A 61,902-nucleotide genomic window follows, 5' to 3' on the forward strand; every position below is an offset into this window, starting at 1 on the left:
CAGAAGGAAGCTGACGCACAAGAAAGCCCGCAAACAGTTTGCTGAAGACAAGCAGTCCAAGAACATGGATTACTGGAATGCCCTGTGGTCAGACGAGACCAAGATAAACTTGTTTGGCTCAGATGGTGTCCAGCATGTGTGGCGGCGCCCTGGTGAGAAGTACCAAGACAACTGTATCTTGCCTACAGTCAAGCATGGTGGTGGTAGCATCATGGTCTTGGGCTGCATGAGTGTTGCTGGCACTGGGGAGCTGCAGTTCATTGAGGGAAACATGAATTCCAACATGTACTGTGACATTCTGAAACAGAGCATGATCCCCTCCCTTCGAAAACTGGGCCTCATGGCAGTTTTCCAACAGGATAACGACCCCAAACACAACCTCCAAGATGACAACTGCCTTGCTGAGGAAGCTGAAGGTAAAGGTGATAGACTAAACCCAATTGAGCACCTGTGGCGCATCCTCAAGTGGAAGGTGGAGGAGTTCAAGGTGTCTAACATCCACCAGCTTCGTGATGTCATCATGGAGGAGTGGAAGAGGATTCCAGTAGCAACCTGTGCAGCTCTGGTGAATTCCATGCCCAGGAGGGTTAAGGCAGTGCTGGATAATAATGGTGGTCACACAAAATATTGACACTTTGGGCACAATTTGGACATGTTCACCGTGGGGTGTACTCACTTATGTTGCCAGCTATTTAGACATTAATGGCTGTGTGTTGAGTTATTTTCAGAAGACAGTAAATCTACACTGCTATACAAGCTGTACACTGACTACTCTAAGTTATATCCAAGTTTTATTTCTATAGTGTTGTCCCATGAAAATATATAATAAAATATTTGCAGAAATGTGAGGGGTGTACTCACTTTTGTGATACACTGTATATATATATATACAGTACAGGCCAAAAGTTTGGACACACCAGCCAAAAGTTTGGACACACCTTCTCTTCAATGTTTTTTCTTGATTATTTTTATTTTCTACATTGTAGATTAATACTGAAGACATCCAAACTATGAAGAATTATGTAGTGAACCAAAAAGTGTTAAACAAACCAGAATATGTTTTATATTTTACCAACTCTACCTCTGCACAACCCAACTGATGGTCTCAAACACATTAAAAAAGCAACAAATTCCAAAAATTCACTCTAGACAAGGCACAAACATTCATTGAAAACCATTCCAGGTGGAAACCTAATAAAGCTGGTTGAGAAAATTTCAAAGAGTGTGCAAATCTGTCATTAAAGCAAAAGATGGCTACTTTGAAGAATCTAAAATATAAAACATATTCTGGTTTGTTTAACACTTTTTTGTTTACTACATAATTCCATATGTGTTCCTTCATAGTTTGGACGTCTTTAGTATTAATCTACAATGTAGAAAATTTAAAAGAAATTAAGAAAAACCACAGGAATGAGAAGGTGTGTCCAAACTTTTGGCCTGTACTGTATATATAGATATAGATATACAGTATATATATATATATATATATATATAGAGAGAGAGAGAGAGAGAGAGACAGAGAGAGAGAGAGAGAGACGCTCGGAGTCAACTTGTTCGCGACATCACGTGTTTCATGAATTTTGGTTAGAAAAAGATAGTTCGTAACCCAAAATGTTCGTATGGTAAACCGTTCGTAACTCAAGGGTCTACTGTATAGTACACATTTAATTACAACCTTTCTTAATTTAAAATACTTCATGCCGCTTATTACAGGTCAGTGTGGTGCACCCATCCGTAATCATTTTGTTGTCTTGTCATTACCAAGTGACTGGTAATTTCTTGTACAAGACAGGGATATTAATAACACTAAGAGGCCAGAAACAGTGCAGGCAATTTATCAAAGACGAAAAAAATAGGAAAGTTTTGTGTTAACAAAGTATTTTGTTCTTTTATTTGTCTGATGGCTTTTTGTTGTAAAATGTAATGCAATTAATAATTTTAATTGACAGTGCAGATTTTTTTTGCTGATATTTATTCACTGTATGTTATTCACTTTTCTCATTGTAGAGAACATTTCATAATAGTATAACTTATGTAATGAGCTACACACAACAGAATGTATTTTAAAATGTAGCCACAGAAAAAAATGAATTTTGCACTCAACAATTTTGCTACATTTAGTCTATTACGAACTATTTAAATGCATTAACATTTCTTATTCATACTTCATACCACATTGTAATGATAATGAAACTTATTCACACAGTTATCACATTTTTGGCACATTTTTATCATTCCAAACTCAAGTGGCTCTGTGTACAAAGCTATGCAAAATCTAGGATGGAATTAGTGTTCGTTTTAAACTACACACTTAGTTGGAAACTAGACTTTATAGGCTAAAACAGGAGATGTAACAACCCTGAATGTGTTGGATGGGTAAATAGAACAACAAATATTGATCCGAACAAATTTTTGACATTTTAGCATTTTTATTTTACATTTTTTAATCTCTCAAAAAAGATTTAAACATAAATGGAAAAACTCTTGATGCATGTTTAATAATCCAGGTACACAAATCCACAAAGTTGAATCAGTTCATCTGGACACAAGTTTGTTGTAGAGATAAGTTTCGTCACTCATCCAAGTGACTTCTTCAGTCTGCATAACACTGGTTAATTACAATGGTCATGTGTGCCTTTGACATATGATTGGGGTATAGCGAAAAAGCCATTGAAATCTACCAATCTGAAAAGGGATGCAAAGCCATTGCTCCCAAGACTTTAGGACTCCAGCAAATTACAGTGAGAGCCAGTTATACACAAATGAAAAAAAAAACTTGGTGGTGAACCTTTACGGGAGCCATTCAAAATCATTCCCACCACAATTAATTGATTGATTTACAGAGGAACAGTAAGAATGTGGGTACAATTAAAGTAAAAGTGTTTAATTACCCTTTAATTCACATTAAAAGTTTTGCATGAGGGGAAATTAAGGACAAAGTAGGTGTATCATAGTGTTTCATTGGGCAGTTGTACCCTAGCGATTGAGGCACTGGACTAGTAATCGAAAGGTTGCTCGTTCAAGCCACACCTCTGCCAGGTTGCTGCTGTTGGGCCCTTGAGCAAGGCCCTTAACCCTCAATTGCTCAGACTGTACGCCAGCAGTGTCAAACTCATTTTCACCGAGGGCCACATATGCATTATGGTGGCCCTCAGAGGGCCGATTGTAACATATCCTGCTGTGATTGCAGTCTGCCTTTTAATTCTTGGACTATTTGTTGTTTTTCTTGGAGGCTAAATTCTGTGTTTGGTGTCAAAATGCCAAATTGATACTGTGTATTTATAATGTATATCTACATTTATATTGTACTCATTTACCACAGACACGGCCTCATAACACAAGAGATGTACCGTTTTTTCTTCTTGAAGCACAAACTTGTTTTCACTTTCCCATCTTTCATTACATTACCTTCCTTCTGCTTCAATTTTCTCTTCTTCTACATTTTGGGATTATTTGTAAATATTTCTCAGCATCACTTGTTGGAAAACCGCCTCAGTTAAACACTGATGTGCAAACATCTAGTGGTGGGATTCTGTCACTTTGTGGGTCACAAAATCGGCATGCAATGTGGGAGATGCAGTATGATTTTCCAGTGTATCTTAAGACAATCATACGTCTTTTAAGCTCGCGCTGAATTTGACACGTGCTGTATGCTGTCACATTACTGTAAGTTGCTTTGGATAAAGGCATCTGCAAAATGCTGAAAATGTAAATGTCACTATTTGATTGCATAACAAATAGATTACTGGACTATTGTTGTCTATCACAAAATTGAGGTACAGCAGGTACTGGGGTGCACTACTCCAGGGTTCTAAGGACCTGGGTTTGATCTTTATCTTTAGTTACTGTTTATGAGGGGTTTGATATATTCTGCCCTGTGTGGGTCAAAAGCATGACTGTATTTTAATTAGCTCATTATATAAAGGAAAATGGGAACAAGAATACAACCAGGGTGTAGATAGTTTTGGATTCAAAACAATAATTATACCTCGCTGTACTGCAGTGTCTGGTACAAAAATCATCTGCAAAATCATTTGCATAATGTCAGTTTTTTTTATTGTCGAATTTAGTCTGCTTGCCAGCCCATTCAAAACCAAAATTATTATTTAATTACAATGTCTTGACTCATTAATTAATTGACTGATTATTTTAGTACAGTATTTATTACATTTTTCATTCTGATCAGGTTTTCAGCGGGTTTGGAGCATTCCTGGAAACATTAGGTGTGAGGCAGGGACCAGTTTATCACATTACAACACACACATCCACTCATTTACTTACACCTGGAGGACCTGTTAACAACCTCATCCACACACATACAAACTCCTCACAGAAAATTATTAGGTGAAATTTAAACCCAAGTCTGCAGGACCTGTATGCTCTGCACTAACTATTGCACCACTATGCCACCCTAAATGTGATTTGTGTATTGTGTTGTCTGCTGGTCTCAGTGCTTTGCAGGTGTTGCAATTTTCAAATCTAACAAATGGATCAAACAGTTAGCATTGAGGTGCCAATTGCGCCTGCAGTGAAGAAGCTGCAGGTGTGCAGGGTTGCAACTTACGAGTCTATTACCAACTCTCATTTAATCTGATTGGTCAGGTTGCAGCAAGGTAATAAACTAAGCAATTGCTGTTGGTGTGGGTGTTGCAGGTGTGTTTAAAAGCTGTGTATTCTTTCTTAAAAGAGTTGAACTACTGCTGTTTGGTGGTGAACATGTACCATGGGTAGTAGTTCTAGCAAAGTAGGGCTATTTCCAGATCCACCAAAGAAACCTGGATATTTTAGCTTTATTAAAATCAGCTCTGGTAGAAATAAGGACTTTCATGAAGACTACAGCCTGAATAAAAAACAGCCTCAATTGTGGAGTCAACATGGTGCTGGTGGTGGTGATAAAAACAAAGACTCTGAGATGATAAATAGACATGTGAACAAAAAATCTCATGAGGAAATGTTTAGGACAAGATTTGACCCACGCATCACTGCAAGGTACTACCTATCTAATTTACCTTTACGATGAATGTATGTATATTTTTTAATTGATGTGACAGGCAACACGGTGGCTCAATGGTTAGCACTGTTGTCTCACAGCAATAAGGTCCTGGTTTGATCCCCAGGTGGGGTGGGCCGGGTCCTTTCTGTGAGGAGTTTGCATGTTCTCCCCGTGTCTCTGTGGGTTTTCTCTGGGAGCTCCGGTTTCCTCCCACAGTCCAAAGACATGCGAGTAGGGTGAATTGGAGATACGAATTGTCCATGACTGTGTTCGATATAACCTTGTGAACTGATGAATCTTGTGTAACGAGTAACTACCGTTCCTGTCATGAATGTAACCGAAGGTGTAAAACATGACGTTAAAATCCTAATAAATAAATAAATTGATGTGACATTTTGATATTAAAATCTTAAACCACATTTAATATGTTTACGTTCAAATATTTGGAATGTAACTTAATTCTGGTGCTGTTTTTTTGATGCTTAGACGTTAACATGCATTTGGATGATTCTGCGTCACAAGATGATATTACTGGTGCGAAGACATCACCCCAAGGCTTAAGCCCAAACCCATGTGTTTCTTTCATCTGGATAAGCTGCTTTCTTTTTTGTTTATCTCATGTATTAATTAACTTACTTATTCATTTTACACCAACCAAAACTGGGTCATTGTCTGTAAAGAGTTTAGCTGCTGTTGGGCAGTAGTATCTCAGTGCTAAGGTCTCTGGGATAGCAATCGTAAGATTTGTCGGGTGATGGCTGACACTGCGCTCTGACTCAGCTCTACCCTCAGTGTTATTAATTAGTAATCTACCAAAATAATTTCAGGGCTGCTTCAGTAGCAACAGTGACATTCAAACCCCCAGTGGCTCATCTGACTCACTCACGTTGCTCTTACCTCCTGTTATTAAATCGCTTTATAGTTTAATTGTCAGTGGTTAACCTAGAAAGCCCTTAACTGAAGTTAAGTTTCTTAATAAAAGTAATTTTGGAAGGCATTGCATGTCTTCGGTTAATCATAAATCTCATGACATAGCTGATTTTCTTTAATTTAGTGCCCTTTTTATTCTAGGCTGTGTATGGTTTATGCTTAAATATAGCAAAGCCCTTAAAAAATAATTCCACGTTTTAATCTCCTGCTGTTATAACTCTTTCCAAAAGCACATTATCTTGTCCTATTTGTAAGCTGCTTTCATATTTGTAAGCCTCTATCCTCCGCCTGCCTTTGGCTCAGTGTCATTTATCAGGTAAATGTGGCATCCCAGTGATGTGATTAAAACGAGTATCCTTCTTCAATAGTTCAATTCACAGCAGGAGCAAAAGTATTTAAAACTTGGACATGTTGTTGAATAGATTTGTTACGGTTCTAAAAATTGAATTAGAGCTTTGCAGAGCTTTCCATGCACATTGTGTAGAGCTGTTTGACCTAGCAATTGTGTGTTCAATGATTATAAAAGGTATAAATTATAATTAGCCAAAGAGCGGGTTATCTGTGTCCAGTGTGTGGCTATGCACAGTAATTAAATACTACATTTGCTGGCATTTTAGTATAAGTGAGAAAGCAGGAGAGCTTATTTATGCTTCACTAATGTATGCACATGAAAAGAATTCATGCTAATAGTTACACTTTTCCAGGTATGACATAAAGGCTTTGATTGGTCGTGGAAGCTTCAGCCACGTGGTCCGTGTTGAGCACAAACACACACGCCAACCCTTTGCCATCAAACTCTTGGAGGTCAGAGATCATGATCAAAAATCTTCCCATGCTGAGCTCGGTGTTCTCAGGAGGGTCCGACATAGCAATATCATTCGTCTGGTGGAAGTCTTTGAAACGTCGCATCGCATTTATCTCGTCCTCGAACTAGCCACAGGAGGCGAGCTGCTGGATCGTGTAGTTTCTCGAGGATCCTTTACAGAACGTGACGCCACCAAGGCTCTGATCATGGTGTCCAGCGGCTTACGCTACATCCATTCCCTGGGAGTCATTCACCGGGACTTGAAACCAGAGAACCTGCTGTACTACCATCCGGGCCAGGACTCTCGTCTGCTCATCACTGACTTTGGCCTGGCTTGCTGGGGCCGGGACAGCCAGATGGTAGAAGATGATGATGTAAAAGCAGGGGGCAGTTGTGGAGCTGGAAGTGACCAAAAGATTGAGGGCTGTGCTCGGTCAGATAGGGCTGATAATACATTTGGGGACAGTGATAGTGCCAAAAGTTTGGGTATTATAGATAGAAAGGGGAAGGGCACTAGAGATGATTGGAGATTAGTCGATGATGGAAAAGTCAGAGATGAGAGCAGCCAGAAAACGGTTGAAGCCATTAGAGAAGATGGCAGGGGAGATACGAATGGGCATTTGAGCTCAGGAGATGAAAGGAAAATAGATGAAAGCTTGGGAATTAACAGGACGGGAGGGGGTAGTGCTGATATGGAGGATGAAGGAACCTATTGTACTAAAATATCTGGGCTGGAAAGAAGCCAGAGTTTAGAGATGTACAAACACACCAAGCCTAATACAGGTAAAGCAAGAAAAGATGAGGATATCCAAAAGAGACGTCAGATTTTACACACCACAGTAAATGACAGTAGACACAATAGAGAAGGTAGATATGCTAGAAGACAAAACAACTTTAAAATACCTCAGTCTATGGACAATAAATCTTCAGCTCAAAGGTCACATGACTGGGCATTGAGGACATTATGTGGCACGCCAGAATACCTGGCTCCAGAGATGATATCTGGAAAGATGTATGGCTGTGGGGTGGACATGTGGGCCCTTGGCGTGATCTCTTACATCTTGTTGAGTGGTTCTATGCCCTTCGAACAGCGCAGTCGACCTCGTCTCTTCACAGCAATTCTTAGAGGCAGCTACAGCTTCCATGGCCGAGTGAGTACCACGATGTCTGATGCTCTGTGTGTTTCTTACTCTCTGTTTCTATTTAACTGCAAGGCTTCAAGGTCTTGCCATCTGTGTAGGAGAATGGCAGGCTCAGGTGTGTGTGAGGGTTTGGGCTGTATAAAGGCCATCGAGGGATCTTTGTTTTTTTCTTTTCTTTTGCTGAATTATTATTCCTAAACCAGAACAGCATGAGAGCACAGCAGGTAGTGTTTGTTCAACATAGCTTCAGAGACCCAGGGTGTGTGCATTTCGTCTGGGTTTCCTTTCTAATACCTCAAAATTCCAGCTGGGTGGATAGGCTATTCTTAATTACTGCTAAGTGTGAGTGAGTGTGATTTAGTGAGTGTGTTATGATGGCATGCAATGGCTTTGCACAGATTTTCTGGTATAGACTTTGGACCAGCTGTGACCCTGACCAGGATAATTAAGAATAAAAACTTGTTATTTTTTAGCCTTATATCTGAAATCTACAAGTTTTGCCATATCTGAAATAATCATAGGTCTTTTAATGTTTCGATTAATAACATAATGCTTGGTTTCAGACAGTGTTGCATCCAACATCCACAACTTGCTATGCAGGTTACAGAGGTACAGACTACGAATTTAAAGCACTATGACACAAAAGATGTCACATCTAACTGCAATGCATTTGTCCCTTAAACATTGTACACAAATTGTATATAACATTCCTTTTGAAAGCTTTAACACAGCAGAACATCAAACTGCACGTAGGACATGACATGACTGATAACACTGCTGCTGCATAGTGAGTTCAATTATTCAGCACCTGTAACAGCAGCTAGAAGAAAGTTCATTGTTTTGTTGGCAACATTGCTGCCAAGCAGTATTGCTTGTTTGTGCTATTTATTTCAGTCACACACTCCTGTGTGTGTGCGTGTTTACTTGAATTTTGTTGCCAGCATGAGCAGAGAGTACAGAGTATAGTGAGAAGATTTAAATTGGCTCGGTAGGTAGCACTGTCACCTCACAGCAAAAGGTCCTGGGCTCAATTCCCAGGTGGAGCGGTCGGGGTCCTTTTTGTGTGGTGTTTGCATGTTCTCCCCGTGTCTCCTCTGGGAGCTCTGTTTTCCTTCCACAGTTCAAAGACATGCAAGTGAGGTGAACTGGAGATACAAAATTGTCCATGACTGTGTTTGACATTAAAGACTTAAACTGATAAATCTTGTGTAACCAGTATCTACCTGTCCTGTCATGAATGTAGCCAAAGTGTGTAAAACATGACTTTAAAATCCTAATAAATAAATAACAAAAAGAGGGGGTTCTTCACCAAAACATATTTACACTAATATATATTGTAAATGATGTTCTGAAACTTTAAAGTCTTTACAGACCTTTTTTACTGCACAACAGAAAATACACTCCTTAAGTAATAACTGCTATCTTTTGTTTATAAAATCAAACCAAAGTAAGTGTTTTAGTGCATCACATTATAAACTAAAATGACTAATTTAACTTTTTACTAGCCTACTTTATTTGCATAAAAGATTTTGGGTATTGCACCACCTGACATGTTTTGTTGAGTATTATGCAAAAATAAAAAAATAAAAATTTTATTTTAATAGAAAATATGTTTACATTAAAGCAGAATTGTAGAATTAAATTATACAAGTTGTGTTTATGAAAATATTTTAAAGTAAATTTAATAAAAATAAAAATGCATGTCATGTCAATTCAAATAGACTGATTAAATACACTTGTAAGTGTCATGTACTGTACGTCATGGCTTCGGGATTTTAATGACTATTTTTGTGTTTTAATTTAAGCAAAACGTACACATTTGAGGTCTTTTATAAGTTTATTTGAGGGGTTTTCTAAAATAAGACGAACTATAAGGTTATTCAACTTTGTGGCAAGTCCTTATAACTCCCTGTTAGATATTATGATTGACTATACCTGGTAGCTACTTTTTATCCAAATAGATGGGACAAGGTTTACTGCACTCATTAGACGGAGCCACTAGCTTCATAACATAACTCAGTACAGACCTTCAAAATTACATCATTCATACTTACAAGTCAGGAATATTTTTGCAGCTATGGTCCCAAGATGAGTACTTTTTGCCAAGGTTTGGAGAAAAAACTCCCAAGAATTGCTTAGATTACTCTGGATTTGGATAATCAAGAAAGCTTTCCATTGTTATAAGGCTGCTAAGCAAGAAACCACCTTAAGGCTAAATTAAAGTTAATTACTGTTGGTTACTCAACAAAAACAACTTCTGGGGAAAAGCTGCAGTAAATAAGAGTTACAGAAATTGCAATGACATACCATCATGTCTGTTTTAAGTGTAGGTAAACTTTAGACTTTACTGTATATATAAAAATTTGTGGTGAGCGGCCGGCTCGTCGTCATAGAAAGACAAGGGACATTCTCCCTGCTTGCTTAATCGGCCATGGGAGCGGGGTATCCCATGATTCAGTGCGCCCACGGGCCAGAACATTAATAAAGGTTAAAAATGGGTAATTGTGGAACTGCTGTAGTTAGGGCAGTTGTAGCCTAGTGGTTAAGGTACTGGACTAGTAATCGAATAGTTGCTAATTCAAGCCCTACCACTACCAGGTTGCCACTGTTGGGCCCTTGAGCAAGGCCCTTAACCTTCAATTGCTTAGACAATACACTGTCGAAGTATTTAATGCTCAATGAGATGTGTTTGATGTAATGTAGCGCATAGCACATTTTGTGTTCGTTTTTTAGAGATTCTGTAATTTTACCATTTTTGTTAGTTGTGTTGTGTTCAGTGACCATCCTGTATCGTTAGCTTGTTCAAGCATAGTGGGAGGGATCTGCCGTATATCAGATCTGGTCTCTTTTCCATGCCCTTGTAATTCACACTAAAATAATTCCAATTAAAAGAGGTGCCTCCTACAGTGAAAGAACAGAATGTTTTCTTACGTCTTGCTGATGCCATTATACTGTATATTCAGATACATACACTGGGCAAAGTCATTTAATTAACAACAGATATATTTAATAAGATGAATAAGAGTCTAGCAAACAGTACAGAGACTGATAGTTGATGGATGAGGAGGACTGAGTCAGTCATTCCTCTCTCTGCTTGTTTTTCTGGTGTGGGACTTTTTCCACTCTTAACAAAAGTATTAGTGATGCTTTGCTTTGCTGCAGAAATGACACAGAAATCCTTGTGATTTTGTATTTTACCTTCTGAAATTGTGCAGTGTCTATGTGACCTGAAGTAGAGCTCACACTTTGAATTCCATTCATCAGAAACACTTCTGCAATTGTCAATTTCATGGATGATTAATTGTAATTACTATGCAGGAGAGAGACTTTGTGCATTGAACAGGATAGAGTAAGTGTGGGATTGGGGAAAAAAATGCAGATTACAGTTGAAAACTAGATCTTTTGGCTTGCTGCTGGTTTTTTGAATGTGTTAGAAATAAGAAAAGATGACTTAAGTATGTATACTTCAATTGTAAAACAAAAGTTGTCTACATAACTGTGCCTTGCATGATAGTTTTTTTATTTTTTACATTTTTGGCATTAGCTGATGGTTCTATCCAAAGCGACTAACAATTTTGACTGAATACAATCCAAGCAATTGCTCAAGGGCCCAACAGTGGCAACCTGGCGATGCTGGGGTTTGAACCAGCAACCTTCTAGTTACGAGCCCAGTACCTTAACACTTGATTTTTCTCAATTTCTTCAATTTAGCAGACACTTTTATCCATCGTACATTTGTAAGTGAATACAACCCAGGCAAGTAAGGGTTAAGGGTCATGCTCAAAGGCCCAACAATGGTAATCTGCCAGTGATGGGGCTTGGCCTAGCAGTCTTTTCAAATAAAATCCCAGTAGTTAATCGCTGAGCTACTACTGGCATTTTGACTTTGTAAGTTGGCCACACTGGTCCTAATATGCATAATAACAATGTTAGTCTTGTCTTGTGAAGTAATATAAATAAAAATGATGTTTTCTCCTAATTTTCATAGGTAGCTATATGGAGTTCAGATAGTGCTTCAAACAGTGTCTGTAAGAGAGTCTCGATTGCATAGGCATCCAATATACAAAACTTCTTTCAATTTCTGAAAAGATGGGCAGGAAGTAAGATGCAGTTAAAAACAGAAAGCAAAGGGGGTGCTCAGTTTACAGAAATTTAATGTATTAGCCCACCAATGCTTAGATTTTGAGCACTTGAGTTCAGAGTATGAATCAAAGCTGTGCTATCGACGTGACTGGGCATCTGATTTGGCTCGGCGTCCAACAGGCTTAACTGGCTGTGCCTGAAGAAGAAGGGTCAACAGGGTTTATCATTGCTGCTGCAAATGTGACACCTGCATGCTGATTGGGGCACCTGTAAGGAGGATGCATTCTTTTCAAAGGAATAGCGTGGCTTTCTGTACAAAATATCAAAGTGATTCACATATTAAAGACTAAACAAAGTTTATATAGGATTTAAAGTTTTTTTACTTGATTATTCACTTCATAAAGTTATTCACTTTATTATTCACAGTTATGAATAATAATCCAACATTATATAAATAAAACACAAGCTAAATCTGGCTGAGCTGCATCAAAGTTAAAATAAAAAATAGCAGGTCTCAAGCAGAACCTTGTGGGAGACCATAATGCTCACTTTTATGCTTAAAAAAATCCATCGGTGTTGATAAGATTGAATGTCAAAACTGACCATGTCTTTATTGGCCCTATAATTATGGGCCATTATGAACTACAGGGAGTAGACGAAATGACACGCATATAAAGGAACGTGACTTTAAAGTCAATAAATTAAAATTGCAAACACAGCTAGAGAGGTACATTTTTAAGAAGCTAAAAACAAGGTGGCTGCATTAGTCACATAAACTGGGAACTTTTAAGACTGTTATGAAGAACATGTGAAGTCAGGGCACCATATGTCAAACATGGACAACCAGCATGAGTAAAGAGGAGCAGAGAAGATAAAAGACATGAATGAAGCTCTAGTCTTAGCCAAATTTTTTGGTGGTGTAGCATAATCCTGGACCCATGAGCAATAGAAAAAAGTAGTACTGTATGATAAGCTCTCGGGAAGGATTTATGTTTTGAGAAAGCCAACGGTTGTCTTTAACTACAAAGAGTGTCTTTAATATCTGCTGTGAACTGTTAAGTATGGTGAGTGATCTATGTAACAGACAGACATCTCATAAAAATCACATGATTGTTTTGGCTGGCTGTCAAAAACAAATGTGTTGTTATATACTGCTAGTCTACATGGTCTAGAGTTTAAATCAATAGCAACCTTTAATTTTCTTCAGCTGTGATGTTTTCTAACACCACCCTGAGTTTCAAGTGTTCAAGGTGTGTTGCAACCCTTTTTTGTCACCCCATTTTGAACATTTTTAGAGACACCATTAGGAGTATTGTCCAGAAGTTCCAAACAGCAGCAAACCTACCTGGCTTTTGGATAAAGCCTGAAATTTTAGCCATAGGCTCTCATCAGAACAATGAGGAAAACCCATGACCTAATGATGGATGGCAACCGTACGAAGATCACTTGACAACCATGGACTTCATACTCAGTGACGCACGCCACTTTCGACCAAGATGCACAGGAAGCGTCAACTTAAACTCACCAGAAAGAATTTGCATAGGCATAAGTTATGTGACAGAGTGGAACTGTTCGACCAAAGGGATCGTTGGTTTGTCTGGGACAAGAAAGGCAAGGTTTATGACCAGAAGAACACTATGTCCATGGTCAAGCCTGGAGGTGGGTCAGTGATGATGTGAGGATGTTTGTTGCAGGAATTGGCAGTGTTTAGAATAGAATAGAATGCCTTTATTTATTTATTTATTTATTTATTTTTTCCCCAATTTTCTCCCCTAATCTAGTCGTGTCCAATTACCCTGATTGCGTCCTTTATACTGATTTGACCCTTCACTGCTGACTGAGGATGCCTCTCAACTGACATACGCCCCCTCCGACACATACAGTCAGTACAGACTGCATTTTTCACCTGCACGAGTCAAGTTCATACACCGAGGGGCACTGTGTACGGAGAGCCACACCCCATCAGCATTATTCCTCAGCCCTGTGCAGGCGCCATCAGTCAGCCAGCAGGGGCCGCAGTTGCACCAGTTATGAGGACCCATGATCCGACTTTTTACCCCTAACCCTATGAACAACAGCCAATCATTGTTCATGCAACCGCCCAGCCCAGTAGGAAGGCAGAGCTGATATTTGATACGATGTATTCGAAACCCCAACTCCAGTGTGCTAGCGTTACCGCTGCGCCACCTGAGTGGCCTAGAATGCCTTTATTTGTCATATAAACAAATACAGATGTACAGTACAATTAAATCCTAGCTAAGGTTAAGGGCCTTGCTCAAGGGCCCAACAGTGGCTGCATGACAGAGCCTGGATTTGAACTCTCAACCTTTGAATTGATAGCCCAAAGCTCTACCCACTAGCCTACCACTGTCCCCTAAAGGGTGGTGGCCCATACAGAGATTGAACCTACAACCTTGTTATTATCTGCACCAAGGTCGCTAGTTTGATCCCTGTGACTTTACCATGTGACTGCCATTACAGAAATACCAAGGCACTTTCAGGAGGAACGTTATGAGCTTAGGTGGAAAAGTAGTTGCAGCAGGAAAGTCATAAAACCTCAATTAGCTGGAAGCTTTTACACAAGAAGAATGGGTGAAGATTTCACAAGAGAGGTGTTAGAAGCTTGTTAGCACTTACTGATTACGCTTAGAAATTATCAAGTCAAAAAGATGTATGTTATCAAAATCGCTTGTATGTATAGGTAAGTGTTATTTTTTGTTACTATTCTGCATTGTAAAATTTTTATTCAATCACAGACTGTTTCACAGTGTAGTAAAAACTACTGACATTTATTGACTAATGTTCCCACATTTAGATGGTGGCAAGGCGAGAATGCCATGGTGTTTGTTTATGTTGTAGTGTGTTGATTCTCTCGTCTTATCTCTGCTCCATTTAATTTGAAACACTATGTCAGGTGACATTTAAAAGTGCATTTGCAGCTGATGCCATAATTTAATGTTGTACATAGTCATATACTATATTAGATGTGATCCTGTGGATTTACTACCAGCAAACAAATGTATAGTGAAAAATGAACTGCTGTGAATTATAAGTAATATGAAATGTTGCTTGTGAATCACAACATGCAGCAGCAGTAATTTCTCATTAATGTTAGTTCATACATTACATTTATATACATTTTATGTGTTTTTCTCCCATTTTCTTCCAAGTTAGTGTAGTCAATTCGTCTTCCGCTGCTGGGGATCCCCGATTTTTTGCAGTTGAGGAGGGTATATTTCTGCTCACGCCTCAACCGACCCGTGCGCAGCCCTTAATGGAACCCTTTTCCACCCATGCACTCTGTACAGGCGCCTCTATCCGCCAATCGGGGTCCTTACACAGCGCTTGAAGACCCCGCCCACATATTACGGTCATCCCTCCCTGCAGGCACTGCCAGTTATGCCCGGTAGATGGCTCCCAGCCGACCGGTGGAAACGCCGAGTTTCGAACCGAGGACTTCAGAATCTCGGCGCTGGTATGCTAGCGGAATATCTCGCTGCGCCACCTGGGTGCCATTTGCTGGATTTTACTGGTATACCTGGCTACTTCTAGTGGCCAAAAGCACATTTTTTCATAGACTTGCATTTTAATTATTTATTAAAAACATATTTAGCAGGCGAAGATTTTTTACAATCAAAATTTAGTTTGTTGTTACTTTTAAAGTAGATATTTTACCACTGAATGTTTGTTTTGGGAAGCCATGTACAACATTAGGGCAGCATGGTGGCTCAGTGGGTAGCACTGTCGCCTCACAGCAAGAAGATCCTGGGTTTGATCCCCAAGTGGAGCGGTCCGGGTCCTTTCTGTGTGGAGTTTGCATGTTCTCCCCGTGTCTGCATGGGTTTCCTCCAGGAGCTCCAATTTGCTCCCACAGTCTAAAGACATGCAGGTGTCAATAAACTTGTGAACCGATGAACCTTGTGTAATGAGTAACTACCGTTTCTGTCATGAATGTAACCAAGAGTGTAAAACATGACGTTAAAATCCTAATAAATAATTTATAATAATAAATAATAAATGTACATCATTAAAGGAGCATTTTAGCAATGGCCATGGATTCCATTTTATGACATTTATCACTTAATATTGTTTGATTTGTTTGATCTCAAGTTCATGACACAGATTCTGTGAGATTATGAGATAAATTTGTGGTGTTCTGTAATAATAAGTTTTAAGCACTTTTAATGTGTCAGGTCCTGATTAAACATTTATTTAAATATTATGCACTGATAAATACCCCACTGCTCCTGGGATATTGCTGCACAGAGTAATGTTTGCCATAGTGATTTAGGTCCAGCTTTGCCTTTACTTCTTATAGTCTATCTCAGGTGTCTATCAATATCTTAGGTGTTGATCACATTATATTTTTACTACCAACTAATCCTTATTGTAATAAAGTAACTTCAAGGAAACAACATTTGTTCTTTTGTTATATCTATGGTTTGCTTGCTCTCTGCTGAAGACAGTAAACCTCTTTGTAACAATGCTACTCTCATGTTACTTTACTTCTTACAAATGTATGGTTTGTTTGTTTATTAGGATTTTAACGTGATGTTTTACACTTTGGTTACATTCATGACAGAAACGGTAGTTACTCATTACACAAGGTTCATCAGTTCACAAGTTGAATGTCAAACACAGTCATGGACAATTTTGTATCTCCAATTCAACTCACTTGCATGTCTTTGGACTGTGTGAGGAAACCGGAGCACCCGAAGTAAACCCACGCAGACACAGGGAGAACATGCACAACTCCGCAGAGAAAGGACCCGGACCGCTCGACCTGGGGATCGAACCCAGGACCTTCTTGCCAAATGTATGGTTTGCAATGGTACAGAATAGCACATAATACCAGCGTATATACATATTGTGTTACTACCCTTTCTTTAATTGAGACCAGGCACAAGTATGTGGTGTTTCCGCACAGGCACAGTTGTTAAAGCCTAAGGAAAGACTATACATGGTCAGGGTTGTATGTTATACTGTGTATTCATGCCATAAAACATTTGATTTTACTCTTAAATCTTCTATCTTTGTTATAATATTTGGGATTTTCTGGACCAGCTGGTTTGTTCAATGTTCAGTAGAAATAAAATGGAATGAAAAATGGGTAAAAACAGGCTGGCATTACAATTGCTACTCTTGCCAGAAGGTTTAATTCAAGGTTAGTGACTCTTACCAAATGTCTTTGTATAAAACACCTCATTACCCTACACAAAATAGATTCTTACATGCTAATTTAATACTTACACACCTTTCTTTCTTCCTCAGTCTTATAATCTTAGTCACATTCATTAACTAATTAACTAAATTATTAAACACTTCCTTTAATGAATCAGGAATGTAATTTAAAAGTGCTTTAATGTCCCTTCTCCTTGGCTGAACTACTTTCTAACATCTCCCTCTCATTGTTTTCCACCCAGCCATGGAGCTGCATCTCTAACCTGGCCAAAGACTTCATTCAGTGCTTGTTATGTGTGAACCCTGATCAGCGCATGACTGCAGAACAAGCTCTTAAACACCCCTGGCTGCTCACCATGGCTGCCAACTCCTCCAACAGAAACCTCCATCGGCCGATTTCAAGGAACCTCCGTCAGAGAGCATCTCGTGCCTCCAACCGTAGCTCCAGCTCACACTCTGTTCCAGAGTCAATATCTGCCATGAGCCATCGGTCAGACTGACGTCCTGAATCTTGTTTACTAGCTGGTACATCTCAGCACAGTGTTGCAGTGTCTGGTTAAAGTTCCTGATCTAAGTGTGGATGGATGGATGGATGGATGGATGGATGGATGGATGGATGGATGGATGGATGGATGGATGGATAGATAGATAGATAGATAGATAGATAGATAGATAGATAGATAGATAGATAGATAGATAGATAGACAGACAGACAGACAGACAGACAGACAGACAGACAGACAGACAGACACTTTATTTCTCCCAAAGGAAATTATTGATATATGTAGTTTATACTATGCATCAGAAATTCTCGACCACCTGTGTAGTGTGAGAGGTTTAGATATGCACCTTTCTCATTCATGTAGGTCTCGAAGGCTTTTATATCTCTTAGCCTGAGCACTCCAGCTACAAACTTAATTCCAACACATATAAGAACTGTGATTTAATAACTCTCTTGAATCTTTATTTAATATACAGAAATAGAAAGAAAAGAATGTTTTTACTGATAAACGTTGGTGTATTTTGTAAATATGAACACGTTTAATGCCTGCAGCACACTTTAAAAAGTTGGTACAGAGGCATATTTAGCACTGTGTTCCATTATTTTCCCTGTTAACTAGACGTTTTAATGGTTTTGCAAGTGAAAACCACTTGCTTGATACAAGACTTCAGCTGCTCAACAATCTGTGGTCGTCAATGACTGATTCTCCTTTTCATGCTGCACCATACATTTTCAATGAGAGTCAGATTTAGACTGCAGGCAGGCCAGTCAAGCACATGCACCCTGTGTCTACGAAGCCAAACTGTTGACCACAACATCATCCTGCTAAAATAACCACAGACTTCCTCGGAAAAAAGACATCGCCTTGATGGCAGCATGTGTCTCTCAAAAATCCCCTCACACATATGCAAGTAACCCATGCTGTGAGCATTGATGCACCTCTATACCACATGACAGATGCTGGTTTTTGCATCTTTTGCTGATAACAGTCTGGATGGTCCTTTTCATCTTTGTCACAGAGAACTCGCACCCATTTCCACTGTCTTTTAGTTCATCTAAATGAGCTCTGGCCCAATTTTCTCATGAAGTTTGACACAAAGTGGTGAGCCACCACCCTTTATTGCTTGTACAGACTGATCCTGTGGTGAATTATCTGTTTATATCCAATCACCTGCTTCTTATGGAATGTTTTAAAACCCTGTAACTTAAATTTCCAATCAACTTTTCACTGTTATTTTGCCATTTCAACTTGTTGTCTGTGTTGCAGAAATTAAATTTGAAATGTGGGCGCTCATGTGGCACAGCGGTAAAACACACTAGCACACCAGAGCTGACATTTCGAACTTGTGGGTACCTACTTGAACAACGATTGGCTGTTGTTAAAGGGCAGGGTGCCGAAGGGTTCCTCAGAACTGATGCAATTACGACCTTCGCTGGCTGATTGATGGCGCCTGCACAGTCGAGGGATAATGGTGATCAGGGTGTGTCTCTCCGTACACAAAGCTGATCTGCATATGAACTCACCTCGTGCAGGTGAAAAGATGCAGTCGTAACAGAGCGGGCATGTGTCACGTCTGTCCTCAATCAGGGTGGAAATCAGCATCAATAGAGAAGAAAGCGTAATGCAATAGGGTAATTGGATACGACTAGATTGGGAGGAAAAAAATTTAAATGTGTTTACATTTGTGTTTGTATTATATTTTATGTTATTGTTTTTATATTATTACTTTTTAATTATGATTATTTTGTAAACTTTTTCATTTACACTTTACTTCAGTAATAAACACTTTTTCCTCTATATGATATATTTTTATTTCCATGTTATTTATTCTTATGCTTTATTTTCCAATGTTTGTGCCACCCTTACCAATTTTGAAAACTGCCACTCTATTAGGCTCCATACTAATACTAGGTAGGTATTCTCTTTGCTTTTAGAACAGCCTTGATTCCACAAGATGTTGAAATTATTGCTTTAAGATTTTAGTCCCTGTTGGGTGCTCGAGTGGCAGAGAGGTCTAATACGCTAGTTTACCACCTTGGAAAGCTCAAATTTTCAAGTCTAAATCTCAGCAGTGCCACCAACCTGACCGGGCGTCCAACAGACACAATTGTCCATGTCTGAGGAGATACGGTTTGTCCTCACTGCTGCTGCTAAACACGTGGTTTAAAACATTGTGGTCCATGTTAACATGATTGCATCACATTCATACTGCAAATTTCCCATTCTACCTCCCCCAAGTGTGCTCTAATAGATTCAGGTACAGTGAACAGAGAGGTGATTAAAGTACACTGAGCTCATGGAACCAGTTTGAAATTACTTGTGCTGTGTGCATGGATGCATTATTATGCTCGAAGTGGCCATTATAAGAGGGTAAATTGTGGCCATAAAGAAGAGCACATATTCAGCAACAATACTGAGATAGGCTGTGGCATGCAGGGCAATTTGTGCCAAGAAAACATTTTTTTTACCATTATACCACCAGCAGCAGTCTGAACTGTTGACGCCCGACAGGTGTCATGGATTTATGCTGTTTACATCAATAATCCTATGTTTCCAGCAGAAATCAAGACTTAGTGGACCAGGTAAGAGCTTCCCAGTCTTGGGCCTGCACCCAGTGTAGTCCTATAATTCTCAAGAGTGGATTCCAAAGTGATTTTCTGCTCTTGTAGCACATCAGCCTCAATGTTGGATATGTTGTGCAGTCTTAGATGTTCACCAAAGTTATAAAGAGTTGTGAAGTTACTGTGTTCTGGTTGCATCTGTAAAACTGCCTCTCACTGAATGTTTTTTGTTTGTTTGTTTTTCACACAATTCTAGAGATTGTTGGGCATGAAATCACAGTAAAGTCACAGATTCTGAAATAAATTAAGCAGCCACATCTGGCACCAACAACTGTTCTAAGATCAAAGTCACTCAAGTTAAATTTTTCTCCATTCTGATGTTTGATGTAAACATTAACTGAAGCTCTGAAACCATGTCTGTAGGATTTTAGGCATTGTGCTGCTGCCACATGAATGCCTTAATTGATAATTAAATAAATGAGCAGGTGTACATGTGTTCTGCACAATTCAAACTGTTTTATACACTGTACATGTCTAACACATGTACAGTGGTATAAAACAGTTTGAATTGTGCAGAACACATGTACACCTGCTCATTTATTTTATTATCAATTAAGGCATTGGTACCAGTGGTACCTTAAACTCAACGGCAATTGGTTCTGAGAGTGGCATCGATTTTTAAAGGCGTTGAGTTTCAAGGTTTTTTTTTTTCCATTAGGATGTATGGGAAACCTGTTAATGCGTTCCATGGTCCCGTGGAACTGCATATATTTTAAGCTAATGTAAAATAAGGGGGATGTTTCTGACATTTGTACACTAAAAATAACACAAATATAATATAAAAACACTAAAATACAATTAAACCTGCACTTTACTTGTCCTTCTTTATTGTTTCATTATGCTTCTTAATCGTAGAGATGCTTGATCTTGGAATACCATATTCCTTAGCAAGCTCAGTAAAGGCACATTCACATGAGAAGTGGCAAAACCACTTTTGCGCTGGCTGTGCCATTATTGCCTATGGAGTGTGGCAGTTTACAAAGCTTAATGTGACTTATTTTACTAAAACAACGACGAGGAATTTCATTAGTGGAGAGAACTTACAGTATGAGCAGTAATAATTAAGAGAGGTTTAATGTTCCTGTGTTGTTCTTTTAATACATTTAACCATGTTAAGTTTTTTTTTTTTTTTTTTATCGATAGGCGTTTCAGACTCTCTTGGAAAAGCTGATTCTCACAATTTCTCAGAACCTTGAGCTATAACACAAGTTTAAAAGTGAAACAGGAGGAAAATCCAGCTAAACACAGATACATAAGGATACTTTCAGAGTATAAATATGATAGTTATTCCACACAAATGCAGATTTGCCTCATATTCGCACTTTGATGATGTTCTACAGCACCGCTCAAGCCAAGCGCTGAACAAAGCGTCGAGTTTAAGGGAAACGGCGAGTTTAAGCGTACACATTTCTCGACAAAGGGTGTTGGGTTTCAAAGATGTCGAGTTTAGGGGATGTCGAGTTACAAGGTACCACTGTATTTTAGAGTGTTTCTTACTGTTTATGTTGATTGTAAAATAAATAAATAAATTACAGCTGCTACCAACAGAGCAGTGATGATCACATTAAAAGCAATTTTGTGCAATTTAATTAAACAGCATCTTTTCAACACAGTCTGCTTCTCTTTAATGTTATTTCGGACAGTGTGTCAACTGTATTTGGATTATCTTAACGCACAGATGGTCCATTTCTACAATGTTTGCAATCCCCTCAAATAGCTCCAATTATCTGTTCCTGCTTCTTGGCTGGTGTTTCAGACACTTGATCTACACTGACTTCACAGCAAGAACTGACTCCATGCTGTTTTAGATTTAGTTTAAGACAAAACTAATTATAGGACCTTTACTGAACTTAATGCTTAATAACACATTTTAAAGTGTAGCAAAGTATACCATGCAATTATATATGTCATACAGTTTCCAAGGTTTGAGGTGGGAGATGGAGGTAATCCTTAAGAACATATTCTATGAAGGATTACAGTCTTCACTTCAAGGCTTTACATAAGAATTCAACGATGTAAAATGGTGTACATATGGTGAATATGGGCCATTACATGTGCTTGACTTTATAATGATGTTCATCAAACCTAACAAAATTTTAGCTTCTATAAACTAAATGACCATAAGGAATTAGTTGAGTTCTGATGTTCCAACACACTCTGTTTAAACAAGGGTATACAATCAGTAAAATATAATGTATATGGATGTAAACCCTGGGCACTGAAGAAAAAAAAAGAAAGAAGCACCCAGACTTTTGAGAACAAGTGCATTAAAAAAAACCTCACTGAGGCACCCAGGTGGCGCAGCAGGATATTCCGCTAGCACACCAGCACAGAGATTCTGAACACGCCAGTTTGAATCTCGACTCTGCTGCCGGTCAGCTGGGCACCATCTAGCAGGCACAATTGGAAAGGCCTGCAGCAGATTGACCATCGTGCTTGCTGGGTGGGGAAATGACCGTACTAAGTGGGTGGGGTCTTCAAACGCTATGCAAGGACCCTGGTTAGCAGACCAAGGCACATGTGCAGAAAGTCTGAGCAGCTAACTATCGCAAAATGATGACAAGGTAGTGAGATGATGTAATATCTTTCCAAATTTGTGGCAACAGGGATTAAATGGAATGTCAGTTCCAAGGGCCAACCCTTCTTTTCCACATGAATACCTTTATACTTTACAAACCTGTTAAACCTAATTACAAAGGCCCCTGATGACCTCATATTTGTGGGTTATTTAACCATACAAAGCAGTCATTGGTATATAGAAAGTTCTGCCATGATTTTTGGCCTTAGAAGATGCTAGAAGTCTTGCTCATAAAGATGCTCATTATGTTATGTGTTTATTTGTGTCTGTGCTTGTAGCAACTCTTTTGTAGCAAGTACTGTCTATTCCAATCAGTGAGCTCTGTCCTGCCACTTCTGCTTTTCTCTGCTGATCAGACGGGTCTCTTCATTAGAGGGTGGTGGGCCCTGGCCGCACAAGATGTTGCCGTGGAGCAGTGAATGACTAGATAGATAGACAGACAGACAGACAGACAGCTAGACAGATATCAACGATACTGCTGTCTGAAACAATCCAAACATCCTCCTTTACCTGTTACGTAAAGGCCAGTACTTCTCAGCAGTCTTCATTTGGTGAGCATGGGGCCGGTCCCTCAGCGTTCGTCTAACCAAGTGAGCAGTCGGAAAAACTTGTTCGCATGTTTAACACTGATTTCAATAATAAGTTGTGGCGCACAATCATGTTGGCGCCATGCTGAAAGCAGCCAATAAAAAACTCAAATAGGCCTACGTCGAGACGTTTAGTAAACATCGTTTATGTTATTGGTGTAGCTAGCCACAGTCATCACAGTTCAGTTAGCCACTATGAATAGCAAGACAATATAATAAATTGGAGCTATCAATTGAAAATGAATTCAAGTAAAAACACGGTAAAAACACACGCAGCAACCAGAGCTGGGATCTCGAATACATCGTATCGAATCTCAGCTCTGCCTTGCCGGCTGAGGCTGAGCGGCCACATGAACAACGATTGGCCTGTTGTTCAGATGGGCGGGACTAAGCCGGATATGGATCTCTCTCTGTCAGACTGGTGCAGTTACGACCTCTGCTGGCTGATTAGAGGCGCCTACACAGAGATGAGGAAAGAGTGCTCTTAGGGTGTGTCTCTCCGTACACAACGCACAGCACTCGTCAATGTGTGGGTGACAAGATGCATATGGCTTGCTGCCAACGTGTCGGAGGGGGCATGGGTTAGCTTCGATCTCCTCGGTCAGAGCAGGGATCGGCATAGGCAGAGAGGAAGCATGATGCAATTGGGCAATTGGACACGCTAAAGGAGGAGAAAAAGGGGAGAAAATGCATGCAAAAAAAAAATTAATTCAATCATGGAGTGGTGGACAGAAATGTTATCAACAAGTTTGCCCAGATGAAAGATCATTGTGCATCTTTTCATTTCAAGCAATGAACATCAATAGTGAGAATGAAATGCCTTTATTGTCATATATGCAGTACATATACAGGTACACAGTACAACGAAGTTCTTTCGTCGCATATCCCAGCTTGTTTGGAAGCTGGGGTCAGAGCGTAGAGTCAGTCATTGTACAGCACTCCTGGAGCTGAGGGGGTTAAGGGCCTTGCTCAAGGACCCAACAGTGGCGGCATGGCAGAGCCAGGATTCGAACTCTCAACCTTTATATTAATATCCCAAAGCTCTATCCACTAAGCTACCACTGCTGTAAGTGTGTTTTGCATTATTACGAGGCGTGTTATTTTGGCTGTAGGTTAAAGCATAAAATGCACTGGGTTTCCCTGCTCTGAAATGTTGCTTCGGATGTGTTATTACAGTCGCAGATCACAATGATTGTTACTACTTGACAACTTTGGATTTGTAATGTGATGCTCTGTAGCAAGGTAATATACCTGTCGTGTGAGATCAAATGCTGTAACTGGTGATGTCTGTTCTCCACTTCTGCTAACTCATGCTTTATGTTACTGTGTGCATTTGTGTTTGGATTCATTGAGCAGGTAGGTTGGTGTGTAGTTTGACTGACGAGTTGGATACTGCCCAGAGTTTAATGTGCCCCACCAGGCTTTCTGTGCCAAAGACGCCACTGTTGTTGATACTGCTTGTCCCGGTTCTACACACAATGCCATAATTTTTGTAACTGTTACCCTTTAAAAAAAATTTTTTTTGTGACTGATGCATTTGCTATTGAGGCATTCGTTATTTAAATTTAAATCTCACATATTAGCTCAGGTGGTGCAGCGGTAAAGTATGCTAGCTCACCAGAGTTGGGGTTTCGAATACATCGTATCAAACCTCAGCTCTGCCTTTCCGACTAGGCTGAGCAGCAGTATGAACAACGATTGGCTGTTGTTCTTAATGGTAAGAAAGTCGGATCATAGGTCCTCATAACTGGTGCCACTGCGGCCGCTGCTGGCTGACTGATGGCGCCTGCACAGGGCTGAGGAATAATGCTGATGGGGGTGTGGCCCTACGTGCACAGTGCCTGTCAAGTATATGAACTCAACTCGTGCGAGTGAAAAATGCACTATCTGTACTGACTGCATGTCAGTTGAGAGGCGTCCTCAGTCAGCGGTGAAGGGTCGAATCAGTATAGAGGACGCATTCAGGGTAACTGGACACAACTAGACTGGGGGATAAAAATTTGGGGAAAAAAGAGGGGAAAAATCTCACATATTAAAGTAGCAATTTCCAGAGGTTTTACAAACTGTTTGTTGGTAGGTCGCCTAATAGAACTCGCCTGTACAGCAAGGTTGTATCACTGTATCATTTATGCAGTTTGCCTGTGGGTATTGTGAACTAACACCAGTCCATCCTGAAACAACAGAATTGATCATATACCTTCCTCCCTGCACAGGCTTTTACTTATACACTTTGCTTTGATTTTATGACAGGCTGGTCGGGTTGAAGTATGAATGCCCCACAGGAAGAGCTAACAGCAAGAGTAACCACTTTCTTATCGACGACCGAGCATAATGAAAAGTACTATAAAAGTGAAAAAATGTTGCCCCCTGCTGGATGATGAATATATTATGTACACAATTAAAGGAGAGATGTTTAATTATTTAAAGCTTGACACTAACAGGTCCCCTTTAATAAAAAGAAGAAAAAAATAATTGTGCAATAATTACTTATAATTAAGTAATGTTCTTGTAGAAAAAGAATACTTTAGGTTTTTATTTAATTTAAAATTTGATTGTATTGGGGTTTTCTATTTAAATTATTTTTATTTCAATATTCAAATAATTACTAATTCATTAATGAATTCATATGGCAGTGTGTGCTTTATTTAAGCTTTTTGGTGTATAAATATATATATTACTCACTGATATATACTCACTGTCCATTTTATCAGCTCCACATACCATATAGAAGCACTTTGTAGTTTCTCTACATACTTTTTTAGCCTGTTTTCACCCTGTTCTTCAATGGTCAGGATGCCAACAGGACCCCCACAGAGTAGGTATTATTTAGGTGGTGGATGATTCTCAGCACTGCAGTGACAATGACATGGTGGTGGTGTGTTAGTGTGTGTTGTGTTGGTATGAGTGGATCAGACAGCAGCGTTGCTGGAGTTTTTAAATACCGTGTCCACTCACTGTCCACTCTATTAGACACTCCTACCTAGTTGGTCCACCTTCTAGATGTAAAGTCAGAGACGATCGCTCATCTATTGCTGCTGTTCGAGTTGGTCATCTTCTAGACCTTCATCAGTGGTCACAGGATGCTGCCCACAGGGTGCTGTTGGCTGGACATTTTTGGTTGGTGGACTATTCTCAGTCCAGCAGTGACAGTGAGTAAAAACTCCATTAGCAATGCTGTGTCTGATCCACTCATACCAGCACAACACACACTAACACACCACCACCATGTCAGTGTCACTGCAGTGCTGAGAATGACCTACCATCCAAATAATACCTACTCTGTAGTGGTCCTGTGGGGGTCCTGACCATTGAAGAACAGCATGAAAGGGGGCTAACAAAGCATTCAGAGAAACAGATGGACTACAGTCAGTAACTGTAGAACTACAAAGTGCTTCTATATGGTAAGTGGAGCTGATAACATAGACAGTAAGTGTAGAAACAAGGAGGTGGTTTTAATGTTATGATTGATATATATACAGTATATATAATATATATATTTATATTTTATGCGTTTTTCTCCCATTTTCTCCCAATTCAGTGTAGTAAATTTGTCTTCCACTGCTGGGGATCCCCGATTTTTTGCAGTTGAGGATGGTATATTGCTGCTCACGCCTCTTTCGAACCGCGCACAACCCCTAACGGAACCCTTTTCCACACATGCACTCTGCACAGGCACCTCTAGCCGCCAATCAGGGTCCTTACACAGCGTTTGAAGACCCCGCCCACATAGTCCCGTCATCCCTGCCAATTATGCCCACTAGATGGCACCCAGCCGATTGGTGGCAACGCCGAGTTTGAACCGAGGAGTTCAGAATCTCTGCGCTGGTGTGCTAGTGGAATATCCCGCTGCACCACCTGGGCAGATTTTTTTATAAAATATTATAAATTAAAAAGAATTACTAAATTACTAATCTGTTGTATTTTTTCCAAATTTTTCCTCCCAATCTAGTCATATCCAATTACCCGATTGCATTATGGTTTCTCTCTACTGATGTTGTTCTCCACTCCTGATTGAGAAGAGTGAGACTAACACACGCCCCCTCCGACACGTGTGCAGTAGCCGACTGCATCTTTTCACCTGCATGAGACGAGTTCATATGCGGAACAGCTTTCGTGTACGGAGAGCCACACCCTGATCAATGCATTATTCCTTGACTCTGTGCAGGTGCCATCAACCAGCCAGCAGAGGTCATAATTGCATCAGTTATGAGGTCCTAGCTCCGGCTCCCACCCTGTATGAACAACAGCCAATTGTTGTTCTTGTAGCCACTCAGCCCTGCCAGATCTGAAATGTCAGCTCTGGTGTGCTAGTGTGTTTTGCCGCCATGCCACCTGAGCAGCTGCTGTATTTAAATTAATAAACATTTTAAAGCACAACACATTGCAATATTACATAGCAATGAGCTTTTTTTTCTATAATGTTTATACCTGTCTTAAAATCTTCAAACTGAGATCAAAAGCATGTTTTTACATGAGAGCAGTCGTGTGTGAACAGTAAAACAAGTATGGCACATTATTACATAAAGACTTAACACTAAGCACAAAACTAAGCAGCCTGTTATTGTGCATGTGTGATGTGCTACAACTGACTGGCATCCGCAGCTGGATGTTTCTCAGTCTTTCCAGTAAAGTTTCTGGATTCCTGACCAGCATAAAGCAGTTACTGGAGATTAAATGATTTTCTAAGCATGTTCTAGAGGAGACAGCCCCCTGTGGTGCACATCAAACTTACAGCTAATAAAGAGCTTTAGGTGCAGTCGTGTATTAGATCAAAGTCTGGTAGATCTGAGCTCAAATTGAATTCTGCAGAACAGAAGCTTTTAGGGTTTGAAATACATGCTGATACAGCTTTTATACAATCATAAATTACATGTCAGAAGTTGTATAGCTTGCGATTCTCCTGCAGGCATGCAACTGTTAGAAGAGTATCGGGCTGTGAAGTGTATTATTTCCAGAGGCTGTACCCGGGGTTAAGAAAAAGAGAGATGTCCACATTTTTTTTCAAAATCTAGAAGTCCTTATTGATCGAACATCAATGCCTGACCTCATAAATGCATCTTTTAGTAAACTGAAACAAATTCCCACAGAAATATTCCAATTATTATACATTTTTGTAAAAACTCTTCTCACGCCGCTCAGGTGGTGCAGCGGTAAAAACACACGCTGCAACCGGAGCTGGAGCGGCTATATGAACAACGATTGGCCTGTTGTTCAGATGGGTGGGACTAAGGTCGGAAGTGGGTCTCTATCTATCAGAATGGTGCAGTTACGATCTCTGCTGGCTGATTAGAGGCGCCTACACGGAGATGAGGAAGGAGTGCTCTTAGGGTGTGTCTCTCCGCACGCAACGCTAGGTGGCGCAACACTCGTCAATGTGTGGGTGGCAAGATGCATACGGCTTGCTGCTCACGTGTCGGATGGAATGTGGGTTAGCTTCGATCTCCTCGGGCAGGGCAGGGATCGGCAGAGGCAGAGGGGAGGCGTGATACAAATTGGGCAATTGGATGCTCTAAAGGGGGAGAAAAAGCATTTAAAAAAATTATGTGTGAAGTTTGCATGTTCTTCCCAGGTCTGTGTGGGTTTCCTTTAGAACCTCTGGTTTTCTCCCACAGTCCAAAGTAAGGTAAGCTAGGTGAACTGGAGATACAAAATTGCCCGTGATGGTGTTTAACATTGAACTTAAACTGATAAATCATCTGTAACCTGTAACTATCCTGTCATGAAGTCATAAATTGTAGAACATGATGCTAAGAAACAAACAAACAACAATACTTCTTTCACCTTCACTATTCTGTAATCAAGTCGTCATGTCCTTCTACCAGGGTTGCTGCTCCCACCTATTGTACCATAAAAATAAATTGTATACAACCTGGACACTTTCTTGCCATCATTTTCTTGCATCACTGTGTGAAGTTTTGCTGTTTTTAAGAGAAAAACACTCTTTCTTTGGTGGCATCGACTTTCCCATTTTTGAAAGCCAGCCCATTTCCTGCTACAACTTGATCTATTTGTGTCGCCATTCTATCTAGCTTATTATCACATAGACAAGCCAGAGTGACTGAGTAAAAGTGGAGGAAGCAGAAGTATTGGAGCGGGCTTCTGTTTCTTCTGTTGATGGAAGATTGTGGGTACAAATCAGCCCAGCAGACATCGGACCTCAGCAAACACTCTTAGCTCCAATATGTCGAAGAAATCACCTGCAAGAACCCAGAGGCTTAGTGCTGCTGCTGCAGTACAACATCTTGTCCCGACATAACATTACCCACACATACAAAAAAAAACCATCATACAGTCACACGTCACGACAATCAACCTGTGCTTTAACCACCATGCAGACGTTTACATTACAAAGCAACATTTAAAATTAGTCATACTCATAATTATTATTGCCTACATGTAAGCATACACATACATGTCTGATGTGAGCAGCACTCGTGTGCATTCCTTTTGTAAGCCTAATTGTTTAAATTCTTGTAAAAGAGGGCGCCCGCTAGCACACCAGCGCTGGGTTTCTGAGCTCCCCAAGTACAAACCTCGGCTCTGCTACCGGTCGGCTGGGCACCCCTAGCGGGCATAATTGGCAATGCCTGCAGCAGTCGAGTGGGAAAAGACCAGACTGAAAGTGGGTGGGGTCTTCGATGCTGTGCAAGGACCCTGGTTAGTAGCTCGAGGCACCTGTACGGAAAGTGGAGGAGCATGGAGATCAGTGCGTGGCTCTTCGCGTATGAATACTGGCCTTGTGTGCGAATTCACTGAATGTGTGGGTGAATAAGAAGGGGTCGCTGAGCAAAAATGCCCACTGTTGGGCCCTTGAGAAAGGCCCTTAACCCTCACTTGCCTGCATTGTATAGTCAATGTTGTAATGTTGGGATATGCGGAAAAAATAATTTTATTGTACTGTACAAGTGTATATGTATATATGACAAATAAAGGCATTCTTCCTTCTTCTGGTCCATGTTGACCATCTAATTGCTACAGATTTGTCAGCTACATCTCCTGTAAATAAGTAGTCAAGTTTAATTATAAGAGCCTTGATGAGTTGTGTTAGACATAAAAGCATTTTAATTCTGATACACTTGATGAATATGAACATATGAAAAGTTTATTGTTATTATATTTTATAGGTTTAACTTCATCTCTGAGAAAATGTTGTCATGTGTCAATAACTGTATTACATGAATAGACAGACTACTGATGTGATGTGAGGTTAAGACGTTTTAAGCAAGTCCCATTGACCTTCATTGTCTATGTGTGCTGTTATCATTAATTAAATTTGAAAACATTGTGAAGCTTTACCCTTAAATTTCCAGTATTATATTTGCCTGTCTGTAATTTTATTGTAATAAAATGTTTGAATCACTGTTCATTACATTCTACACGATTTTATTGCATTACTGAAACTAAACATTCCTTGCAACGTTTATTGTTTTTTTTCCATAGCATAAAACCATAAAATTCCATCAAATAAATTAAACTGAAAAATTAATTAGTTTCACATGTTTTTTCACACCTAATTTAGCCCATAGGCTAATTGTCAACCTCCTAATTATCAAGTTGGTTCAGGTGTGATGGGAGTTGAAACTCAGTTCATAACAGCTTTTTTTATGTACAACTAGGCTGTCAGTAAATTACTGGCACTTATGATATGCAAATTATTTTTGTTCTTTAATTCTAATTCACTGTATGTTTTATTTTGATCCTGAATTAAGTATCAGTATATGGATTCAGAATAAGGTTTATTATTATTTTTTTTTTTAAATGAAAGAATTGCATTTTATTAACAATAGCATGACTAAATAACTCTTTTTTAAAATAATGACTACTAGTTACCACCTGTTATTTCTGTACTTAAAAATGCTAACATTTATCTTACTGTGTTAAGCATATTCCATATTAAGAAATGATGTTTATGGAGAAGCTTTGCATCTTGTTATTGTTTGTAAAGAGTTTTAGGTTTTGTTTTGGTTTTTTTATGTTTTCTGCATAGGTTTACTCCTGGTACTCTGGTTTTCTCACCAGATGGATAATGTCCTTGGTACAGCTGTATTTGGAACACACACACACGAATGACAACTTTAAACTTGGGGCGGCACTTGTGTAAAGTTTACATGTTCTCTCTGTGTCCGTGTGGGTTTCCTCGGGGTGCTCTGGTTTGCGCCCCACAAGTACAAAGACATGCAGTCAGGCCAATTGGAGCTATGATGGACTGGCAACCTGTCCAGGGTGATTCCCACCTTTCACCCAATAAATCAGAGCCACTGCATTGATAAAAGACAATGAATGAATAAATGAACTCTAAATTTTTTTGCATAGCTGGATTTTACTTTAAATTAAGTCTTTATCAGTTATGATGCAGAAAATGAACAAAGAAAATAAATGATGCAGGACATTTTGTTAATGCTGCCAAATAAATTATTGTAGCAAAATTAATTTGTTTCACAAGTTTTTTTACACCTAATTTAGCTCATAGGCTAATTGTCAACCCCCTAATTATCAAGTTGGATCAGGTGTGATGGGAGTTGCAGGGTTGTGGGCCTTCAGGATTGTGAGATGGTGTGAAACCTTGGTGTAATGGTTCAGGCTGTAAGTAAATTACTGGCACTTACGATGCCCAAATTCTTTTTATTCTTTAATTCACTGTTAATGACACAGTTTTAGTCTTTAGTGCTTGAGTAGACTTCTTTTAGGTCCTTTCACCGAAAGGCTTCTTTAATATTAAAAGCTGATGTGGAGTCACGAGTATTTAACCTCTAGTGAAAGGTTACTAAAGGTTACTAGAGAGGTAACTAGAGGTTAAATACTTGGGACTCTCTATCAGCTTTAGAACTGAAGAAGTTTTTTGGATGAGAGGTGAAACGTCTTCAAGAACCTAAAATAAGTCCAGTTGCATTCAACTCATAAAACATATTAATACCTAATTTAAAAAAGACACAGTGCTAAAAATGTATGCAATAATAAATCAGGGCTTTATGCCAATAACCTAATATTCACTTTCACAGATACACTGAGAAACATTTTCTTCCAGACTATAGATAAAATAATTTAGCCATGGTGTTGGAGCATTTAAAGATAAGACCCTTTAAAACGGAATGAATGAGCAGCTGATTGTACCCTCTGCTCTGACCTTTTTTCTACTGGAACATTTTGGGTCTGAAAAGCAGCGACAGCCTCTTCAATCATTGCTCAGTGTAGTCAATCTAGATGTTACTGAGGCAGAGCTAGATGTCACAATGCAGCCCACAGAGTGGAAGGTCACAGAATCAAAAACAAACACGGAATAGAACAAAGAAATACACAGAAGACACTGCCAGACCTTGCAATAGCGCTGACAGGTATTATTTTTAACTTTTTTTATTGTGACAGCAGGTTACTTTCTTGCTTCCCTTTTGTTGACAATGACATGTTGTTTGCTAGTTCGTGTACAAATGCAGGCTTTTTTTTCTGTCAGAGATAGAAAACTGTTTGGCACAATAATGGATGACCTATGACAGGGGTGGTTATTTAAAATTTCAAGAGATCCTGATCGTCAGTTTGCTTTCCAGATTTTGACATTATGTTTCATAAGCCTACATTCTGCAGTGACATCAGATTAAGTAATTAGACATTATTTAAACTTTATGCATGCACAGAACTTATCCTACATAAAAGTGGAATTAAAATGCAGCACTAAGTATAAAAGCTTATATAATAAAAATACAATGATTTAGAGAATTTAGACATGTCCACCCCCCTTCCCGAAAAACAAACATAGTGCATTGTCAATCTCTGCTTCATACATTACATCCATGCTGGACAAGGATAAGGACAGCAGACTTGCACAAGTCCCCTTCAACATGTCTGAAGCAATCAGACTCTTCTTTTCACCAGTCAGCGGCAGATTTTTACGTAAAGCCATACCATGCACAAAGGAACATGCTAGACTGAAGTATTCTCAATATGTAAATTTGTGTATATAACACAACAAACACATTAATTCAGGGTTGAATTGCGGGCAGAGCAGAACAATCAACTGACCAGATCTTTGTTCTTACTAAAGAAACGTTAAAGGTTGTTTATTAAATTGTAACAACTACTACCAGAAAGATTTACCAAGCAAAATACAATGTAAGGGATGGATTTCACATCCAACGTTGTCAATGTTAAGTCATGAAGGTAGAAAGGTTTGGGGGGGAGGGTGTCACATGGAGCATAGCGTGGCTCTCCAATACAGCCCTTTGTGGAAACCTGAAAAAAGGCTGCAGATTGGACAGGATCAGATTTTGCCCAGACAAGAATATTGTGGTGATTTCAGGTGTACCTGTTTGTATGCTACTCTTTCATTTGCTATTATTATTTATGTGCTATAATGTTAGTTCAATTTCTTTTGCTTTAAAATAGTCGTTTACATGCTGTTTAGCAAACTGTCATATGCATTTTACTCAACAGTGTCTTCTGTCTTGTCACTCTGTCATACAGATCTGATTCATGGAGTGATTTATTGTTCTCCAGGCTCTCCCATATCTGCACTTTTTGAGCTCTTTTAGAAGGACTGTTAAGTTCTTTCTTATGTCACTGACCAAGACCCCTTTTTGCCAGGATGTCCAGTTTGACCAGATGGCCAACTCTAGGAAAGCTCTAGATGATGCCCACTTCTTACAGGCCAAAGTGTGGTCCTGGGACAAATCAAAGCCTTAGATATTATTTTATATCCTTGCCCTGATCTATGCTTTGTCACAATTTAATTGAAGATTAACACAGTTACCTGGACTTCATAGCTTGGCTTTTGTCATGACAATGCAGTGTAATTTGTGGGTCTTTTCAGTCTATGTATAACTAATCAGATTGCAACAGGAGGATTTCAGTTCTAACAGAATGCATCTGAGCACAATTTGGAGTGCCACATCTTGGGTCTGAATATAATTATTATACAAATATAAGTTTTTAATTTTAAATCAACTTTTGCTATGTCATAATGAGTGATTAACAGGAAATGAATCTGAATCTACTACAAATATGTTGTGTGTCTTTCAGAAGCACAGCTGTAATATTGACAATGATGGTTTAAAACTTTAAACACTAGTGCCCAGGTGGTGCAGCGGGCACAGCTGACAGTGCCTGTAGCAGACAAAATTGGCCATCAGTCTGCTAGGTGAAAAAGACCAGACTAAAAAGTGGGTGGGGTCTTCAAACGCTGTGCAAGGACCCTGGTTAGCAATATAGACAAATAAGAAGGTGTCGAGTGACTGCACACGCATCAGAGAGGGCATGGGGCAGACGAATATACCCTCCTCGGACGCGACCGTGATTCCTAGCAGCGGAAGACTAATTGACTATGCTAAAACAGGAGAAAAAGTGAGAAAATGCATAAAGGAAAAAAATTTAAACACTGGATATAGTGCCTATTTTTCTTACAAAAATAAAACTATAAATAAGTGCATCTCACTGGTGTAAATAAATCAATTTTAAATAGCTGGGTTTTTGGACTAGAGAAAATGCATACAGCTAATAATATAATCAGTCCTGATTTCTGCATCTCTGTTCATGTAGGGAAAAAAAAACATGAAACCTGGTTGTCCTGCATTCATTTATTAAAACTTTATTAAACTAATCTTATCCAAATAATGCTTTGGACTGCTTTTAATTTTACATAACCAAATCATATTTGCACCTATGTATTTATTTTCCAGTTCCTTCCACAAGAAATTGTGGTTGAAAGATAATCTGCTCCAGTGGCGTAACTAGGAGCTCATGGACCCCAGTGCAAAAAAAAATTTTGGGCCCCCTTAACAAATTTCATATATATATTTCCTGTTTGGCTTGCCATAATACATGCATAATACGTGTAGCCAATGGGGAGGCAGTGAAGTGGGTGGTTAAGTTCATGTCGTGGAGGGGCCCCCCCGTAGTTACGCCACTGATCTGCTCTAACACACTGGAACCTGTTTTTTTTTTTTTTTTTTTTTTTTTTAGTCCTTTATATTTTAAGGATAATGAAGATACACTGTATGCAATGACTGCACCCTTTTTAAGATGGTCCAGCCATGATAACTCCATAAAAGTGTGAAATCATTCTCATCCTGCTGACTCATTTTCAATCATGTACTCTAACACAGCAATACCTCACCATCCAGTCTGACCTTACCCCATCTCCCCAACCCCCAAAATGTCTGTCACACTATTTCAAAGCATTGTTACACTTTTGTAATCTATCAGAACACATGGCTGGAATATAGGCCCTCACTGAAGCTTATTTTGTCCCTCTGTACTGCCTATCTGTATCACACGCTGAGGCCATATTTGCCATGACTAAAGGTGTCCTACCCCTATCAGACACTCTGTCAACATATCAACTAGGAATTTATTCATGAGGTTTGAAGTAGATGAATTCAAATCAAAGTAACTAAAGTTCTGGGTCCTGGAGTGCACCCAGCTGGCAAGGCGGTCTATTGCTCTAGCTCGACACTGTCTGAATTTAAGTCTGGTTGAGCGCTCTACACGCACTGTGGGTTGTGACTGAGGGAGGAAGGGGTCAGACAAGTTACCACTTCATTGCCAATACATCAGTGACGCCTGCTGTCTTGGCAATTTGCCCTCATGAGTAGCTTTTATCTGTATTCTGTTTCCCATTCAGGCTCCTTTGGCGCATCTACATGGTGATTCTGGGTACTGCAGTGATTTCATTTTTTATGATGACTGGGAAGTCCTTTAATTTGTTTTTAGTTGTTGTATAGGCAAGTTGCAGTGTGCATGGTTTAACAGAGTCTCCCTTTTAGGTTCAAACCTGTATGTTTATAAAATATTAAGTTAAATATTAAGTCACTTAGTTTGTAGAAGCATAAAAATTAAGATTTACATTTGTATTGTAGCTTTTGCATTGTATACGTGTGTTCATTCAATTCAGTCTGTATCTGTGCATTTGCTAGCAAGTCCAGGTTCACTGCATTGTATGTTAACTTAGGTCTTGTGTATATGTGATTGTGTACTTGAATTGTTCATGTTAGTTATGCAGTATTATTGGTTTAAAAAAAGACTTTATTTGCACATGTAATTTTTTTGCACGTGTGAATATTTACAATAACTGTAGTGAACTATTGAGATTAGTAAAAGCAGTTCAGACTTGGAGATAAATAAAGTTGATTCAGTAATGCGTTTACTTGTTTTCTGTACACCTTGTGTTTTGTATAAAACAATTAGAGGAAAGAATCAAAGAAAAGAACAAAGGCTGTGAAAACTTGCTTCTTTCTTGAATTCTAGCTTCGTGAAAGTGGATTTTTTGCTCATTCTTGCTGTATGCAAGACTTGAGCTGCTCAACAGTTTGTGGTTGCCATTGTCTAAATTCTGCTCATGATGCTTCATACATTTTTAAAAGAAGTCAGGTCCGGACTGCAGGCAGGCCAGTCAAGTACACACACTTTATGTCTACGAAGCCCCACTGTTGTAATTTGTCTGTCGTAGCTTGTCATGCTGAAATGGACATGAGGTTCTTGAGAAAAGAATGCTTGGCCTCTTGAGTCCCTGAATCTTTTCATGATAATATGAATTGTAGATGGTAAAATACCTATTTTTGCAATCTTGCTCTGAGAAACATTGTTTTTTAACTGACTGGCAATTCTCTAATAAGGTTTGGTTGAACCACGACCCATCCTTGCTGGCTGAGACTAAGCCTTTTGTGGATGTGTGGATGCTCCTTTCAAACTCAATGGGTTTGGGTCTAGACTCAACTCAGATAAGCCCACGTTTTAGAAAGAATGCATACAATTACAGTTGTGCATATACATTTTTACATTTATAGTTGCTCAGAATATTTTTATGTGTACACACCCTCCATACTACCCGATTTAAACTACTGATCAACACAGTGGCTATATCAGTGGGTCCTGTCCTAAATCACAGTAAATTACTCATCAGATGAAGCCATGTGCACTTCCAATACAAATCACAAGGTGGTGTAAAAACGTTTGGCCAGTGATGCCAGATGGGCTATTTTCAGAACTATGCTTGCCTTGCACTACAAAGTTTTAGGAAAAATGCATGCAGTTACAGTTGTACATATCAATTTTTACATTTATAGTTGCTCAGAATAGTTTAAGTGTACCGTCCATAAATATGGCTTTGGTGTTGTACCCAATTTAAACTACTGAAAAACACAGTGTGTATATCGTGTCATTTTCTGAAGTCAGTTTGGTGGGTTTGCTCAGACGGCACAGTTAAATGTTATCATATAATTGCCCCCCTAAAAATAAATACCCAGCTTCTTCCTTTTAGTGGCGTTCTAATAGGGCCACTTTAAAGAAAAAAAATTTTTCAAGTTTTGATTTTGAGAATAAAGTCGTATAAATTTCGATTTTGAGATTAAAGTCAAAATAATTATGAGATTAAAGTCAAAATAATTACGAGATTAAAGTCGAAATGTTGTGGCCATAGCAACCTCCTTGTGTTAAAATGAGGGATGTTCATGATTTGTTATACTTTCATATCGGTTTCACATCAGCACCAGTTTGTTATTAGCATAAGGACGCTGAAACAGCTTTGTAATAAACTGTGTTGTGTGACGACTGCACACTCTCTGGCCATAATATTTCGACTTTATTCTCATAATCATTTTGACTTTAATCTCGAAATAATTTCGACGTCATTCTCATAATATTTCGACTTCGTTCTCATAATATTTCGACTTTATTCTAATAATCATTTTGACTTTAATCTCGAAATAATTTCGACTTCATTCTCATAATATTTTGACTTCATTCTCATAATATTTCGACTTAATTCTCATAATCATTTTGACTTTGATCTCGAAATAATTTCGACTTTATTCTCATAATATTTCGACTTAATTCTCATAATCATTTTGACTTTAATCTCGAAATAATTTCGACTTTATGAGAATTAAGTCGAAATATTATGAGAATAAAGTCGAAATTATTTCAAGATTAAAGTCAAAATGATTATGAGAATTAAGTCGAAATATTATGAGAATAATCATTTTGACTTTAATCTCGAAATAATTTCGACTTTATTCTCATAATATTTCGACTTAATTCTCATAATCATTTTGACTTTAATCTCGAAATAATTTTGACTTTATTCTCATAATATTTTGACTTAATTCTCATAATCATTTTGACTTTAATCTCGAAAACATTTCGACTTTATTCTCATAATATTTCGACTTTATTATCATAATCATTTTGACTTTAATCTCAAAATAATTTCGACTTTATTCTCATAATATTTTGACTTTAATCTCGAAATAATTCGATTTTATTCTCATAATATTTTGACTTTAATCTCGAAAAAAAAAAAATGTTTACAGTGGCCCTAATATGCCGTCATATAGGTCCGATCTTTAAGAATTAAAAAAATCACAGTAAAGCCATGTGCACTTCCAATACAAATCACAAGGTGGTGTAAAAACGTTTGGCCAGTGATGCCAGATGGGCTATTTTCAGAAATATGCTTGCCTTGCACTACCAAGTTTTAGGAAGAATGCATACAATTACAGTTGTACATAATTTTTACATTTATAGTTGCTCAGAATAGTTTAAGTGTACCGTCCATACACATGGATTTGGTGTTGTACCCAATTTAAACTACTGAAAAACAGTGTGTATATCAAGCACTATAGTCTGTTCGGTAGGTTTGCTCAGATCATATAATTGCCCCCCTGAAATTAAATACCCCCTCCTCGCTTTTAGTGCGGTTCTGGTAACAGGTCCGTTAATCTTTAATAAAAAAAAATAGTCCTGTCCTAAATCACACCCATCAGATGAAGCCATGTGCACTTCCAATACAGATCACAAGGTGGTGCAAAAACGTTGGGGCAGTGATGCCAGATGGGCTGAGAGTTGAATTGTGCAGAAGATTTTAAATAGGAGAATTGACAAAAATGTGTTGGTGTGCCTTGATGTAGATTGCTTTTAAGAATGTATACCACTATTTAACTGGATGGCTTATTCATAACACTAAAACTAATTCATCACATTCTTAAAAGCTTATTATTATGTTAATGATTTTAATTCAATCAGATTGCTTGTATGATATTAATAGATTATTTGCTTTAATGGATGAAAATGTAATGACCTAATTTAGTGCATTTCTAAGGGCAACGCTGGGGTAAAATTACATGAATTATTTTATAAGAAAATGTACTTTATATTTTGAAAGATGGGACAGAACTAAATCTGCTTAGGATCCACTTAAAAGGGAGGAGCAGACTAAATAGTCTGAACAGGGTAAAACAAGTGTGTAAAGTGGCAGCTGCTGAAGTAGTTCTGCAGCTGACACAAGCTGAGTCATGCACTTCTGCGTTGCCATTTTTGGCCAGCAGAGGGAACACTGAGGTGCAGGTAAATGATGTGCCCATCCACACTTGTCAGTTCCTTTGTTGAAACACTTTTCTCTAAAGTCGTGATATGGGGCCATTTGGTCCGGTCCAGTCTTCCACTGACCTGCAGTGCCAGCATTATTTGGCTTTCTGGGAACTTACCCCAGTGTCGCAGAGTTTTGAGCCTCATAACAGAACTACCCTTTGAGAGTGGATTGCCCCAGAGGTGCCATGAAATCCCTGAAAAGTTCTTATATTTACTTTTTTTCCTAAGAATTAGCTTGTTGCAGACGGCCAGAGCAGAGCAGCCTGCTATTTTGTGACATCCAGTTCTCAGTTCTGTGCTATTTCTGTTCTATCCACTTTCTCTGTTGCAGGCTGCAGATGTTTTGTGTTTTTCATTTGTTTCTTTGTTTCTGTCATAACTTCTTTAAAAGAGCTGAGAGAGAACTGGTTTCCCCAAACATTGTTTTGTGTAACAACAACAGTCTCTAAACATTACAGCTACCACTGACTGAATAAAGTGCTTTAGCAATACATTTGTATTAAAATTTTATAAAAATAGAGAACATACACATACAGTGCTTTCAAAAAAGGATTTGCATTCTTCTTGATTTCTTGGGTTCTCAGATCGATTGATTTTTTTAAGAAACAGTCTGAAAAATAGAATATCTGTGTTAACTAAGGTAATGGGTTTTTTTAACCAGCACACCAGTACTAACACTAGTACATCACACTGATAAGTGACAAAGCCATGTATAAGGCCCTGGGACTCCAGTGAACCACAATACAATGAGAGCCATTACCTTCAAATAGAGACAACTTGTAATAGTTGTGAATCCTTACAGAATGGGGCAGCCAACCAAAACTCCACCAAGAGGAGAAGGTCAATACAACAGAGAATTCCTGCATCAAACAGCTTGCTTGCTTTAAAACATAAGCTTTTATGATGTCAGCTATAGAATGACACTAGACAAATTTAGTGGAAGTTACCACTGTAACTTAAGAGGATTAACAACTGTGGGCTCATTTGACTTTTTTCAGTTTGGACTGAAACCTTTTTACAGTACAGAATCATTTCTCCAAACGGTGACTAAAGACCTGCTGCTTTTTTATTGACAGGAAAGTGTGCTATTCTGGTCTTGCAGAACCTCACAGCTGCTTTTGATGTTGTTGGCTATAACTTGCTCATTTAGGATCTTGGGCATACAGTAAACCTCAATTGTGATGATGTTGAGCTGGTTTAAAGTTTTACCTTTGTATAGGACTTTTAGAGTTCATGCTGGTAATTTCTCTTCCCCCTCTCTACTATCCATTGCAGTTCCTCAAGGATCCACTCTAGGGCCAGTAATGATGTCTTTATACAATCTTCCATTGGGGAGCATGAGATTTAATATCATTGTTGTGGTGATGTTCTGTGGAGTGATAAATAAAAAGCGGACCTTTTTTGAATATGTGGGTCCTATTACATCTGGCCTTAAGTTACCACAGCATTACATCATTCATCTAACAGTCAAACATGGTTTTGGTACAGTTGTTTTTGAGCCTGGCTGACATGCTATAATTGACAAAGCCATGAACTGTAACTTTTCCCAAAAAATCCTAAATGAGAGTGTCTAATCATCATAATGTTATCTTAAGTATACCTGAATCCAAATTAAGTTTTTAGAGTGGTCTAGTAAAAATACTGACTTGAACTCTATTGGGATGTGGTGGCTGAAGTTTAAACAGGTAGTTTGCACTTGAAAGTCCTCTGTTGGAGTTAAAGAGTGAACAAGCCAAAGTTTTAATATAGCAATGTGAAAGACAATCTCCAGTTCTAAGAAGCATTTGATTGGAGAATGTTGCTACTGGAGTTGGCTCAATTGGTTATTGAGTTTAGAGAAGCAGTTACCTTTTTACATAGGGACAGTTGGTTTTATATAACTTTTCTGCAGAAAATAAAATAATAAATTAAAATAAGCTGTAGGTTGTGTTTACTCGCATTGCCATTGTCTTATATAAAAATTTGTTAAATATTTGAAATCCAAGACATTTGCAAAAAAAAGGTTCAAAAAGTTACCAAAAAGTAAAAAAACACCTAATTTAATTAATTAATGAATACACATATAATACGTTTCACAATTATTGCCATTGGGATTTCTGGCATTAATGAGACTTTCTAATCAATCCTTGTGACTGACCAGTTTCTGCACTTTTTTTAACTCTATTTATTAAAAATTGTAAAAACAAATTACACTTTTCTACACAGTCACCTACCGATGCATTTATCCCAGCGTCGTACCAACTTTTTAATGGCATCAGAATCAGAATATGTATGTATATATATTAGGGCTGTCGAAGTTAACGCGATAATAACGCATTAACGCAATCTCAATTTAACGAGATTAAAAAAAATAGTGCCGTTAACGCACTAATTACATTACGAGATTTTTTCACTTCTAAAACTAAAGCAATTAATTTTTCACCCACGGGAGACAGATTGAATTATTCTCACTGACCACGCTCACACGCACGTTTAATGTTCTTTAGTTCCGTTTGACAAAAAAAACCCTTAAAAATAGAGCTAACAGTGAAGATAAACCGGTTACAAAAGCAGCGACCGCTGTTTGTGTTCAATACTCTGTTCACAGTGTCGATACAAGTGATTCAGGAGTCGATTCATTGTAAGCGCAGCGTAAATTTCTTTTCTCAGTCATCTCTCCGTGTTTACTGTTATGATGAATGATGCGGTTGTAAATAAACACCAAATACTACAGAACATTTTGTGTGACTCGCTTACCTTATAAAGCTCAGGCTTAATTATACTAGTTATTACCACAGAGCGGGAGTCGACTCAGAGTCGTTTACGATTTACCGAGGTGAACCACGAACGTGCTGATAGAATCGGCTCAGATGGGATCGGACTGTATTATCTTTTTAAAGTAAATATTTCAATCAGCAGAATCGCATCGCATGTATGATGTGCACAACGTTAATGACGTGCGTTTATTAATGAACGTTAACGTTAGCTTGTCAGAAGCTTTCTCAATGATGTCTGTGCGGTGTTTTTTTTTTTTACAATTAGTGATGGCAAGCAACTGTTCCACTGCACTAATTTACACTAAAAACTAAACTATTCCATAATGCTTCAGATTGCATCATTCTAAATAGGTATCGGCGAGTAAAAAAATACATGTACTTGTACTCGGTTGGGAAAAAATGGTATCGATGCATCCCTAGTGAAAACACACTCACTTCGTGTAGAAACGTCCATCAAACCATCGTCACGATACAACCACAGAAAAGTCTGTTACAATAACTACGCATCTGACATATATATGAAGTCAAGGGTCTCTGCTAGATAGTATTACTGCCTAATATGTGAGTGAATAAAACTCCCTTACAGTTTTCTCTTGTCCCAGCAGTTTTTAACATCAGTACATTTAGCATAAAATATGTTCACCATTTTAATTGTAACATTTCACTTAAAATCCTTGTTTTCTATAACATTTACACAGATTTTTTTTTAATGCGATTAATCGCGATTAACTATGTAAAATTCTGAGATTAATCGCGATTAAAAATTTTAATCGTTTGACAGCCCTAATATATATATATATATATATATATATACTGTATATATACATATATATATATATATATATATATAAACATATATTGTCACTGCTGTATTGTTTATTCAAAAATGTTTATTGTTTATATATATATATATATAAACATATAAACAATAAACATTATTGAATAAACAATACAGCAGCGACAAAAAACAGTATAGTATTCAGCAAAGTGTGCAATAAAGATGTACAGTGCACTGACAGACTTCAAGTAAAAAAATAAATTGTGCAATAGAGGTTATTTACATGTAGATAAGGTGCATATGTGAATTGACTGCATACAGGAAAAATGTGGGAGGCACGTGTGAAGTGCAGCATGTATGATAAAATCCAGGTTTATTCTGTTAAAGCGGAGGGATGTGGGAATAGTCTTTGTTAAGTATGGTGATGGCGGTATGTGGTTAAGTATGGTGGTTGGTCCGAGTCTTTAAGGCTCTCACTCTCGGTCTCCACTGAGATGAAAACCACTGGAAAAACGAGTGACCAGGGTGTGTAGAGTCAGCCATGATCTTTCCTGCCCTCTTCCTCATCCTTGAGGAGTACAGATCTTCAAGGGTGGAAAGATGGCAGCCGATGATTTTCTCTGCACATCGCACTGTACGCTGTAGCTAAAAAAAGTTTTGGGTTGAGCGTGTAGCCACTGATGCACCGCTGCTTCTACATCATCGTCACATGAAAATCTTCATTCACAGCTTTTATGAGCGGTCCAAAAAGGTGGAAATCAGATGGTGCTAAATCCGGACTATAAGCTCTCATAGGCTCTCATAGTCTCTCAGACACGACCAATTACTACTCCTCCCACCCTCACAGTTTCCAACCAAAATATGAAAGTGTGGAAACTTTTTGAAGATCTCTCTCGTGTGTGTGTGTGTGTGTGTGTAGTCATGTACAAAGTTAAAAGTAATGTCAATTTATTGTTTTACAGCATGGCTTCCTAATTTTGTCTGCCATAAAATAGAAGCTGCTGGAAGATCTGAAATCATGCAAACTTTACATCACCACTGTCTTAAAGGCTACAATGCAACACAGAAGGACACAGTGCCTATAATAATATTAAATCAAGCAAGCTTTACATCACCACTGTCTTAAAGGCTACAATGCAACACAGAATGACGCAGTGCCCATAATAATAATATCCACGAAGACAATAAACCTACTATTTGATCACTTGGTACTACCTGATTCACAATTTAACATTTATTTGCACAGCTTTTAAATTGCACAATGTCTGAAACTGCACCTTTAGGCTCCCCCCTTTTTAGTTTTTGTTCTGTTAGATGTTTTATTAGATGTCTTATTTTTTAAATTATTATATTCTATTTACTGTATATATATATATATATATATATATATATATATATATATATACAGGGGTTGGACAAAATAACTGAAACACCTGTCATTTTAGTGTGGGAGGTTTCATGGCTAAATTGGACCAGTCTGGTGGCCAATCTTCATTAATTGCACATTGCACCAGTAAGAGCAGAGTGTGAAGGTTCAATTAGCAGGGTAAGAGCACAGTTTTGCTCAAAATATTGCAATGCACACAACATTATGGGTGACATACCAGAGTTCAAAAGAGGACAAATTGTTGGTGCACGTCTTGCTGGCGCATCTGTGACCAAGACAGCAAGTCTTTGTGATGTATCAAGAGCCACGGTATCCAGGGTAATGTCAGCATACCACCAAGAAGGACAAACCACATCCAACAGGATTAACTGTGGACGCAAGAGGAAGCTGTCTGAAAGGGATGTTCGGGTGCTAACCCGGATTGTATCCAAAAAACATAAAACCACGGCTGCCCAAATCACAGCAGAATTAAATGTGCACCTCAACTCTCCTGTTTCCACCAGAACTGTCCGTCGGGAGCTCCACAGGGTCAATATACACGGCCGGGCTGCTATAGCCAAACCTTTGGTCACTCGTGCCAATGCCAAACGTCGGTTTCAATGGTGCAAGGAGTGCAAATCTTGGGCTGTGGACAATGTGAAACATGTATTGTTCTCTGATGAGTCCACCTTTACTGTTTTCCCCACATCCGGGAGAGTTACGGTGTGGAGAAGCCCCAAAGAAGTGTACCACCCAGACTGTTGCATGCCCAGAGTGAAGCATGGGGGTGGATCAGTGATGGTTTGGGCTGCCATATCATGGCATTCCCTTGGCCCAATACTTGTGCTAGATGGGCGCGTCACTGCCAAGGACTACCGAACCATTCTGGAGGACCATGTGCATCCAATGGCGGTGCCGTGTATCAGGATGACAATGCACCAATACACACAGCAAGACTGGTGAAAGATTGGTTTGATGAACATGAAAGTGAAGTTGAACATCTCCCATGGCCTGCACAGTCACCAGATCTAAATATTATTGAGCCACTTTGGGGTGTTTTGGAGAAGCGAGTCAGGAAACGTTTTCCTCCACCAGCATCACGTAGTGACCTGGCCACTATCCTGCAAGAAGAATGGCTTAAAATCCCTCTGACCACTGTGCAGGACTTGTATATGTCATTTCCAAGACGAATTGACGCTGTATTGGCCGCAAAAGGAGGCCCTACACCATACTAATAAATTATTGTGGTCTAAAACCAGGTGTTTCAGTTATTTTGTCCAACCCCTGTATATATACACTGTATATATATATTAGATTTTATATCTTAATTTTTATTCTTCCCTACCTCATTGTAATATTGTTGTGTGATGTTTGTAATAATTGTAATTGCTGCTGCTACACCACAATTTCCCTTCAGGGATCAATAAAGTAAATCAATCAATCAATCAATCAGAAGATCCTGCTGCTGTTTTGACTATAAAAACAAGAACACCCCCCACCCACCCTTCAAAAAAAAGAAAAGAAATGTATAATTTGTATATAAAATAGTATGTGTTTCAGGTATAAAAGAACTGCCATGCCACACATACCCCGTACTACTTTGTGTAAACACTTCACTTTAACTGCATATTTTGTGGCTTCTTGGCAACATTTTCCAACAATCTGTCCAGTAGGGAATATGTTGCTTTATGTTGTGAAATACCTATGATAATTGTTCTTTGAAATTAAGTAAATCTAAATGTTTTTGATGTTCACAACATATGGTTAAATCATTATCTTTGCTGTTTCATTTTTGTTTGTTAAAGACGTTGTACTCTATTTTTGGAGTCTGTACAATGGCTACTGTTCTTGCTTTCTGTCTTCTCGTTTACTCTCGTTTTCTTGCTTTCCACCTGTATTGTGACAGACTCCGCCTGTTTGACAAGGATTGGCTTGTATTTCATACTGACAAGCAGTTTAACAAGTGATCAGGGTCACGTGTTTAAAAGTGCCAACTGGTAGCCAATCAGCGTAATGTATCGCAATATGGGTAGGAAAAAAAACAAGCGAGTCCTGTTGCTCTCCACAGGTGATTGGTAGCACACACCGGCCAATCACAACGCGTCTGATCTCTCGGTGCGAAGTTGTTAACCCCATATCGGACGAGGAGTCTATGTGTAATCATAAAGCGCATTCAGATAGTTTTTGCTCGATAGATAGTTGTTAAAACTGGTTTGGATTTGTTGTTTTTGGTGATATTTGAGGACTGTAGACCGAGGATCTTGTGAAAAATGGCAGGGATGATTCTGCAGCAGATCGTTTGTTGTGTGAACTATGCAGCTTGTCATGTTCCACTGGATTGTCACCATCCACCCTAGTGGTTTAAACTGGTAAGTTGGTCCTTTTGTGTTTTTAGTTTGAAATAATGAGCGTATCTTGGTAAATATTTATGGCTTTATTATAATTCTAGTCTATTATTGTCTGTCACGGCTGAGCAGTTTTACCAAACGTAATGTTAAGATGAGCGTTAGAGCGGAATGTCGGTTGAGAGGGCAATGGTGTCGCTCCTGCTATTACTACCCTTTTTCTTTTCAAAATGTTTGACCTGGCTTGCAAAAAGTGACCATTTTTGGTATGAAACGTACCAAATGTTCTCAAACGCTTGTAACAGTAAAAAAATGGCTTTTGTTACAGTTAAATGGGCTCATTGTATTTGCTTAAGATACTTTGGCTGCGTCCCAAATAGCATTATATGAACTAAATAGTGTGTAAAAATAGAAACGACAGCTATTTTATCGTTCCTATTTCGACAAACTAGTATTTAGTGCACTGTATGGAATTTGGTACGCAACCATATTTCCACACACGAGCTGAAATGCAACACTAGGTGGAAAATAATCCTGTTTTAAATAAGTATTTCACATTTTAGCTTTATATTCCTATTACTAAAGCGATATCCTGGTCTATGTTTGTTGCTTTAGGGAAAATAGATAAAAATGTTGACTTAACTATGTATTTGTTACCACTTTATTCACATTTCCGCCAAACATCTAGGCAGCTTCGTCAAACTTCCATAGTCTTTACTACACTCGAGTGACCACTCATATTACACGCCACATTGTCACAGGATACAATTTTCAATATATATACGTTATTAAATACCTTTAATGTGCTCAATTGTTTTTTTTGTTGTTGTTGTTATTTAATTGTTAAATCCGACTAGGCGGTGACGCCATTAATATTTGCTTCAGCTTCGATAGGCAAATGCAGCAGTGGCCACGATAATACTAATCTATACGCATCTATTATTCCGCAGGATCAACACTATCATTATACAGTTCAAATCTTTTGAATCTATTTGATTTCCACTTGATTTTTCCTGTTGTCTCAACGCCAACTTCTACCATAGCGTTATGTAATTACTGTAGCAAATAACAGCAGCAGCTTTCTCACATAGGCGGGACTACCAGCTACTGTATTCACCAAACACTAATCTTCTTATTAATAAGCATTAACCAATGAATCAACGTGATCACTTCGTACTTTTCGATTCCTGATGATCTACAATTACCCCTAAAATACCAGTGGCGTTCTGATCATGGGCCATGTCCTCAGGATCTTAATCTCAGATCCTCGCCCAACACACAGCATGATTCTCAGTTCTGCCCCAGTTTTCTCTGATGCAGTGGGGGAGGGGTGGAGGTCGCTTTTTGGCTTTTGGAGCCACACAGTCTGGGTGTGCAGAAGATCTATTCAAATGAAAGGCTTGAAAGTTACCCAGGGGTTTAAAGATCCCACCTATATTTCAGGAACTCTTAAAAAAAAAAAAAGGAAGAAAAAAATGCAGGTTTTGTAGCACATTGTTAAAGGGTGTTTATGTTAACTGCCTGATAAAGAGAGAGTAGGACACAATGTACATGTATAAAAGTATTAGTTACTCCTTTTTGGCAGTAAAATTTTATTTTCATATTTCAATTTTCATATTATTTATTACAGTCCAAATGTTCTGTACAACAGATATTTAATGTGAATATACTTCACAAACATATTCTGGCATAAAGTTCACACAGTGAATCAAGGAATTTGGTTTTTAGTTAAATTTTCAGAACCATAAATATAAATTAAATTAAGTCACACACTTAAAAACAGACCTATAAAATAAATTAAATAAATGCTTCGTCTCTACTGCTATTATAACTTTCTATTTTCCTGTAGTTTATCAGTTAATATTTTCATTTATATCCAGTCACATTTTGAGTCATTAAGTATAATCATCTGGTATAGCACTATTTTAGTGACTTTTTGTAGCTTTTAAGAGTTTACATGTCACTGTATTTTTGGTACTCATAAATAAATAAAAAAATGCACAATGTGACCTTTTTTCCAAGCCCTATGTAAATGTATCAGAACTTTATACAATGTGCAAGCAAAAGATTTTATGCAAGAAAACTCCATACAAAATGTTAGTTTTTACACAAAGTGGTCGATATTTCTGTTAATCTGAGTGAATTAAATCATATTGGAGAGTTACAAAGCCATGAGAAGTGATTTTAGGATGAGGAAACTGCTATATAAATTGCAAACCTGACCAAGATAAGTTATTATTTAGATTTCTTTCCTATGTTAAAGTGACCTATAATCTGTGCAATTCAGTTGTGTTCAGAATGAACCAATCACATTCAAACTCACGTTAAATAGTAAACAGCACCAGCCATCAATTAAAGTAACTCATTAACCTCATATAAAGTTAGTTTATTTTAGTATGATTGTCCTGACTCTGGACATTGACTTAGTTGCATCTTGAAGCAAAAGCCATGGTCAGCAAAAGCACTGGCAAACCATTAAAATTATATAATTGTTGAAAGGTATCAGTCAGGAAAGGGGGACAAAAAAGTTTCAAGGTGTTACACACATCATGGAACACAGTGAATATTGGCCATCAACAAGTATATAGATTATGGACCAGCGGTGACATTACCAAGAACTGGACGTCTCTTCAAACTAATGACAAGACAAAAAGAAATCTGATCTGAGAGGCTGTCAAGAGGCCTACAGCAACATTACATGAGCTGCAAAAATTTCTGGCGAGTACTGTTTGTGTACTAAATGTGACAGCAATCTCCTGTGTTGGGCTGTGGAGTAGAGTGGCAAGAAAAACATCCAGGCCCAGCTCATTTTGCAAAAACCTGCAAGTCTGCCGCAAACATGTGGTAAAATGTATTATGTTGTAATGAGGCCAAGGCTGAACTTATGGCCATAATTCCGAAAGGTATGCTTGGTGCAAAAACAACACTGCACATCACCCAAAATACATACCCACAGTGAAGCATGGTGGTGGCAGCATTATCCTTCAGGCCTGGTTTTCTTCAGTTGGAACTGGGGTGAAGGGAATTATGAACAGCTCCAAATATCAGTGAATTCTTTGACACAAAACCTTTCGGGCTCTGCTAAAAAGGTGAATATTAAGAGGAATTTCACTTCTCAGCACAACAACCCAAAGCATACCTCCACATCAACAAAAGAATGGCTTCACCAGAAGATGATCAAGGTTTTGGAATGGCCCAGTCAGATCCCGGACCTAAATCTGTGAGGTGACCTAAAGAAGGCTGTACACAGCAGATTTGAAGTGCTTTTGCAATGAAGAGTGGGCAGGAATTGCCAAGTCAAGACATGCCCTGCTGATAGACTCCTACACAAAAAACCTGAATGCTGTCAAAGTGAAAAGTTGATTCAAGAAAGTATTAGTTTAAAAAAAAAAAAAAAAGATTTCAGTTAAAAGGCCAAAACCTGGTATTTTAATAGGGTTGTGTAGACTAATATATCCACTGTACACTTTTACCTTAATCTCTCTCAACAAAAAGGCATGTTTGCCTGCAGAATTTCTGCTAACTGTCTTTGTAATCTCTAGAGAAAATCCCAGTTGATCAGCAAATATTTGGCCAATTCAAAACAGCCTGTCTGGCACTAAACATGCCGTGGTCAAGGTCATGATCTGATCACTTTTGTGTTTTGATGTAAACATACAGTGGAACATCTGAGTGCTTGGACAGATGGGGCAATTTTTGGAATCTGTTAAAGACTCAAGAGCAGCACAGTTTCTGTAAATTAATAATCAATTGTTATTAGAGTTTTTATTTCATTGCATCAATATGAGATCGATAGTAAAACACAACTGAGGGGCATGCTAATAGAAATAGTACAAAATGCACACATCCACTGTTTGTGACTAGTTAGAGGAAATAATATTGTCCCTGTTTGCTTTTGTGGGGAAAAAAGGCTTTTTTTTTTCTACACTGATGTTTATTTTACATGTTCCTCTATGGGTCATTTGTTATTTCTTTACTGGCTAGACCGCTCAGACCAGTGTTTCAGATTATAAATCATTACACATTTGCTGAGTATCTGCCAAATGACTGAAAGCAAATGTTAATAGTAAAATTTCACCCGAAAGCAAAACGTGCCCACTGTTTTCACCATCCAAAACATAAAGGCAGATGTCCAAAAACCCAATGTGTTGCCATGAATTAAAAGGGCCAGATTTTAAAACGTAGATTGAGCCTCATCTTACAGAAGTTACGTTTTGTATTCAGTAATTAAAGTGCATATGATTTTGTAATTATTATAAATATTCTCACTGTGACAGTGCCATTAATGCATTGTAAATGTGTAATAATCCTCTTCAGTTAAAAGTCAACAGTTACCTGTTACTAATAGTGACGATAAATGATGCATGTTAATTCATTTTATATAGCTCTCCAAACAAAGGCAACCATAGCAAGGAAAATGATCTGAAATGCATTAATAAGAACCAGGCTCAAAAGGAAAACCGATGCTACTCTGGGCGACGCTGTGTACAAAGGTTACATTTTTAGTTATAGACAGGCGGGACGAAAGCAACCTAACATTCCAGTTTACCATAGTTCTGGCCATAAACCTCAAGATCTGCACATTGCTTGAATTTTAAAACCATGTTCCAAACATTTTTAAGGCGTTTAAGAGTTGTATAGTTAAATAACAAACAATAAATTGGGTGGACTTAAACTAATGCATAATAATATTCCATTTTTGTCATTGTACAATGACAGATATTTATTCCTGTATTTAAAAGCTTTATTTGCAAGATTTTCTCCATCCAGATATGAGCTACAACTGATACTGTGTTGATAGGTACAATTGAATTATTGTATAAAAATGCACATTGATAATTGAAAATACATCTGATTCATTATCATCAACCACTTTATCCTATTTATAGTCACAGTAGGTTCAGTTCACCCAGAAACGCTGGGCATAAGGCCGAAATACACTGGACAGGGTGCCAAGTCATCACAAAGCTTCGGCCACCCCTTTTATAATCTCTTAAGTTTCTGGATGTTTAGGGCTTATTAGGTTAATTATCTGATTGTAGTAGTTTAATAAATGACAGTACAGGAATGTCTTTGCCAGTCGGTGCATCTGCTTCTTTTATGAAGGGACGAACAATTAAGAACCAGCTACCATATGTGGCCAAATGTATGTGGATACCTGAACAGGACCTTGTTAAACATTCTATTTCAAAAACCATGTAGTATGCAGCTGTACCAGCCTCCACTTTTTGGAAAGGACTTTCACAAGATTTTGGAGTCTGTCAAAAGAGCATTTGTGAGGTCAACACCAGTGTTTAGTCTAATTTAAAGTCCACAATTGTTTAATGGAGTTCAGGTCAGGGCTCTGTACAGGCTACTGGAGTTTCTCCACACTAAAATGATCAAACCATGTCTTCATGGACCACATTTTGTGCACAGGGGCACAGTCAGTCAGAAACAGGATTGGGTTTAGATCAAGGACGGATTAAGGATAGTCTGGGCCCCTGGGCAAAACTGCTTGAAATTGCTTGTCTTAAATTTAAATAATTGCAAAATTGCTAAATTAATTTGTGTCTCTGCGCTTAAGAGAAATTGAACATAATAATTTTGAAACAATACAAATTCAGAAACATTAAGTAAGGGCCTGAATCGCATATTTGCAACAAAACGTCTGTTATGAAATATGGTAGCTTGCCTGGCAATTTGTAGGTCCCTAGAAAGTCAAGGAGCCATGGTAAACGACTTCTATGGAAGTCAAGGGCCCCATAGCAGGGGCCCTCGTGATCAAGGGCCCTCTAATGGTATGCCCTGCTCTTCTCTAGGGCCCCCTGGTAGGGGCTCTCATAACCAGGGCCCTCTAAAAATATGCCCCCCTCTTTCCTAGGACCCTTAATAGCCAGAAGTCGAAGTCAGAGCAGTGCCACAACGCCTCATCCATTTTCATAAGGGGCCCAAAAGCATGGCTAGGGCCCCCAAGAGGCCCTGGGGTCAAAGTCCCTAATAGTCAGAGGATCCTTAAAATGGAGGACTCTAGGAAATAAAAATATATTGTATCATAAATGTTGATAGGCATCGCAAAATGTTTTGGGCCAGGGCCCCCCCGGGGCCCCCTGACCTCAAGGGCCCCTGGGCACTGGCCCGGTCAGTAATCCAGCCATGGTTTAGATGCATAAATAGGTAAAAAACTGTGATGCTAAAAAACCTGAACTCTTTTGCAAGATACATTCTGGTAACAAGCAGTTCCGTGTTTACCCAGCAGAGTGCGACATGTAGCTTGTGTTAGTAGAGCTTGACATGAATCATAGCACTGATTTTTTTTATTGCCCTTATACAAGAAATATAATCAGCTTTCTGGTTGCATTTTTTTTTAATTGTGGTTGACTTAAAAATTAAACCAAATTAAGTATTATAATCTGTGATAGTAGGAGACTAATGTGATAGAAGATACACTATTAATGTATACTGATGTATCATGGGCATATAATGTTTGTCTAAAAAATTTTTTTTTTACATATAAGTAATATTTTGGGCGACACGGTGGCTAAGTGGGTAGCACTGTCGCCTCACAGCAAGAAGGTCCTGGGTTCGATCCCAGGTTCAGATGGGGATGCAAAATACACGGGCCCTTTCTGTGTGGAGTTTGCAGGTTCTCCCCGTGCCTGAGTGCTCCGGTTTCCTCCCACAGTCCAAAGACATGCAAGTGAGGTAAATTGGAGATACTAAATTGTCCATGACTGTGTTTAATAAAACCTTGTGAACTGATAAACCGTATGTTATGAGTAACTACTGTTCCTGTCATGAATGTAACCAAAGTGTAAAACATGATGTTAAAATCATAATAAAACAAAACAAAGTAATATTTTACTCGAAATCCCACAATGCATTGCAGTAGGTTAGTGTCCAAGTAATGTAGGCTTGTAATCATATAGATAAAACGTTTTTGAGAAATATTAAAAATTGGATCGTTATATATTAAATAATTTAATATAAATGATTAACTCAACAATTTGATACTACTATGCAACTTTACTATCTACTATATTATAGGTCACTAACTGTACTACTGAGGTTTTCTGAAGTACTTATATTAAACATTTTATCAGACACACCACGACACAGTGGCTCAGTGGGTAGCACTGTCGCCTCACAGCAAGAAGGTCCTGGGTTCGATCCCCAGGTGGGGCGGTCCGGGTCCTTTCTGTGTGGAGTTGGAACGTTCTGCCTGTGTCTGCATGGGTTTCCTCCGGGAGCTCTGGTTTCCTCCCACAGTCCAAAAACATGCAAGTGAGGTAAATTGGAGATACAAAATTGTCCATGACGGTGTATGATATTAAACTTGTGTAATGAGTAACTACCGTTTCTGTCATGAATGTATCCAAATTGTGTAAAACATGACGTTAAAATCCTAATAAATTAATAAATAAGCAGACACACCAACTAAATGTACATAATTACAGTAAAAAGACCAAGCTAACAGTGTGTTTGGTGTTAACTAACAGTAAGATTTAAACGTTTTTAATACCATGTATGTAATACAAGAGCTTTAAAAACTCTGGGACAGTTTTTGTGCTTTTTAAGGCAATCCAGTGTTATTGGTCTTTTTTCACTAATAATGTTATGGGAGGATAATGCAGAGATAACTGGACCAATGACATTGCTATATCTGTATCAAGTGGGTCAATAACCATATTTCCCCAGACTTCTTTACATGGTCATGTGCAGGGTTTTTCAAACCCTGGAATGGGACCCGAAAAAAATGGTTCGCAGAGAAAAATAATAGTGATTAAATAAACTTGTCCCTGAATGCCCCCTTGTGGAGGCTTTATGTTACATCTTGTAAACTACAGAGAGAGTAAGATGCATTGCTTGTGTTGCCTGGGTCGTGTACAAAATCATGGACAAAATGAGACTGCTTGAAGAAAAAAGATTGAAAACCCCTGGTTATATGAATAGCCTGTTTTTTCAAAAGTCTTAAAAATGATCAGTGATTTACCTAATGTCCATCTCTCTATGCAATGATTCACAAAGGATGTGTTTACATGGACACTAATAATCTGATTACTCAACTGGTAGTTTACAGCATACTTACGTAATATTCATTCGATTAAGGTCTTAGTTTAAATATGAGTAATCTTGAATTTCGGCACAGTAATCGGTTTATAAATTTACAGGTAATCCAGATTGCGATCAGATTTTAATATCTGTGCATGTTGTACATACTGATTGTGTGTATTTAGAAAATAGTGTATACCATCAGTACACATACACTGCCTGTGTTGATGTGCATGCAATTGCATTTTAATGTCTTACGGTGCTGTGTTTAAATGCATGTTTAAATACCTGCAGACTGTGATAGCCTGTCAGACTAACACTAGTTCAGGTTTAACAATCAGGATTTACCTAAGAGTTACTATTCATGCTGTAACTACTACGCTTTTTGCAAATGTTTTAGTCTTGCGAAATAGCAATACACTTTCATACATGTTCAGTCAACACATGCATACCTTGGCAAATAAAAATATTTCAACATTTTGAACAGCATTCAACAGTTTGGATAGCTGTAACATCAATCGAATTTTCAGTGATTCATCGAGGCGAACTGTCACTTGTTTTACGTTTATGCTGTCCTTCATTGAACGAGCAGCATTTTGCACAAAATGCAACCACAAAAAAGCCGAAATAAATAACTGAAATAGCCAAAAATAAATAACTAAAATAAAAATAAGGTGTCAGTGGTGTACTAACATACAGGGGTTGGACAAAATAACTGAAACACCTGGTTTTAGACCACAATAATTTATTAGTATGGTGTAGGGCCTCCTTTTGCGGCCAATACAGCGTCAATTCGTCTTGGAAATGACATATACAAGTCCTGCACAGTGGTCAGAGGGATTTTAAGCCATTCTTCTTGCAGGATAGTGGCCAGGTCACTACGTGATGCTGGTGGAGGAAAACGTTTCCTGACTCGCTTCTCCAAAACACCCCAAAGTGGCTCAATAATATTTAGATCTGGTGACTGTGCAGGCCATGGGAGATGTTCAACTTCACTTTCATGTTCATCAAACCAATCTTTCACCAGTCTTGCTGTGTGTATTGGTGCATTGTCATCCTGATACACGGCACCGCCTTCAGGATACAATGTTTGAACCATTGGATGCACATGGTCCTCCAGAATGGTTCGGTAGTCCTTGGCAGTGACGCGCCCATCTAGCACAAGTATTGGGCCAAGGGAATGCCATGATATGGCAGCCCAAACCATCACTGATCCACCCCCATGCTTCACTCTGGGCATGCAACAGTCTGGGTGGTACGTAGGGCTGTCGCGCTAACCGCAATTTTGAAATATCGCGGTATAGACCAGCCAACCGCAGGGCATGCCAAGCAACCGCCACACCGCGATATTCACGTTTTTTTTGTTGTTGTTGCAGGGTCCATCTTGTTTTTCGCTTACAATCGGGCATAATAAATGTTAAATAAATTCATAATGAAAAAGAGCTAAGTGCGTCATTTTCCTGCAAACTGTTCACATGCGTTGCTGCTGAGTGTCAGGCTTTGTGTTTTAAGATGGAAACACTAGACGGTTTTCCATCCACCAACTTTTTGCGAATTTTGAAAACTGCGCATTAAAACACCTGGATGGAAAAGCTAAAAATGCGAAAAACGACCCAAATATCGCAAAAAAAAGTTTTCACGCTTCAACGAGGTGGAAAAGTTAGAATATCGCATCGCCGAAATGCGAAAAAAGGGGATGGAAACGGGTTTTGCGAATAAACGATGACGTTTCAAGCTCTAAGTCACACACACACGCATATATATATATATATATATTTTCAAACTGAATCACTGTCAACGTGTGTAGTGTACCTGAAAAGGTGTGATGTTTTAATAACTGCTGCGTTATGTGCGCTGCTGAGAAAGCCAACACATACATCACGAATCAACAACTGGTCATCCACAAGTGCCTGCAAAACAATCAATGGCCATCCCTTCTATGTACATAGCCCCTGTACCCGACTGCTGGAGGGAGGATTGGAATGTGTGTACCATCCAGTGCAGCGTACACCTGTGGTATATGATGCGCTGCGTAATTACGCGGTGCTATTTCTTCTGCCTCCTGCGCATTTGGTAATACGACGTAATGTTTAATTGGTTTTGATGTTATTGCTTGGCATACAGCGTATACACTATGGTGAACTGTTGTTACGCTCACGCCGAACGTCTCGCCCACTACTACTTGTATAAGGCAATAGCAATCCTCTTTTCAGTTGGCACGGGTGGCCGGTGACTGTAAACTTTTGGCTCTACAGATGACCCGATCATAGCTCATCAAAGGCTGATTTTGACATTCTGAAATTCTTGATCCAAAGCTCGTTTGAAAAATGGTTCTGCACGATGTGCTCCCAAAATTGTTTAGTGCGTTTTACGTTCCCAGATGCGAGGTGAACGTCGCCGTGGCACGGAGATTTGAGCCCACATTAGACGGGCCATTGCTCGTTCTGCCCGACGTCTCTCACGTCATGTAAAGGTTTTTTCACATAACTGTAGTTGATGGAAACGCAACATTTTCCGCTTTTTTTTTCTGCCGATATTTCATAAATGCGCATTACACTTGCGAAATGTTTGGATGGAAACGGTTAATGGCAACAGGAATTACAGGCAAGTTTATTAATGATCAAATTGAGTTCACACTCAATAAAAACTTGTAATTTAGACTATATTCAAACCTTAAAAAAGCCTTGGCGAACTAAAACACTTAATGGCGGTTAATATGGCATTGCAGCCTGCAAATATTCTCTTGCTGGCTTGCTGAAATGATTTAAATGTATTTTTTTGTTGAATAAAAATGTATTGAAACTAATAATAACTTAAAATGTAGTATTATTTTATATATTATATTGTTATGTTAATTATACCTACTAAATAGATATTTAATAGTGGCGCAATAACCAGGCTAGATTTGCTTTGATCTGTAAAGTCGCATGCAGGATCAGTACACGTGTGAATTAGTGCAACATCGGTAACGCCGGGAACATCTCTACCCCACTCAGATCCTCTCTAAACCACATCAGATGAACATGTTGGTTCTTCTAGCGCGCATGATAACGCAGGTTTAAACTCTTACAGACTCTATTCTTTATTCTATTTTTTTTACCATATTTTGATTAGATGTGCATTTAAAATATTTAGCCTAAACACTTTTTTGTCGTTTCACAGTGTATATCTAGCCTAGGCTAGAAGCTTAATTTAAACCTTTTTTAATAGAGAAAAGACGCACATCCCTGCTCTGTTCTGTATTTAACAATAAACACACATTTGATTGGTCTTAAAGCTGTCTCATCTTTGTCATTATAAAGCAATAATATACCGAATCATAGCCTAACAATAAAGCTTGTTTATATAGCTCTAAAATCCAGATAAATTAAGTCATTTTCAAAAAAAAAAAATAAATGGCGATATTATCGCATACCGCGATATTAAGACAGGCTGAATATCGCAAGGGGAAATTCTTTCACCGCGACAGCCCTAGTGGTACGCTTCTTTGGGGCTTCTCCACACCGTAACTCTCCCGAATGTGGGGAAAACAGTAAAGGTGGACTCATCAGAGAACAATACATGTTTCACATTGTCCACAGCCCAAGATTTGCGCTCCTTGCACCATTGAAACCGACGTTTGGCATTGGCACGAGTGACCAAAGGTTTGGCTATAGCAGCCCGGCCGTGTATATTGACCCTGTGGAGCTCCCGACGGACAGTTCTGGTGGAAACAGGAGAGTTCAGGTGCACATTTAATTCTGCCGTGATTTGGGCAGCCGTGGTTTTATGTTTTTTGGATACAATCCGGGTTAGCACCCGAACATCCCTTTCAGACAGCTTCCTCTTGCGTCCACAGTTAATCCTGTTGGATGTGGTTTGTCCTTCTTGGTGGTATGCTGACATTACCCTGGATACCGTGGCTCTTGATACATCACAAAGACTTGCTGTCTTGGTCACAGATGCGCCAGCAAGACGTGCACCAACAATTTGTCCTCTTTTGAACTCTGGTATGTCACCCATAATGTTGTGTGCATTGCAATATTTTGAGCAAAACTGTGCTCTTACCCTGCTAATTGAACCTTCACACTCTGCTCTTACTGGTTCAATGTGCAATTAATGAAGATTGGCCACCAGACTGGTCCAATTTAGCCATGAAACCTCCCACACTAAAATGACAGGTGTTTCAGTTTCATTATACCAAACCCTGTAGGTGTCAGTGATGCACTGATGTATTTTTTGTTTACATTATAAATCCATTTCGGAATGGCCTGTGTCAACTTTTGAGTTTATACATAATAATAATACATAATTGGATTACCTGAAGTCACGTGAACTTCATTAGATTATTGTCACAATTTAACGGTGTCGCCACTCCTTGGGATTTGGGGATTTTGCCAAGTAATCTTGGGATTTTTAATTTGCATTCAAGCAATTAAAATCTGCATGCAATTTTATGGTCTACAGTCATAAATAAGGATATCGCTGGCCATTTCTACGACTACTGTACATTTATTTCTTTACTTACTTACATTTATTTTGGACGCGAGAACATGACGCCACGTGTTGTCATCCGTGCATTTTACTTGCGTTTTTTGGTAATTGTTGTGATAGATTGTAGGAATAAATCTGCGTAGAATAAATTGTAAAGATCGTGAAGATGCCATTCAGAAGCAGTGGCAGCAGTCAGAAACAATTATTGTTGTTACTGGACTGAGTCTGATAGTGATAGCAAATTAGATTAGACCGGACACTCAGGGTTTAAAAGACATTAAAAAAAATTTATATTGCAATTTGTAAATATGAATACTGAAATGATCCCGCTTTTTCTGTCAGTTAACTTGGGTTTTTTGTTTTTGTGAATAATTGTGAAAATATGTTAAATAAATCTTCACAATTTTGTGGTTTTCAGTTACTTGGGATTGTTAGTACAGTCTTGGAATTTTTGTGGCAAGATCTTGGGAATTAAAATGTAGAGTGGCAACAGTGCAATTTAACTATTGTGCAGGTAAATTTAGTTTTGCTAAGGTTTTGCTAACCAAGTGTCTAAAATTAAGGAACTATTTTATTGAGAAATACTTGACAATGGGCATAAACATTTAAATATTCAGTCGTTTACTTGTTGCAGTTAAAATTGTTGTAAAGCACAATCACAACCCCACTCAACCCTGACTGACGAGATGATAATTGGTTGATGGATCATTCTCCAGTGGTTATGGCATGTCGGTGTGTCTTGTGAAAGTATAGTAGTTACAGCAGTGTTGTTGATTGGAAACACTTTACTGTCATTGCTAGCAGGAGGTTTATAGTGCTCCAATTAAAAGTTTATTCTGTGATCAGAAGTGTTTGCTAATAAAAGGCTTGAAAATTATTACTAATTATGCACACATGCATAGCTTATGTAGTGATTAAGTACCATATAGGTGCATCAGTATATAAAGTGTGGGGTTTTTGTAAATAATTGTGAAAATATGTTATATAAATCTTCACAATTTTGTGGTTTTCAGTTACTTGGGATTGTTAGTCTTGGGATTTTTTGTGGCAAGATCTTGGGAATTCTTGGGAATTAAAATGTATAGTGGCAACAGTGCAATTTAACTACTGTGCAGGTAAATTTAGTCTTGCTAAGGTTTTGCTAACCAAGTGCCAAGATAATTAAGGAGCTATTTTATTGAGAAGAAATATTTGACAATGGGCATAAACATTTAAATATTCGGTCGTTGACTTGTTGCAGTTAAAATTGTTGTAAAGCAGCAATAATAACACGAAAAATTCAATTTATTTATAAAGCACATTTAAAAGCCGAAGCTAACCAAAGTGCTGTACAGCAGAATACAACAATAAAAGAAAATACATATATATATATAAATATACATTGTTAGATTAATAAATATAGAATATACAAAAAAAAACAAAAAACGGTGGGAGTAAAAGAAACACCTGGTTAACCATCTTCATATGCCAGAGAGAAAAGGTAGATTTTAAGACAAGTTTTAAAAGCATCAATTGAAGTCTGAGATTTAATAGCAGGAGGTAATGAACTCCAGAGTCTGGGAGCGGCGACTGAGAAAGCACGGTCACCCTTGTGTTTTAAGCGAGACTGAGGTACATTTAGTAAAGATTTGTTTGAAGATCGGAGTGTCCTTTGTGCCTTATAGGGACATAACATGTCACTGATGTACAATGGGGGCCATACCGTGGAGTGCCTTGAATACAAAGAGTAAAATGTTAAATTGGACCCTGTATTTGATAGGGAGCCAATGTAGAGAGGCCATGACCGGTGTAATGTGTTCACGTACCAGTAAGCAATCTAGCGGCGGCATTTTGGACAAGCTGCAACCGGGTCAAAGAAGACTGACGAACACCCATGTAAAGTGAATTACAATAATCAAGGCGTGACGTAATAAAGGCATGAATGACTGTCTCAAAATCTTTAAATGATAAAACAGATTTCAATTTGGCAATGCGTCTTATGCCTAGTTCACACTACACGATTTTTGCCCTGATTTTCGCTCGGCGACTGGTCGGCGCTAGATTTGCCGGCTCTGGAGCAACTCGGCGTTTGCTCGGCGATCAAAACTCGGCTCTCAGTCGCTATGTGTGAACTACTCAACAACTCGATCCGAGCGGCTCGGCGACCGGATCGGGATTTCTAGCATGTCAGATATCTGATCCGAGTTGTGCGACTGGCAGCGAGTGCTATGTCAAACAGCCAATGAGAACACAGGATACAGTGATGGGAAACGCAGGGGAGGAGTGTAAACAGGTGGGACAGGGGGATAATATAGTTTATATCAGAATACATCAGCACACACACACTTTTTATACAGTATTTCTGACTTGATCGTCCTCTACAAAACATAACACCAAC

At 38.6% G+C, this 61,902-nt stretch overlaps 1 protein-coding gene across 1 annotated transcript; it reads left to right on the forward strand.

The window, feature by feature from the left end:
- The first annotated feature begins 4,951 nt into the window (after positions 1-4,951).
- Positions 4,952-57,523, forward strand: si:ch211-27e6.1 (serine/threonine-protein kinase H1). The gene is made up of 5 exons (XM_063003937.1): positions 4,952-4,989; positions 6,628-7,118; positions 7,659-7,879; positions 17,377-17,624; positions 57,433-57,523. Exons 1-5 carry the CDS (start codon positions 4,952-4,954, stop codon positions 57,521-57,523), a joined length of 1,089 nt encoding a protein of 362 aa, XP_062860007.1.
- The last annotated feature ends 4,379 nt before the right edge of the window (positions 57,524-61,902 follow it).

Source organism: Trichomycterus rosablanca, chromosome 10 (assembly GCF_030014385.1).
Source record: "Trichomycterus rosablanca isolate fTriRos1 chromosome 10, fTriRos1.hap1, whole genome shotgun sequence".
In the NCBI taxonomy this organism is placed as follows: domain Eukaryota; kingdom Metazoa; phylum Chordata; class Actinopteri; order Siluriformes; family Trichomycteridae; genus Trichomycterus; species Trichomycterus rosablanca.

Excerpts from the sequence above, each read along its gene's own strand:
- si:ch211-27e6.1 (XM_063003937.1), top strand. The coding sequence starts at position 4,952 with ATGTTTAGGACAAGATTTGACCCACGCATCACTGCAAG. Across the intron at positions 7,119-7,658 it reads TGATGTAAAAGCAGGGGGCA|CTCAAAGGTCACATGACTGG; the intron begins GTTGTGGAGCTG and ends ATAAATCTTCAG. Across the intron at positions 17,625-57,432 it reads ATATCTGCCATGAGCCATCG|ATGCGAGGTGAACGTCGCCG; the intron begins GTCAGACTGACG and ends TTACGTTCCCAG.